Source organism: Apteryx rowi, unplaced genomic scaffold (genome assembly GCF_003343035.1).
Source record: "Apteryx rowi isolate R43461 unplaced genomic scaffold, aptRow1 scaffold_74, whole genome shotgun sequence".
In the NCBI taxonomy this organism is placed as follows: Eukaryota; Metazoa; Chordata; class Aves; order Apterygiformes; family Apterygidae; genus Apteryx; species Apteryx rowi.
Genome location: NW_020451027.1, coordinates 215,244 through 287,332, shown reverse-complemented (window position 1 = coordinate 287,332; position 72,089 = coordinate 215,244).

Here is a 72,089-nt window from a genome sequence, read left to right as displayed (position 1 = left end):
TTTTTTTGTATTCTCTTTGAATATATAATATGCAAAAGCACATGATACAAGCATCCTTTTAATTTAGACTTTTAGTGCATGCTTTGCTGTTTCRGGTAAGCAGTTTGTTCATTTTCAAAGTCAGGAGAAGACAATGTGTTATCTGGAATATGACCCTGAATGCAAAAATTGTAAAGTTGACTGTGTTTAATCTTAATATATTTCATTATTTTATATTAACAGATTGGATTTTAGAATATCACATCCATATAATACCTGGGTAACCCCACTGGGCTTTGCCCAAATGCATCACCATTGAGTGGAAGGTGTGCTAATGTTGTCCTGGATCAGCAGGGAGTTGTATTTGTCCATTCATTGTCCTTAGACTGTTTTCTTGAGTCAGTTCAGTATATTTTACTGGTATGAGAAATGAGAATGTTTTTTTCTAAATGTTGCTGCCTATCCCACTAAGTATAAATATGGGTTTTTTTAATGACCCTTTTTCTTTAAACTACTTTAGCGTATGAGAAGATTTGTTAAATCTCTGCCTTGACACAAACCAGTTATTTTAAACTGAGCTGAGTGTACATACCTCTTCTTCAAGTCAAGATTGGGTAGTGAGTCACTCCTCAGCACCCTCAGTGTTTGTGCCTTGGATTCTTTGAGTATTTAGTGTTCAAGACTCTCCTAGAAAACCTGTGTTTCAGTGCTGAGTGTCTTCAAAAGCAAACTTGGAAAATAGTCTCTCTACTATGGTGGCTAGTGACTGAAAAAATCCAGTCCAAAGAATGATGAATCTGCAATTTAACAAAAAATACACACTATGCATTCCACTTTCTTCTGCTAGAGAAGTGTATGCCAGGTGAGGTTCACCTCAAGTTATGTACTTGTTGCATGAGTCTACTTCTCTTTCATTTCTTTGTGAAGGTAAGTTGAGGTGTCTTTCAAAGAAAGTTACATCCATGCAATACAACTCTGAAGGCAGAATTTGTGCCATCCTATTTTAAATTAGGCTTCAGTTTAAAATGAAAGTGTCTTGCTTGATCTCAAGTGCAGAATGGTTAGGTGAGCAAGATACCTTTCAGCCTGCATGAAGAGGTGAGGGATGCAGAGCAGATGTTCTTCGTGTAAAGGCATAACAGCGCTGTCTCCCTATGAAAGCCTATTTTCAGCAGTAGCTTTAAAATTTTAGCAGTGGGTACTGACTGCATCTCTTGCATTTTTAAAAAAACTGCCAGCAAACAACATGACAAAGAAATGGCAGTTGCTGAAGGCGCTCTGCTGCTTCAGCAGTTCAGGCTCCTGGGGCCTGATTTGCTAGGACAGTTTTCTGAGGAACACCCCAGGACATTGTTTCCGTAGCAGCTTCTCTTCTTATTAATTTAGTGCTTTAGAAAGTGAGAAAATGGCAGGGTTTCCCCTCCCTCCCCCTGAGCAGACCTCACGAGCAAGTTTCCCTTGCTCAGTGATGCCTTTGGTGCAGCACCCTTACTTGCGCTTCTCTTGCAGTGACTCTCACCTTCCTGCAGGCTGCTGGTAGGGCTTTTTCATAGCAGGCAGTGATGACTGTCAGAACACAAATATGACACTGGAACTGCACAAACGAAGAAAGAACTTCTCCTGTCAATCTTTGTAGATATTTCAGTTCTCCCATCGCTTAAGACTGGAGAGCAAAAGACAGGAAGACACATTATGTGGTAAAGGCCAGGCCCATGGAGAAAGGCGACAGATTACACGGCCCATTCTTGCATTGCTAATTTCAGTTTTGTCCAAATGTAATTCACTGTATTTCTTGGTGAAGCTGGCCCTTCTGTGCATACTCAAAAAAGGGCCTGTCCCAAGGAGTCAGAGTATACCAACTGTAAAACACAAGAGTTTTGTCCCTCTAGCACCCCTTGGGACTTCCATTGCCAGATTTTTTAAATCCTGTGTCTTCCCTCTTGCTAGTTAGAGGTGGAGTAAAAATGAAGAGAGAAAGATTCTTCTGGGAATATAGTTTGTCTACATTTTTGTCTTTCCATATTTCCATTACTTGTGACTGGAATATTCTGGGCTCTAAAGAATGTAGGAAATGGTTCAACTTGAGATATATTTGGGATGTAAAGCAGAACAGGTACTCAAAGGCAGATGCTTTGTATTTTATTGCTTCAGACCAGGGTTGTACAAAAAGACATGGTGACTAGTCTAGTTCATGGAAGAGAAATCCATTGAGGGACACAAAGACGTTATCCCAGTTCAGGAACTTTGAGACACCTATTGGTAAAGGATAAGAGAATTTGACATACTGGCCTTTTTCGTATAGCCTTTCCTTACAATCCACTTTTGGCCACTGTCAGAGAAAGGATACAGGCTAAAGGGAGATTTTTTCTGACCCAGCACAGCTGGTCTTAATGTTCTTATTTCATTTCATCCCATATGTTGTCAGTAAGACTGTGGACCTTTTCAGAATTTTTCTCTGAAGAGCTCCTCACAGGAAGATTTTCTTGTTTAAGAACTATTATGATATACAGATACAGTCTTTTAGTCATTTTCAGGTCCTCAAGAATGTTAGTAAGTTATTAAGAATTTTAATCATAGTAGCATATTGATGATTTGTTTTAACTCCTGGATAATTTAAATGTATCTTAATAAGGGATTCTCTGTGGTTAATTACATAGAAGAGGAATCAGATCATGCTGTTTATAGGAGCTCATATGCTAGATAATTCCCTAGTCTATTGCTACAGCTGAGATTTAGGATTAATCCTGTGTCTAAATCAGTTACATAATAAAAATTTGAGGGAGAAGGGTGTGGTGCATGACGGATGAAAGGCTATTCTATGATGGATGAGCAGAGCCTGAGCTACGTCCCTCTTAGCACACTATTTTTTGCCAACATCGTACTGTATCATTTGTCATACCTACAGATTTCTGTTCACATAATAATAACACCACTAAGAAAGCACCAAAACAGTCATACAAATTTAGAGTTCGATATGAACTGGTATCATAAATTTTTAGTACCCCCTTGAAAGCCAGATGTTCCTACTGAAAATTGACACAGTATCATGGTTAACCTGACTGAATTTGATCAGAACTCTTCCTTTCAAACGTAATCTGTCTTTGGGAGAAAATCATATAAAGAATTGGCATCATGCAGCTATTTTAAATGCTCAGTATTTTTATTAATGGTTTTGAAGGCRTAGAGAATTGCTTACTCAGTTTCCAGACAGCACCAAGCTGGCAGGCGATCCAAGCACTTTGTAGGACAGMATTATAACTCAACACATTCTTAACAAATTGAAGAAACAGTCTGATATAAAAAGCTATGGTTGAATAAAGACAATTCAAAGTACTGCTTGTAGGGGAGAAAATTCAAGTATACAAGTTAGAGAATGACCTGTTAGATAGCAGCATTGCTATCATCAATCTGGAAGTTTACAAATTCGTTTGTGAATCACAAACTGAACATGACTGAGTCATGTTCTGCCATTGTGGAAACAGGCGGGCCTCATCCTGCGATGGGAAAGCAGGAGAGTATCCAGAAGTATGGAGTAGTCYTTCTGCTCCACTCAACATTAATAAAACCTCAGCTGGAGTCCTTCTGCCACTTTTGGAGACCATACTTCAAGAAAGATAGGAATAAACTGGGGAGAATCAGGTGCAGCACAGGATGAAGGACACAAAGTCTGGAAAATGTAATCTATGATAAAAAGAAATTGAAGGTTATTGTAGGTGTTAAGAATAGAGAAAAGACTGGAGGCATGGTAGTTCTTCAAATGCTTAAAAAAACTATGAAAAGAAAGATAAGAAACTTTTTTTCTCCAAGGACAGTTGAGCTTCTGTTGCAGATAGTGACATTTATATAAAGTATTATGAAAAATTCCCCAAAACTAAGGACAGTGGAAGATACTGTCTAATATAAGTTGCATTGAGTTCAGTGAAATCTCCATCACTGAGGACTTTTATGAACACGATATACAATCATCTGTCAGAAACGAGTTAGATATTTGTAAACCTTTGTTGTGATAGGATCCGAGTAGAGGACTTCTTGAAGTCTCTTCCAGCTATGCTTTCTATTATTTTCTGCAAGTGTTAGTCATATAATAACAAAATGTCTAGAGCTAAGAATTTTTCATTTTCTGAAAATGTATGGATTTCTTTTTTATAGACTTTTTTGGCAAAGATGAAAACCATGGCTCCACTATAATATTTGACATACAGTTTGCAAAAGCATGTGCAACTTGCTGAAATACAATTCAGTTTAGTCTCTTAAACAATGAATATGCTTTGAGGAATTTACCCTTAGTGCTTTATATTAAAAGCCATACAAAAAATGAATATGTTTAATTAGTATTGATAGAACCTTTCCCCAAAGGGAAGGGATACTCTTCGGTACTTGTATACAGTGCTATGAGTGTTACCTTGGGTTGGGTTGAGCAGGTTGGAACGTTTCATAATACAGAGTGGAAGAACTGCCTTGGCATTGTTGACTGGTTTAAATAGTCTTGGAAATGCCAGCTTTGATGTTTCGAAAAAAATACTTCCTCAAATTGACAAATTCTTGAATGTCTCAGCAGCATGATTTTCATCTTCCCATATAAGGGAAGGGGAAAAAAATCATTGCTCAGGGGCTGAAATTCAGTGCAAGTGTAGACCCAGACAATACTGCAAAATATGCTTTATCAGAACTAGAGAAAACGTTAAAATGTCTATTAATGGTATTAACATTCTTGTCATGAAATGAGTGTGTGGCAGGTCACTTTGTCTGACATTCTTGCAAATGATATGCACTGGGCATAAATACAAGATGTTACGGTCATGCTTTTCCATTGCAAACCATTTAAAAGTTTGATGAAAAGAGAAGAAAAGCCAAGTAGAAAATATTACCAAATATTCTATCCATCCCCTCCAGCTGTTTACTAGGGTCCAAAGGAAGCTATCCAGTTGGAAAATATACCCTCCAAATTACTGAATGTGAGATTTTCTGTTCAATCATTGTTTTAATGTGCATCACAAAGACCATGAAAAACATGTTCTCTCTTTTTGATGTCCCTCTGTCATTTTTGTGGCTTTGGGTTGGCATAAAGATTGGAATATATTTTCAGACCAGCCCTGCATGTGTGTGCATATGCATATACAGAGGGATGAGAGCCTGTTGGGCACAGTGCTTAGTACAGCGCATTTACCTGAATCTTCAATAGTTACAGCATTTTGTTCATTGAACTGTTTCCAGTGTTGGCAGCAGTTATTCTGGGGGAAAAAAATCTAAGCATCAACAAAATGTGTTTCTGGTTAGATAATAAAACATTGGTGGAGTTGATCGGTTGGCAGTCTTCCAAATCAGCATCTGACATGCACCTGCTTCATTTATTTGTTTTATGCAGCTTCTCATTTAACATACTGTAATATTCAGGGAAAGCAATCAGGTTCTACTAATCAAATTGCTAACACTTTCTTCATTTAGTTCAAGAAATTCCAGACACTAATGCCAGTCTGCAGTTACAATACAGGGACTGTCTCTGGAGTATTGGAATATAATTAGAAATATGCCAGATTTTTCAGTAGAAATTCTCTATAACAGAAGCCTGTAGGCACTTATGCTTTTGGTGGCTAAAATTGCTCCATGGGGATGAATATTAAAACACAGCAGGGCTTAGATATTGAAAGATGAACAGGCCCACTATAACTACAATTTGATTTTTCTTGTTATTCATGTGGATTTTAAAAAATATTAAAAATACTAAAAAACCTATCACACACACAGCTAACTCAGGCCTAAAAAAGAGAATATGCTATTTAGACCAGCTTAGAAGACAGTTAAAGATTTCTTCTGAAATCTGGTATCACATGATCATCTTCTACCTAGAGATAACCTTGCATGTAGTTTGGATTCCAGAAGTCCTGCTATTTAGACCCAGTATTGCATGTGTTGTTACTTGGAATGATTTGAATCAAAAGACTTTTATTAAAATAATAAAAAAAAACCACGATCTAAGAAATAGTAAAGGTTTGATTGACTGTACTCAGTGGAACAATGTAAGATATTTTATTTTATTTAAAAAAGCAATTTTAAGCAACAGAACTTCATAGGATGGCCAGTGAATCCAAGCAGCATTTACTTCTACTTATCTGGCTCTTTCAGATTTCTCAGAAGAATAATGGCAGTGGAAATCATGGTTGAATTTTAGTTTACTTATTAATGGGTTGTTTCTGGTAATAAATTTTATGTAGGTAGGCAAGTATGTATATATGTATGTAAATATATAAGTACCTATATGTCTATCGTATTTCTAACTTATTACAATCTGGGTTTATTGTTGAAGATACCCTTTGCTTAAATTTGTGATTTTTACAAACTTGATTTAATTCTCTCTGATAGTGGCTGAAAAAGTATTCTGCTCTGCTTCAAATTCCAATTGATTTTCTTGTTCTAATTAATCTCTGTTTGCTGCTTCAACGCCATAATTTTTAATTGTTTAATTGTTTATAAAGCTGTGACATTTTTGACTTAGCATTCAGCTCTTTCCCAAATTCTGTCGTTGAGTTTGGGGCTCAGGGTGGGAATTAGGAAGGGCCTTTTAGGAAGTGCTGACTGCCCCCAACTGGTACAGAAATCTTGTCAACAAGATTTAAAGTTGCTGTCATGTTTACACAGCGACACTGAGCAGGTTGAGAGAGGACTGTGTTTTTACTGAAGTTAAGTACCAACAGTTACTGGACCAGAGCAGCGTGTATTGCTTATGATTAATGTCTGACATTGCATCTTTTGGAGATATTTAAGCCACTTTTCATGTCAGATGCAGTACACTACAATGTGTTTCTCATCAGTTTGTTCTAAGATCACTGCACTGAAATTTGTCTTTCAGACAAAACTATTTAAAGTCATTTAAGTACTTAGTTCTGAGCCCCCAGAAGGATTTTCAAATACATCTGGGCAGCCTGGAGTTATTTATGTTTGGGTGCTAAAAAAATGCTACTAAGCTAAACAAATTTTTAAGCTACTAAATCCACTAATACACTGAACAGGTTGCCCAGAGAGGTTTTGGAGTCTCCATCCCTGGAGATATTCAAAAGCCATCTGGACACAGTCCTGGGCAGCCTGCTGCAGGTGACCCTGCTTGAGCAGGGGGCTGGACCAGATGGTCTCCAGGGGTGTCTCCCAGCCCCAACCACTCTGTAATGTCCGAGCAGACCAATTAGCTAGGCATCAGCCTGGCAACCTTTCCTTTCTCAAGGCCTCAGATAATATCAAGAGGAGGAAAGAAGCACAGGTAAGCCATGCAGGATGCCATTTTCCAACTCTTGTAAACTGCTTAGATTATATAAACAGGCAATTTGTTTTACAGCAAGTATCTATACCTTATAAGAAAATGCAATTACCAGTATCTAATGAAAGGAGTAGTTGCTCGCTCCTTCTGGTAAAATCATCTTTTTAGGGCTGCCTGAAGACTTTAAAAGCTTAAGATTCTGGCATGTAGAAGTACAGGCCCAGAGTTTAAACTGTGTATCTAAAGTTGAACTTGAACTACATGAAATGACTTATTTACCACTACTAATTTAATTGCTTTAGTGCCTATAAGTATGTAGCAGCTGTTGCTTGAAGTACTCACCAAAAGACTTCCTTTGATGCTATTTAAATCCTCCTCCTACAGCTAAGCTAGTAATAACAATAGGAAATTAGGACCACAACCCTTCATTATATACCAGTGAGAAGCAGATAAATCTTGCATCCCATTTTAGGGATTTCCTATAGAAATAAACTACACTGGACCTCTGTGAGATGATCACAGTTCTTTCGCCACGTTTATCAAATATCTAAATGTAAGTCAGAATTTGGGTAAGAATCCAACCTAAATATATTCTGGAGCATTCACAGCCGTATCTGTCAAGATTGTGTCGTATCCCTCATCTTGAAAGTAGTGATAGAAGCAGTTATTGTTTTTGTTTTCCTTAGATTCTTCAAGAAAATAAGTGGGGGCCATCAGAAAGCAAGCAGAGGCTTGATGGTCACCATCAGTCTGTTCCTTTTGTACTGAAAATTTGAGTTGTTGTTGTAGCCAACGTTTTATCTTTTTAGCTCCTTGATTATATCCCCTTTTCTTGGGAATATAATGAGGTCAGGTATCTCTGGGGGAGTTTGCTAAGCTGTGTATGCATTGCATGGAGTATTTCAAAATCTATCCCTTTCAAACAGCGAAGAAAGTCAAGTCTTTGATCAGAGGAGGAGAAACTGTCCAGTGTGGTAGTTACCATCACTCACAATATAGTAATGCCTGTAGGTACTGTACTTTCTTGGTAAAAAATGAGAATATAAAGGAAATATTTTTCATGCAATATATTTTATCACTTTCTTATTTCATGGTTTATTTGTATTTCCTTCAGTCATCGAGAAAAATGTCTAGAAATTTGTGCATCAGTCCAACGTAGGTTCTGTGTAATAGAGCTGCATATGCTGAATTAGACAGTGCTGGTACTGCAACAGCTTTTCATTGCTGTTTCCTGCTTATAAGAAGTTGTTTACTATGTGCATACTTATATAATGCTAATTGTGTTTGATGATTGCTGTCACATTCAGTAAAGCAGGTTTAGGTGTACTGTACTACAATAGCAAGAATTCACATTCATTTTGCTATGCTTTGACTTTGTCAGAAGGGTATACAATATCTTATTCCTGTTGCACCCTTATATTTCAAAATATGAGTGGATGTTGTAGGCTGTGCTGCAAGCCACGGCCCCTCACAGGTCTGTATGTGCCGGGCTGCACGCTTTAAACACTGTATTTTGTTTCCCCGTGTTTTCAGCAGGCCCTGAGATGACTCTAAATCAAAATGCCTATATCTAAGTCCCTCTGATGTTTTGACAGTTTGAAATCCAGGCCCAAATTTTGGAGTTTGTGATTGAAACTGAGATTTTTGATCCCACCCTCCCTGAGCCTTAAGAGATACCAAATTTGAACTTGCCGCTCTGCCAGGACTATCCTGTTACTTTCCTGTTGGTTTTCTCCTCTGGTAAATATAGAACAAAATTAGTAGTAACCCAAAAAATGCTCTCTGTATTCTCTCTATTGTTCTCATTTTAATGAAGCGTCCTGGTGTGCACAGTGTTCTGCTGCATTTTTGAACAGCTTCAATAAATATTCCCATTTTAGTCATCTAGTATGTGTGAAATTTACTTCTAAACTTTACTAGGTGTCATAGTCACTTACCAGGTTAACCATCTGCAGTGATATCACTGCCAACAAATAATACTTTAAGGCTATCTCTGGAGCTGATGACCTTGCAGTCAAGGCATACTCAGGAGATGCATTCTGGCAGGGGGAGAATTTGTCTCCTTTACTGTTTCTGTGATTTTACTGCTGCTTTTCCTACTTTGCATTAATATTGATTTATATTTCCCTCACCTGTATGTGATATGATGTTGATGCTGAAAGACTAAACTTGGCTTTTACTCTAGATTGTAAAGGATTCTCTCTTAAATGATTAGAAAAATATAAATTATTCTTAATATTTATTTTCTTAACAAAGTAATTATAAACCATCCTTCTTTCACCTATCAATGAAGAAGATACACATTAGTTACAAAAGTATTAACAGTGCTTTGTTTACAGGGCTTTTTTCCTGCAATATAATTTGTGTGCATGATCGGCTGAGGGAGATGTAATCTGAAGGTATGTTGTTTGCGTACTAATGTTGTGCAAAACATTAAAAATTAAATTAATAATCTGCTCCAGCATTATTGCCCATAATTTTATGGCACAGACGAAAAAAAATGTTAGCATGCAAAATAGTTAGAAGGGCTAGAGGATGCACAAGCAGGTAAAATGTGAAAACTAATGAAACAGTTGTGAACCAGCTTTGTGTCTTGGGATACAGACATCAGGGAGCAGTGTTAAGCACTTCATCATTCTTGCCCTCTAGTGTCTGATGCTTCTGATTTCTTCTTTATTGATTTCAACTAAAGAAAAYATAGAAGAGTATAGAGGTGACCCATTTTGTTGACAGATACACGTGTTAGTCTTGTATACCCAGCAAATAGTTTGGACATCAGGAATAAATGGCTCATAGGCAAGAGATAAACACAATTTCCTGTGATTTCTAAACCTTTTTTAGTGAATCAGCAGGCAGAAGTTAAAGACACAGACTGCTTTCAGAGTTTCCATTGTTTCTGATTAAACAGGCTGAACTTTTAACAGGATATCAGCAATTATAAAAAAATTACCAAAATGACTGTGTTCTTGCTGCTTCAGGGACATGTGTCTATACTGTTAACAAAGCCCAGTGACAAACTAAGCACCCTTCTTCACTGTTGTGTGATTTTATAAGCCCGATTAGTTCACGACAGGTTTGATGTAACCATTGTACTGAACAATGTGTAATTACTTTATAACAATGAAAAATGAATGTAAAATTTTACTATTTAGATATACTGGTAGATTACAGCACCTACTTTCCATTGGGTTGGATGATTCCAGGGTTACAGTAAATTTCAGCCATGAGCACTAGTAAAGGACTTTTTGTTACATTCAAACAGAATCAGTAGCACATCTTTCCAAACTGCAGTTATAAAATGTCAGTGACTGTTATTGTGAGTCTATATGTAATATTTTCCATCAAGGAAATAATTCGTACATTCATTTCACACAGTGAAAAAGAAGACAAAAATAGTGAAGTAAAAATATAACATCTGAAATGGTGAAGAACTGTTGTACCGTGGTGGTAGCATCATTCGGTTCAATTCATAAAACAATCATGCCCTACTTTCATACAGCTTCCATTGTTTGCTTAGAAAAATGCTCTTTTCAGGTTAAGTTACAGCTTGAGAGATGCATGAAATCCCTYTTCCTTTATGCTCAGCTAGTCAATTCTCAAGCTACTTACCATGAAGCTGTGAATTATGAAACAAAAGGGAATTCCCGGCTTCAAGGAAAAAATCATGCTTTTTTCTTAGGAGAGAGTGTGTAAGAGGTATTGAGGGTATTTTCAGTGTGATGTACTTCCAGGGCATGAAAACATCTTATTTTGTTTTATTCCATATGAGGACTGATGCTGATATATTTGAACTTGTTGTCTTTTGTGACTGAAAGATCCTGATGGTTTATGGCTGGGATTTAGATTTATGCAACAGGGTTGAGGTTATAAAGTCTCTGAGATGGGAGATAGGCCAGTCGTCACCTGGTGGGCGGTAGGTAGTGCGACGTCCGAACCCTTTCTGCACGTCACTCCACACCTGACCAGTTCTAGTTCTGATCGTTAAAGACTTGTGAGAGCTGTGRAAAGTAAAGGTATTCTGATTTTGAACAGCTGTAAACGCACAACAAATTTCCTAAAGATGAGCTGGATTTCCRTATACCTGCTCGCTTTTCAAGGCATGCTTGTTTCTTACGCTTTCAGGTGGACAATCTGCCTGTTTGTGTGCATCCACCACAATTTATTTTGCTTCAGGCTTAAGGCTTGACTTTTGCCTGTAATCCAAGTGGAAGATATTTGCTGTTCCTGCCAGGAAAGGCTATTCCCTTTGGAAAGCAAACAATCTTTTGGCAAATCCAGCAGCTGTGCACCTGCCAAGTAGCTGGGATGGGATGCCGGTTGCTCAAGGGAAATTTCTGGTACCTTTTATTTGGAGAATTGAAAACAGAACTCTAAATGCAAGATAAAGGTAAGATCGAAACCTTTAGAGCTTCACCAGCATCTCTTCAGCTAAGGGCCTGACAAGGAACCAGCTACAAATCTTAGTCTTCAAATCTCCACAAACTTTTTTTTTTTTTAAACTCCTTAAGCAGTGGGTTTTCTATTGAACGGCGTTCTTTCACTGTTTTCATTAAAACACATTGCCCTCTGATTTGCCTGTGTCAAAGTAAACCATATCTGGGAAATTGATTCATGATCTATAAGACTGTGTTTTTCAGTCTCTACAAATTTCCCTTGCCCAATTCTATTAAGATTGAAAAGAAAATTATTATATGCAAAGCTATAAAACTAGAATTACAATTATCTATCTGTCTGTCTAATTAAGAGAAAAAAGTCCATTAGAAAATATTTTAATTCTCTCTGTGAATACAAACACAGTGTTAGCCTGGATGCTCTAAGTCAAAGTTATATTCAAAAAAAAAGTAAAATTAATAAGAAAATTTGCATTCAAATGCAAAGTTCACCAAATAAGCTTAATGGGGACCCTCTGTCCATGTGATTCTTTGACTGAGATATTTGGTCCCTTTTTTTTGTGAAGTAAGCAAGTCTTTTTCAAAATAGGGATTTGTGGATTTCTTTTTAATAAAGACAAAGCATTGTCCAGTTCTCAAACTGGAGAAAAACAAGGAAAGCTCAGTTTTGTTACATATAAATAAATCCTGTAACAATCTTTGTTTCCCGTGGATAAGTTATCAGTACATTCTGGGAGAAGACTGGAAGCCCATATTAAAATAGTGAATGAAGACATAGGTTAAAATTAGGTTTATTTCTATAAGTCCTTAAATGATCTCTCAATAAGCCAAGCACCTTCTGCTACTGTTTAGCCACAATATGTGGGTGCAGGATARTGACAGAATATTTCTAAATAAGATGATAGTCTTCAGTTAACTTTTGTGAACCAGTGAATGAGTGAACCATAGTGGCCCCTAGCCATGGACACTTGCTTATTAAAACCACAGGAAAAACTACATGAATCTAAAGCAAAAATCTTTTGGACCTGAAAAACTGTTTCTTTAAGGTTTCTAAGCAAGAGTAAAAGGTTATTTATACCTGTCCATCTCACATATGGTTAGCAAAAAATATTTCTTGTCCTTAGTTTCTTAATTTCTAATGGCAAATTCTCATTGATAAACATAAYTGTGGTGTAGCTCAGAAGGTGCGAACCCCAGGAAAAGAGTTTGAGGCAATACTAACGTCATTTGTGCAAATTGTGGACTGTGGACAATATAAAAGCCCTGATGATTAAGAACTGGAACAGGTTTCAGTACCTGTACATCACACTCCTACCATCAAACCAAAATGTTAATTTTTTTCCATGTGTGATTGTTTCTCTTGAACCAGATCTGATACCTTTCATTATGTTTTTCAGTTGCTGGTAGGTTTCTGTCTGTAAAAAGGAACCCTGAGCACATTAATGTAGWCACCTATACTCAGTCTCGTCTTGAGATTGTGTACAGCAATGTTGGCTTAAATGATTAACAATTAGAGCAGCTTTAAAAGCATTTAATTTAGTTTGAATAATAATTATTTGTATTATTGTAGCTCAGTTAGATCTGAGAGCATTAACATGAGTATGTGAACCATTTTGGCTCATTAATATGTGATAGAACATTCCTGGTAAGTAGTCATGCTGCAACGAGAGCAACATTAAGTAGTGACTGGCAGTTAAAATGCCCATGTTAGAATGCTCTTAGGGACTAGGTCTTTCTTATGAACCATTAGCTCCCCAGAAAAGGGATTTAAACTAAGAGGAGCAAAAGTGAAATTGTGTGTTTAATTGGGCTTTAGAATAATATGTCTTCACCTTAGAAACCTTGAGGTGTATGAAAAACTCTAAATGTCTTCAGTGAAGCTGAGATTTTGCTTTTGATTATTAATAGCTTATGTCTCCTTTGCCTGACTTATTTTTCTTTTTTTTGGTTTTTTTGTCTTTTTTTTTTTTCCTATGCAGTAAGTGGCTCTGGGCACTGTTTTTGTATTTTCTTTCTCTTTTCTCACAAGTGCCTTTTAGCCCTAATCTTTTTACTCATATGTGGCATAGCTACTCTTTTATTTCTCTAGCCTTCCATTRTAAGCGTAGAAGGTCATTCATAAGGTATGATACGTAGCTCAATTATGAGAGAATAAAAATTGTAGGAATGAAATGTATGAAAGAACATATCCCCTCATACTTCATGTAGTATTCATCAGTTTCTTGCAAAGAGTGAACTCTACTAGGTTTTGAAGAGTTAGGACAGAAATTTCTCCAAAACTTTTGTCTCTCCTGTTGGCTGCAGATCATCTGCTATGCCCAAAATTAGGTTTGTAACCTTAAATATTTTACAACTTCAATAACATGAACAAACAGTAGAAAACTTCTTTTTTTATGCATATTTTTCTGTAACTTCCTTTCTTATTAAAGCTATATTTCACATGTAAGAACCAAATCACCCGGACAAAATCATACTTCAGCTCAAAACTTTCCATAAGAAATAGTTGCTTGGTTCCTGTCTTGAATGGACATAGTGTGTTCTATCTCACTAAGAATTTTGGAGGCACAAATTATTTGGCCATATTTTCTAAGATGACTACTTCAAAGATGGTTTTGTGTGTACCCTTTGAGACACCAAAGCATCTGTTGTTTTTTTGGGGGGGGTTTTTTGAATTAAGTCTTTGAAGAAGTTTCAAGTACCTTTCAGAGAACTAGATGTAAAACACAGGGCTGACACTAAGTGAAATGTTAAAAAAGTCTTGTCATTTATTGGATAATGCTAGTATTTTTACCCTAGAAAGGTCTGTAGCAATGGAACTCCAAAAAATTCTTCAAATTCAGCTTCTGTATGGACAATAGTAGAGGCTTAAAACTGTTAGTGAGTTCTGTGGACTTTTCTGTCCCAGACTGTTTGACTATGTCTGCACTAGCAAGGAATGCAGCCTGGTTGGAGCAGGTCTGTGAAACTCCTCTGCTGGTTTATAGAGCTGATCCAGTCATGCAGAGGACCTGACATCCACACAGGGTGCATGCACTCTGGAGAGTTTTACTTTGGACTTGCTTAGTCTGTTCCCATGGGCTGAATGCCCACTAGCAGTTGGAGCACTTTTTCCACTTCAGTTTCATCTGAAAGGAGTCTAGTTCATGGGTCGAGTCCTCTTCACAGCGCAAGACAAAGCATAACAAGTAGCAAGACAATTCAGAGATGCACTTCAAAAATATGCTCCTGATTCCAACAAAATTTCTGATGTAGATGCACCCTTAAAATCTAGTAGCTGAAGAAAAGGAGTCAGGATCTTTGGATCTCACTGATGAACATTCAGAAACACTTAGAATCCTGTGATCTTCAAAGATATAGTTGGGAAACTATAGAGAGGGGGACAGTAGAGCCACTTTATCTTAGTCTTTAAAGAGAAAAATATTAAAAATTTTCACATCCTCCTTGTAAAGGGAAACGAAACGCAGCCTCAGAGACTGTTTTGGACATGGACACTGGCATATTTCTGCTGAGTAAATTAAACTCGATTGTAATTGCTTGTGGCAGCCTTACTAACAGGACTTGACCACTTACTTTTCTAAGTAGTGGTCAAGAAAAATGTCCATAACAGAAAACTTGGCTAGAGAGGATGTCACAATACGGTGGATAGAAGGTCCTGCACTGTGCAGGTGTGGAGTACAGTTCTCCTGTGTTGCTGCGGACTTACTCTTCTGTCTGCATAGTGGAGAAAATTAGGTTGAGAGTATCAGCATGAACATAATGCCATGGCTCCATCCCTAGCCCAGTCTAGTTCTGGAGCTAAATTTGGTTGTAGAGTGCATTGCATCCAATGATAAACTGACAGAAATTGCAAAAGTGAATACTATGAAACTGTAGGAGTACCTAAGTCACAGTACTTTCAGGAACTCACCATGGGCCAATCCAATTACATGCCATAATTTCAGCAACTCTGCAAATAAGCTAAAATTCAAGACCTTAGAGAATAAAGTTGATTACTTTCTCGTGATCATTCACATGAAAGTGTTAGTTTCCAAATATCTCTGATCAAACTGTTTCTCATTATTGGTGCGTGCAAAGCACACCGTGCCACTTACCCAGCAGGGTCATAGTCATAATATCCTTGCCATGACTGGTGAAATCTCTACCCAGCAAATACAGTATTCCAATTCTTTTCATGCCTTTTTTGCTGTGTTTTCTTCAGTGATTATTTCTGGAATGAATGTGATTGCCACTCTCTGAGTGCTGTCAGAATTCTGCTGGAAAATATACATGTGTTCCCTCAATAAGCAATACTTAGTAATGCATCTCTGTGTTCAGACAACTCTTTTATGCATTTTACATACATTTGCAGTTTTATCTTTGAAGTCTGAGGAATGTTGTTCATTGAATTTTGGTTGCCACTGTAGATCAAAGTAATTTCTATATGAACAAGCTTTTAATTTGACAGTGACTGAATGACTGACAGCGAACAAAAGAATGTCTGAAAATGTTTTTGCAAAAGAGTTGTAAAAGTGAATAATTGAGAAGCTATCAAATTATCACACAGAAAAGTATTAAAGGGATTTTTCCCCTCTTTTTCTTTCCATGCAATACTCTGTACCCATCTATTAGATTTTAGCATATGCTTGGCTGTTATGGCTTGAAAGCATGAATAAGAATTTCAGAAGTGAGTGCTCACCATTGCTGTAATTGTTCCCCTTGCAGACACTTTAAGAATTCCTATGCAGTGTGAACAAATTTATAGCAGTATATAGAACATTTGGAAAACCCACCCTTTTATTTATTTAAGATGTTGTTAATAAATTATGGAAGTTATTGTTTTGGGCTAAGGATATTGGATATAAGGCATACAGGAAATAAGAAGCTTCTGCCTTCTTGCCCATATGGATCAAGTAGAACTCCAGCAGCTGTGCTTGCAAAAAGGGTGAACCTGAGTACCTTGTGGATACTCAAGCTGAGYTCTACATACCTGCTTGGGAACAGAGATTAGCAGCCTGCTCTTACAGGGTTTAAGCTGCATAACTCTAAATAGAGCAGTGGTATAGAGATACTGCAGGCTTGGGGAAGTATGGACAGCACTGTCTTTCAGACAGAGTGCTTCCCCATGGCGTACCAGGATAAACCTGTTGTTCATGCCTAAATGCCACAAGGAAGATTTCTGTGATCATAGGAAGATTCTTCAGATACTCGTGAAGTATATTTCCATGTACTGCGTTCCTGGTTCTCAGAAATGAAGATACTATGAGCAGTCACTTGTGCTTCACCCTATTCTGATGCAGGATCAGCTACAGCTGATCTTGGGAGAATTGATCAGGACACTGATCTAGGGAGAGCTTGCTGGGGATGTGATAATCAGTGGCAGCCCTGGTTGTAGTGACCAGGAAACAGCGGAGCTCTACATCCCAAGGAGAGAGTTAGGCAGCTATCAGAGGACTGAGCTTGGACTGCAGGTGAGCAGACTGCAGCTTCATTAGGGAAGTGATAAATGGGATCCCATGAGAGGCARCTCTGACAGGTTAAGGAGCTCAGGAAAACTGGCAGGGCTTTAGGGACAATGGCCTCCAAGAGCAAGAATGGGTCATCTCAATACTCAGGAAAAGAAAGCAACCTGTAAGGAGACCGGCTGGGCTGAATGGGGGGGGGACTCCTGGCTGGGCTCCAGTGCAAAAAGGCAGTACACAGGAAACGGAAGAAGGTTGTTGCAAGGTTCAGGACTGCCATTCCAGTTAATCCTTAACTTTTGGGATGAATTCTACTAATTTATGTTTCTGCATTATTCTGCTTTTAGACATCGCTTGGCTTATGCCTCAGTTTGCAAAGATAATTTTGAATTCTCATACTTGCAGCCCTTCCCAACCTCATGGTATCCTTAACTTTGGCAAGTACACACTTAGTTCAGTCATTAATATCATTATTGAAAATGCTGGACAGATCTAGAACCAGGAAAGTTTGTAAGCCTTGCTTGCCTTAGGTAACAAACTATTGAAAACTAGTTTGGGGTATGGTTATTGAGCCAGTTTTTGCACCTGATATTTTACTGTTTCACCTGGACAGTGTGCTTGTGAAGTGCTTATGATAATGTCAAGTGAGACAGTGTCAAAGTTTTCCTAAAATGAGAATGTAAGATCTTTTTTTCTCTCTCTTAAGCCTAGAAGATCCACTAGCCTGTTGCAGAGGGATATCAAATTGGTTTGACTTTTTTGGTCTTGACAAATCTATACTGCCTATAATTTTTGTCTATTATCTTCTAGATGGTTACAAGTAGCTTGGTAAGTTATTGCAGAAATTTTGGGGGCACTGAAATTAACTGATTGTCCCATTTCTCCTTTACTTTCTCTCTGTCCTTTTTTCCAAGACAGGCACAATGTTCACCTATTACCCATCTTCTGGCAACACTGCAAGTCCTCAGAGATAATTATAAAGAACTTGAAAATTGCTTTGGCCAATTCTTTAAGTATCCTAGAATAAAACTGAGCATATCCCAATAATTTGGGAACAACTCATTTATCAAAATAGTACCTCACCTATTCTTTTTTTCCCATTCTAGGCAGAATTCTTACTCCATTGCGACTGGAATTTATAGAGAGATGTACCTGTTTGCAGCTGGCAGCCTCAAAAGAAACACTAAACACTTTAGCTTTCCCAGCATTACCTGACAGATTTCCTTCTCTCTGAAAAGCAGAGCACTCTTACCACTACTAATATAATGACTTCTTGTCACACTTTTTAGTTGCATCTCATTTTGTGCCTTAACCTTTTGATTTTCTCCCGSCATGCTCATATTATTCTTTTATATTCCTCCTTAGTTATCAGACTTTTTCAATTTCTGCATGCTTTCTCCCTGTATCTAGATTCTGGATTTCTGTTCAAGTATGTAAGGTGTATACATATTCATATACGAAGTGATGCCTCCTGTCTTTTTATCTCTGCCTGTCCTTTCTGAAAGAACTATATACCCTTTATATAAACATCTCAAATATGTGAACTATCTTTATATTGTCTCTTATCCCCTTTAAATTATAACCTAGATCATCTCCAACCCTCTTGTTTATTCTGCATATTTCTTGGCATAGTAAATAGATACCTGAGATATTCAGCAAACAAACTGCCCCTCCCTTTTTTTGTCTTGTCCCTGCTTTACCTTCATTTTAAATACATTTTAAGATGCTATTCAGATTATTATTTATGCCAAGCCGTCAGCTTTTGTCTCCCACCCTCCTTGATCCTAATTTAAAGCTCTTGCTCATGAAGTTAGCAAATGAGCTAACTTGGGAGCCAGCATCCTTCCCAAGATGTAACAGCAACCTGGGAGAGAATTTTCTTCTTTAAATCATGATAGAATTTGCAAGGCAGAAGCCCTTGGGTCTTGCACCCTTTGAACCATGTGTCCTTCTTTTCCATGGTGGGATACAGCCCTGGTTGTGGCCTGAACCAGAATCATCAACCTCATCACAACTGCTGAGGACAGACTGCTGCTCTGCTTTGGAAAAGGTTACGTATTTTTAGTTGTTATCAAGATTCATTCATTTTTACAAGTCAATAGAAATAGAGCATATCATGTAACAGGTCTTCATGTGACACTATAAGAAGTAAACAGTCTTCCAATAAACTGTAGTAATTTGGAGTTTAGAGTTTTTTCTGGATGCTCTAGGAACTAAAAGTTGGATTTTACTATTGGGCTTTCACCTCTTTTTTTTTCTATTTTTATTTATTTTAATATGCTGATTTGATTTCCTCAAAGCTACATATAGTAAGACTAATTCTAGAAGTAGTTTGTGGGTAGATAACTAGTATATTTAGAACGGCTTTATTTTCTTCTCACAATAATTACTAAATTAAATTCATCTTTGCATCCAGCAGCAGTACTTGTAAAAGTTTGATTCATCAGACTTTGGAAGCTTTTTTTGAAACAGCTTTCCACCCTGTTTACTTTTAAGGATACACATCATTCTTCAAATTTCATCTCAGCTAACTTTTTACTCAAGTACTTAATATTCAAAAAAGCCACAGCTATTCATGTTGTGAGAGTCTGAGGCACTCCTTAGTACGTTTAGTTTTACAGGTAAGTTTGTATGATTGTTTAAATGACCCATAAAAAGGAAGCCAAAGAAACATAAACACATTTTCATTCAAGAAGTCAGGAGAGAATGAGACTAAGAGGTCAGCATTTCATTTTATTTTGCTGCAGGACATTATTTAAAGTAGGCAAATGTATACAGTACTTCTAGCTTCTTTATTGATTATTGTTTTTATTTAGTATTTAAACAGCATGCTTGCCATTCGTAAGGTTTATCTGGCCATTAATGTGTACCTCTTGACATCTGCAGAACACTTTAATGGAAAGCATCATTGACACAACTGTTTCCTCAAGGTGTAAAATCTAGAGAAGGGGGAAAATGATTAGTCACAGTGACAGAGTGAGCACTTGGGAATTACTTTTCTGTACATATCATTAAAAAATCAATAAGATGAATATATAGAGGCCAGTACTATTTACTGTAGAAGAACAAGGGAAAATAGAACAGCCATAGCTTGCATTGCTTATGTTTTTCTCTGTGATCTGGTCCTCTTGTGTGATGAAACGTTGAAAGGTCACCTTTATTGTTTGGTGTTTGTTCTCTTCGTAGTCCTAGCATACCCCCACACCTGGTGCAGAATAACAGTCAGAAAGCTTAGCTTTAAAACCACAAATTTACCTTCATAAATTGTATTCAGAAAATGAATTTTTTTTTTGTCTGCACTCACTTTATCAGCCTTTTACATCTCCAAATGAAACTGCATTTCTTGTCCTTTACTTTGGGTGACTCTAAGAATATAATTTTCGTGATCAGGGTTGTTGTCTGGCTTAGCATATAAACAAATCAGAACAATATATATTTCCAAATCTTTTAACTGTACAGCCTGGGCTGCATGTGGATTCAGTAGTTCCTCTCTAAAGAAGACACTACCAGAGAATGTAATACATCCATGGCTAGTGTTACACTTAGTAAACAGGTATATTACAAAGGTGGGGAGATTAAATGTGCCTACTTATGTCCAGGTATTTTTTATGTTTTGGCAAGTGCTTCCAATGTACCCAGCTGGCCTTATGCATGCAGGGATAGCAGAGGCCTGCATCTGTGATGCAGACAGATCATCTTTGCCCGTGCAAATATGCGTGCCCATTAGCATGGGATTTGATCTTATGTATTGTTTCAGCAGGCTTTGATGGAAGATGGAAAGATGATCCCCTTTAATGCTACTAATAGTGACTAGACCTGTAAACCAATTGTCGTAAAGTTTTAGGCTAATCTGCAGTTAATAATAACTGTAGCTATTGCTTTTTGGGGGGATACTTGTTGACTTAACATTAGAACACGAGCATTGATTTTGGTACTCTCATAAGTAGTAAAACAGCCAGTRTCTTGATGTGAGAAAATGGCAAATATAAATAATAAGAACAGAATATGGTAAAGATAATCCAATAATCCACAAAAAATGTTTTTAAATCGAGCTTTAAAGGTGAAGATTGTTTATTGACCAGTAATAATCAAATGTTTTCATAATATATCTCTTGTAAAACCTTTCTTGAACTCAGAACTTTGCGACAAAATCTTTYGTCTGCAGAAGATCGAGCTGGATCTGCCATGGTGCAGGGTGCTGAGATCTGTTGATATTCTCACTATATACACTATGACTTCAAAGCCATGTCTGTAACAGTGCTACAGGCCCAAGTCAATTAGCAAATCTTATTTGTTTATATGATTTAGCATATATACAAATTGCYTACACTGTAAATCCCATTTTCTTCTCTCTGCAGGACATTAATGTAAAGTTTGGGGGTTTTTTTCCTCCTGCAGTATTTTTGCTACAGCAATACAGGAAGAAAGTTCTGCCCAGGCTCTTCTCCATCCCAGGTGAGGTGATGAGCTGCAAATGGGTTCAAAAGGCATCATTTTTTATGGAGTGTTCTTCTGCACTGCTGTGAATAATGATATATACTGACAACTCGGGTTTGCTGGGCCAGCTTTAGAGAGCGGGAGGGAGCGAGGTGAATAGTGTGTCCTGGCGCGTGCTCTGCCTTGCGCTAGCCTTTGGCCACCCACTTTGAGCTCAGCGAGATTGTAACGACCTAGCTTTCATGTTCTTGCTCCTTTCCACTGTGTTTTGGCTGCAAACACTATTATAAAGGTTACCGCCCTGTCTAAATTTGAGAGTTTGAGGTATACTGTGATTTAGTTTTCTGTAAGAGCTCTTTTTTTTTTCCTCTTTCCTTGATCTATATGTTTTTTCCTCCTCTTTTCCCTTATACTGCTTTCATGTTTCTTGGAGAATCTGTAATGGGAATTAGATTTTGTGTTGATGAGGCCTCTAGTTTCCAGAATAGAGTCTACAGCTTTGCTTTATTATGTTTATGGCATATTTCCTATACAGTGACTAGGAAGAGTTACAGTTCCTCATCCACATCAAGTAACGATGCATCAGCTGAGCCAGAGTAGCTGCCTGCGTGTGTGAGCGTTAAGAACTGAAGTATGAAGTAAAAAGAAGGCAGGCTGGGACCAGGAAAAAGCTTACAGTCAATTACTGATGCTCAGCTCACCGTTAACTTCTTAAGCTGCCGCAACTTTACTGTGTGTCTGAACTTTCCTTTGCCTTGGGGGGATTCACAGCAGGGGTTCACGCTGCCATGGTAGGTGCAAGTGTTGGCTGTGGTGGTAGGTGCTAATATTGGGAATAGCAGCTCCTCGCTCTGTGGTTGATCATGCAGCACTTCTGAAGTGTCTTCCAAACCACTGTCTGGGGTGGGACACTCTCCTGCCCGACAGAAACATTGCACACAAGAGCATGCTTTCTTTTCCAGTCCTCCCACAGGTTCAGTGGCCTGACTCTGGGCAGCAAGAAGGTGTCTACAATAAGATTACAGTTGCAGCATTGATTCCTCTCCTGAAATAGGTGCCTTTCAGAAATGGAGCAGAGCACTTTTTTTTTTTTTTTTTTAATGCTAAAATTCTATTGTGGATCTGTGTCAACATAGAACAGCAGTGTTGTACAGATAAAGGAAATATTTACAATGCAAATGAAACATATACAGACAAATACCTCCATGATCTTTAAGATATCAAATTCCGTTCGTGCAGCCATCGTTGGTTAATAGGAGCTAATAGGGAATGCCTCACTTTTTATGACTAATTTACAAACTTATAGACCCAGCAGACCTCCTTAGCCTTGAAATCACAGAAAATGTCTTATAAAAGTGATGCAGGTTCAGACCAAATTCTGAATCCATTGTAAATGAAATGTATAACTTTCAAAGTCTAGATTTCTTTTTGGTCTCTAATGAGAACTCCTCTCTTTAAAAATTAACACCTTTTTATTACATCTAATTTACTTATAAATCTTATTGCCACTCATTATCAACTTTCATGGACATCTCAATCAACCTTATGATTAGATCTATTTTATTCAGGCTATACTTTTCCCACTGATTTTAATTTTACCTTAATGACTTTCTTTTTTTCTTTGGAAATTCGTTCAACTTTTGATACTTTCTCATTGTTTCACCTGTCATTATTTTAATACTTTTAAAATTTAATATTTTTGTAGCTTTCATGTGGGTCTTTTTATTACATCTATTCTGTGTTTGTTGAAAGCAAAATCTCCTAAACTGTACAAACAGTTTAGCATCCAAGAATGTTTTCTTGTAAAATATTTTTATTACATTCCACAAAGGTTTAAATATAAATAACTAGAGCTGCATTTTACACCTCACTATCATCCTTCTGCCAAGCAAAGGGGGCCTTAACAGTGACAGGGTAATCAATGGAGGTCAACCCTATTATGTGACTGGGTATTAAACCTGATAATCCTGACCAGGTGAAATGACCAGAGGCAAGCAGTAAAGTCCATCTATTCCCTAGCATTCTGGTGTGTCAGAAAATTGTTAGAAATATGTGCTGGGAAGATTTCCTATAGAGTTGGAAAATGAAGTCATTATTTTACCTGATTATCTACTGCTTGAAGGAATGATGTTACTCTCTGACACATCGTGTGCACTAAGAACTAATAATAAAGTGTATTYAAAAAAAAGAGAGAGAGAGATCTTTTAGTAAATGTTCAGTTATCTTGCAAATAGAATTCATTCTTATTCTGCCCAGGTCCCCATGCCTCTACATGGCATGCCATGGCTCAGTCCCTCCTAGCACAAGGTGTTTCTCACTGGCAGGCAAATAAATGGGTAGAGGCTTCCCTTTCTTCCTGTTTATGTATTGCACTCTATTTTGTCACGTTCTTAAAAGTGCAAATTTCAGCCTAGTTAAAGTGAGTCAAGCGCTCTTTCCTTTCATAGACTGTGCAGATTCTTTCTCTTTGCTGCAGTGGTATCAAACAAAAAGTACTGCCATATCTCTCCGTGCATTTCTTCTTAATGAATGGCAGTTCAGTGGGGAGCAGCGTTTGCCCCACTGAGCGTAGCTGCAGGAATATGAAGCGCTATCGCTCTTGGCAAGACAAAATCTCTGTAGGGCAAACATTTTGCGTGTTTTCACAGATGTGTGCTTTAAGAAAGGAACCTCAGCTGGTCCATGGAGTGCTACAACCAAAGTAAAGCTATATGGAGACTGTGTTTGTGAACAGGTTAAAGAAACAATAGCAAAATGTGTTGCTCTTCTTAATTCATTTTATTAAATGCATACTTAATGACATTTTTATCTTAATTTGCCATAGGTCAATTTAGTCTCAGGGACGCTTTAAGTATTTTTAACGATAGGTAGGCATATGTACATCTGTTCAAGCGCTCTCCAGAACACCCTAACTTTGAAATGTAGCCAGCTTTTTTTATCCAGCAGTGGCTTGTTTTAGCATGTGCATCTTCCAAACTCCTGTCAGTCATAACAAATGGTACAGTTACTTATTCGTTTAATTTTGTTGCTGTTTTTGTCTGTACTGTAGAGAACCAGCTGTAGGCAACTGTTTTAAGAGAAAATGCTGTATTAAGTCGTCATTCATTCACACTGCTCCCATGGCATGATAGTGTTCCTTTATGCATGGTTGTTGTTATTGTGCCGACTTGGATGGGATAATAATCTGATAATAATCATAATACAAGTTTTCTGTAAAAAACCTGCAAACCTTGAAGTCCCCATTGTCTGTTATCTGAAGAAATAGTTTTAATATTTGTTTCTCTCTCAGCTCGCATGAGCAATATCACATTACTTGAAGTTGTCTCCTATGATGATTCCCACAAGTGAGGACACACTGCAGCTTCAAAATGTTTTTTGTCCCTTTTGCTACAGGTAGATTTTGCTGCAGGAGCTTGTCAAGCATGTGAAAGCATGGAAAGTGTTGCTTGGTCTGGTCCCCAAAATGTGCTCTCTGGCTCCTGCCTTACTGCTCCTGACCTTCTTTTCAGAGGGAGGCAGAGTCCTGGGCCTATGGATTCCCCCTGTTTGAACAAAAGTGAGATAACTAGATGTCTTTGCTACCTATGTGATGTGAAAGGATATGCTTCTATTACCATTTTCACTCAGAAATGAAGTAAAATTCAAATGCTTTGAATTTAACAAACATCCCTGCTTAAAATACTTATCATTCCCTGACCTGTGGGTCATTGCTGTCTAGACTGCTTCAGGCACCAGGCTCTCTGAAGACGTCCCTAGATGATGCTGCCATTTAAACTGTAGACCTTTTTGAGAGTTGTCTCTTTCTCTTTTTCTTTTTTATTAAAGAAATTTTGTTATTCTGTGGGAGGAATTGGAATTGTTAGTTTAATCCTCCCTGCTTTTAGATAAATCGTCTCTAGTTGATCATTCCATTTTTCTTTGGACGATTCTTTCACTCAGACGAGGCTTTACAAAATTTCCTCCTAGCCTTCTTGAGCACTACTTTTCACTAGTGTTTACATGAGTAATAATAGCAAAAATTTCCCTTTCTGTAATCAGTTCACTGATTACACCCATGATAGCACCCTGTAGTGAAACACACTTGAATACCAACGATTTCTAACTGAGCACTCTGGTTAGTCAACAAAACAATATAAACTGTTTAGGCCACTGTATCAGGATACATKGATGGTTTGGATACAATGGCACCAGTTTGCCTTTAAACACTACACAAGCTCAGTTATACCAAACTGAAGCATTTTAGAAATGATGTGTTATTGTCTAACAGAACATACGCTACAAGATTTGCAAATCATATTCCACTAGGACCACATATTAAACAATAGTTAAATTGGTATTTGAAAACATAGAGAATTTTTAAGCAAAATGAGTGTTGTAATTTAAGCATCTTATCCTGAGGCAATTATATGATGCTTAATTTGATAAGGATATACAGTATGTATAGTATGACTAGCAGTTATGTAAAAGATCAGCTGAAATTAAAACTTAGTTATATTCATAACAAAGCCATGACGTTGAAATTAAATAAGTAAGTTCGCTATCATGTTCTAATCATGTAACTGGCATTTATTCAGAAATGTAATTCTCTGAGATGGCTTGATTGTATTCATTATTGCCAGTTAGAGACTTCCTAATGTTTTTATCAGCCAGATTCAGAATGCTAAATCGGAATACAGGTGTTAGCATTTACTCCTAAATCGGCTTGCAGTTTAATTTTTTCATATTTCAAACATTTCTGAATTTATATCCTCTCTTGAACCTTGTTTTCAAAACCCGTTGCCCCCTGAAGTTAACTCTGTGTCAGCAAAGCTAGATACTTAGCTATTCATACAATTCAAGTAAACTAATCTGAAGCTGCCTTATTTAACGTACTGTCATTCTCAGGTCATTTCAGGTTGGGTTTGACTATGAATTGCTTTACTGCCATGCATATTTACCCCGAGACAGCACCTATCTCTCACTTCAGGAACTGGCTAATGACTACTCAAGCCCTTAAAAAACCTCATTGGCAGAATTATAAATTAAATGCTCATAGGTAGCTGAAAATCAGCAGCATATGCCTCCCCATGGCCATGCAAAGGACAATGAAAATTAAGACTTCACTGTGGACTAAGAAAAACTGACTGAAAAGTTTGCTCTTAGTTCTTCCAGTCAGAGCATCTCTGTACTGCTAGCTAAATATCCATTTACCCTTTGAACTCTGAAGTAAATAATCATTCGCCCTCTGAGGCATCCCTGACAAACACCAACTGCTTTATAACACTGCAGAATGACATTTATCAAGCAGTTGTAGATTATTAGCTGTGCCTCTCCTTGTTGGAAAGGGAAAGGCAACTGTGGATTTTCTATCTAGTGGTGGTAAGGTTTTGAAACATTGTGCAGGTTTGGGGACGAAAGGAAGAATGTTTAAAAACAAAACAAAACAAAAAAAAAMCAAAACCTGTGTGACTGATTTTAGATAAAGCACAAGTAGTCTCAGTGAACCAGAAGTGTATTAGTCTTATCAGCACTGGCAGAAAGTGGAATCCTTTATTCATTGACGGTATGTTCCCAGTGGTGAGATCAGTAGAGGAGGTTGAAAGGTAAGATAACCCAGATGTTCAAACACCTGAAAGGATCTCAGCACAGTCCACGCTGGGGATACTGCTATTATTACTAGGAAATCTGTGGGAGGTGACTTCTGTTGTTCCGGGTTTGCCTTGTTTCGATTTATATTAGGAGACACTGAGATCCCTTCCTATGAGGCTGCCTGGGAAAACTGCAGTTTAGAAGTCCGGAGAAAGTTCAGAAGAAGGTCTGGAAGGAGAAGCATGCCAGTGCTGCTCTCAGTTCTGCAAGGGAGAAAGCCACACATCTCCTGTTTGGTGCAACTAGCGGTGAGGAGCAGCTGTGAAAGCAGCGACATCTGGGATTAATGTACTAGGGGAAGAGGGAATAAATCCAAGTCAAAGCTATCTCTTCCCTAGAATTGTTAACTTCAGGTAACAKGCATGTGTTACATTGTCTCATAAACTGTTAGAGACAAAGGCTATCTACTCTTCCAGGATTTGTGCAATGCTTGTTACAGGTCTGAATTCTGGATTGGTTAGTCCTTGGAGAAGACCATAACAAATTGTATCATCAGAGAATAGATATGGAAGTGCATGCCACTATTGTTTATTTTCAGGAGTGAGGCACCAAAATTACTATATCTTAGAACAAAAATAAATGTTCTTGTGTGAATATGAGATACTAATATTGCTAAATAATAGCAGAAAGTCAGAATACCTATACGGTTCCAATAAGGTTCAGCACCTGAGCAGAAGTTGACCTAGGCATTATTAATTTCATTCCTYTGCTGAGGTTTTTCTTTCCTGCTTATAAAAGAAAAATCTAGGAGTAAAATTCCCACAATGCCAACTTCACTTAGAGTGTTCTGGTGCATTTATTGCTCCCCAGCTGAACTGGAGTAGACTCAAGAAGGAAAGAGTTGGTTAATTTGTTTGTGTTCGGTTTAAAGATGGTGCTTTTGCTGCATCTTGCTGCATCTGTGCACAAGTCTCCCTTTGGCAAATATCAGTCTTTCTGTTACTAAATTGAACTGTACTCAGTATGTCAGTACCAAATGGTATTGCAATCCATTGAAGTTCAGTGGAAACATAAAGTAGAGTTTGCAAATCATGTCATTTAAGAAAGCTTTCCATAAGTGTACTARGGGTGGGGTGACGGTTCTGCATGTTACTAAGATGTCAGAACTGGAGCCATCATCATCGTGTTCAGTATCTCAAGCTGTTGATATCTGTATTGGCATTTGGTAGTCACACAGTCATACTTGTTTTAAGGAAAGTGGCCAGGTGAAAGTATTGCTTTGCCATATTGAAGCATTCCCACAATGTTTTCTTTGAAGAGTCCTAGGTGCACTGTGCATGGAGATTTAAAATTCTTTTTTGTGCTGGTGACATGTGCCTTTCACTATTTTTATAATAATCCTCCTGAACGTGGTGTTCTAAAATTTGAATGTTTAAAAAATATCTCCATGCTCATGTGCCCAAGAATAATAATCAGATTTAAAAACTGAGTTCCTTGAATATTCTCTGCATTGAACATGTTCTGGCACTGAGCAGGACTTGCCTTGCCATTAGAGCTCTTTCTTGTTGAAAACTGCCGGGGGTCTGAGCTGCTGTCCTGCGAACGCAGGGGTTTATTTTCCTCAGCATCGCATGGCGGTGATGCCAATCTCCAGGTACCAGAGAAGAAGTTGTATGAGACAGTTGCTGAGGAGGGAAAGACATGATGTCTGCCTCTGAGAAGGAGGCCTGGGGAGAGACCGGGACTGCGCTTGCTAAGAGGGATGGTGGCAAATACTGAGGTGTGCAAAGAGGGCAGGGCTGGGGACTGAGAGCTGCGGGAAGGCAGAAAATGAGGGCTGTGAGGCAGCAGCTGCGGGGAGCCCGAGCCGGGATGGTACAGCTGGCAGGTTTGCCCTGCTCTTGTTACTGCAACCTTACTCATAAMGTGTCCAGGCAAGGAGGCTGATCGAGGTTTCATTGCCAGTCTTAATGTGCCTGATTTCTGAGGGTTTAACACTTTAACAATCATCTCTTAATTACAAGCCAATGTAATGTGAGCCAAAGCTGTATATACATTTCCAGAAGTAATATTGCACAGTAAGCAAGTGAACGGATATACACTAATGTTTTCTTGAAAGATAATTTATGTATCTAATGATTCCCTTATGAGTTCCTATCTGCAGATTAAACACAAGGGTTTAAGTATTAATTAATTTTAAGTATTTGACTTCATCTGTTTAATTAGAGGGTAACCTGGTACCTGTCTCCTCATCAAGCCAAAGCTTGCATATTATTTTTGATTAAAATCTGCCATTTAGAAATCATTGCTGTGCATAGACATCCTGTGTCAGCAGTGCTGGTGATTTGAGACTTGGTACATCCTGAGCGGATATGTCTCAGTACGTGCCACCTCGTTTTGTTTTCCTGCTAGGAGTATTGCCACTCAAAATCAATGTTTCTGAGAACATCACAGTTTTGACTGCTGCCTTCTGATTAGTGGAGCTACAGTACTTGTATAAGGTCCTTTCTCAGAATTGCTCGCTTAAGTATTGCGATAAAGTCACTGGGTGAAATTACGGCCATATTAAGGTTGATAAGACTTTTAGCTTTTAATTCAGCAGGATCTGGGTTTCCCTCAGTAGGGAAATTGCAGGGGCTGGGACCTTGGAGCTTGTTCCCACCGAGGACAGAAATGAGCAGATGACTTTTGCCCGCTTGGGAGGATGTGGAGATAGGACAAACACGCAGAGGGTATGCCCTGTTGCCGGGCACCACGTGCCAAGAACCTGCCTGCCTTCGCTTTTTGAAGCAGTTTTTGAACCTGTGGCTTTATTATCTTAGGAAATAACTGGAATATTGGGAATTTTGGGCTGGGTTCTTGTGAGACAGGCTTGTCTTTGCCACAGTACCCATACAGGACTYGGTTTCTGGTGCTGTTTGTGCTTCRGGTTTGTATTTGTCAAATGGATGCACCAATGGTCATCTGTCAGAAGTATTGCAAGCCTTAAGCAGTTTCAGATAATTGGGAAAAATGCAGTTTGTAGGAGAAACCATGAGATAACACACGGATGATATTCTCTCAGGCGCCTGTCTAGTAAAGAGCTTAACTGTGGATTTAAATGCAACTAACTTGCATCCGTTTGTGAACTTGAATCATGGATATTTAGTATATACAAAAAGAAAGTTATGGCAATTCTAAAGTGCTTTGCTACTTTTTTTTTTTTTGAATGTTTGCTTCTAGAGATAAAGGTAAAATTATTTTAGATTAAATACCTGAGTAAACAAATTAAGTAACATGGTACAGAAGGGTACCCAACAGGTACCATTTTCATTCTGCCATGTTTTGTCCTAGATAATAAAATAATTTAAAGGGAAATAGAACATACCAGATGAAAAATTCTTTGTATCCTTCTATCCAGAAAAAATGGAATCATTTCACAAAACATGGAGAGGCAGTTCCCAAAGTGTGCAGGTTTGGAGCAACGAGCAAGTTATGCGGACCAGTATCTGTAGAGTGAAACCAGTACCCCTTCCAGGGGAATCTGCTTCAGACTCCATCTAGTGTGGTCCTGTGGACTGAATGCTGATGAGCTGTCGGAGTGAATCAAATGTTCCCTGGACACCTCTTCTGCTCTAGTTTCAAGTGAAGGGAACCTATTTTCTTTCTGTTTCCTTTAAGACCACTCCATGATGCAAAAGCAAGTGCAATATGTGAGGATAACTGAGAGATCTTTTTCAAAAGTGCACTCTTGGACTGAACTAAAATACTGTCTTGTCTGTATTTAAGTAGAGCCCATCTGTGTAAGGATTCTGCACCTGATTTTTGTTGCTGATAGTCTCAGTCTCAATAGCTCTTTTCCTGTGCTCTTCAAGGGAGAGGAAAATGTGAAACTATTAAAGATTTAAAAAGCAGCTGATATTTTTCTCTTCAGAAAGAATGTTGCTGTTTTCTGTACATTAAATGTTTCCCTTGCTTAACATTTTTTCTTTTTTTTAATCTTCAAATAAAGTTTTAATGGAAGCATTTTGAGAGATACAATATTTTGGCTGATTCCTCCCAATTTTTGTGTGGGAGAGATGGTAGTATAGACATACAACTAGTCACTGAACTGCAACTGCTGATGTCATTCCACAAGCACAAGTTTTTTAATTTTATCTTTCAATTCTCTTCTTTCAAATTCTCATGGTTACAGATTTTCAAGACTTTGAACAGTGATTCACATGTGATTGCTGGAATWTGGTTTACAATAATCAAAGACTGAAAGATCTACTATGGTTTCCTGTGAAACCCTGGTACTTACTGAAAAGTCTGACTTTAGTATCAATAAATGCATGGGGGGGGGGGTTGTAGTTTGCATTTTGTATTATTAGGGAACATTCTGCTCCTAATTTAARAAGAAATGGAAAATATATATATATGCCCTCCTTGTAAAACATAGTAGAATGTAAGTGAGCGTTCAGTTAAAAAGAGTACAAATATCCAAAATAAGCATAAGAATTAACCTTTTTATTCTTGGAAATACTGCTCATATGCTCACTGGGGKCTTATTCATTAAAATAGTAATAGCTATCATTTACTCTCTTTCCACAGTGAGAACAAAGTGACCGTGCAAAAAGGAACTGCCGGAGTGATAATCCAGCTGTTTCTTGCTGCTTTTACCTTGAACATTGCAAAATTCATAGCTACATTAAACAGCAGGAAAATATTTAGAAAGAGAGGCTTGTATTTTGGGGACAGAGTGGAAACATGGGTAAGATCATAAATAGGTAACTTTGTAAGCGCAAGGAAAATGCCGTTGAGCTCTGCCAGCACCAGGGGTGGGAAGGGGCTGGCAGCCCTCGGGGAGGGGGATCGTCCCGCAGCCCCGGAGCCGGCCGAGCGGAGCCGTRAGCTGGCAGGCTGGCTGCTCGAGGCAGCCAGGAGCTGCCAGCGTTGGGGCCCTGGGGACACCAGCGGGGTGAGTGAAACCCAGAGAAAGCAGTAGACACTGGGAAGTTTTCCTAAAACAGTTTTACCTATATTAGTAATGAGACTTTTTTATATTAATTACCTCATTTGGAGTAGCAGACTGTTAAAAAGATAACTGGTGTAACACTAAGTTCTTGGCTCTGTACATATGCTGTGTTTTCTTTTGAATATAACAAGATTTGTGCAATACTAAGCAGCACTAAGTGTAACATTAGATTAGGTGGGGCAAAAGGAGATGGAAACTAGATTTATCAAACATGGGTGAATCGCTAACCAGCTATGAGAGTTAAAACCAAGACTGCAGTGGTTAGGAATTAAAAGATGCAGAATTAAAAACAAGAATGAAAGGGGCTGAACAGTTAAGATAGAAGACTGATAATAAGAAGTGCATTGGATTAAAAGGGTGTATTTTACATGGAAGGTGCTAAGAAGCATCCTATTGGAAGATTTACATTCATGATGCATTAACAGTTTTAATACATATATTGCATGGAAGATCATTATAGTTCAGGATGTATTAAGGTTGGTAGTTGTAAGACTGAAGTATCTATTCGTGACTAAGATATACRCTCTTTTGTATGAGGTAAGTAATGAATCAAAGCTAAGATGTAAGGGCATTTTTGGTGATGTATGTAGGCCAGGTCAATACTATATCTTTCCCATTCAGAATTAACCTTGCCGCGTGGCAGTTAAGCTACCTTTAACTTCTCTGTGAGTACCATTTCTTTGCCTGAAATGGGATTCCTTTAATATATAGGTTTATTGATACTGTTCTGCTTCAGCAAATATTCACATATACAGAATCTGAAATAATTTGTTGCAGGTGCTGGGGCCTGGGAAACCCGGGAAGGGTAGCGGATGCCTGGGGATGAGCATGAGCTTTTGGCATTGCTCCGGTTTGTTTTGGTGGCACAAGAGAGAAGGACAAGGAAGAGAGGGCTGGGAGACTATCTCGAAAAAAAGGGAAAAGTCACCTGGCTGTTTCAGAGACGCTTTCCTAGGGGAAGGGTGTGTGCATGCAAGGCGGTGGCTTTGCATTTGCCGGGGGGCTGCCTGACGTGCCCCCCGTTCCCGCTTCCCAGATGAGGCTCCCTGTGTTACTAGCGCTGCCCTTCCTGGGCAAGCAGAGCCACCGGGGGCAGTAAATTAATCCAGCCGCAGATTAGCCCGGTTAGAAGTGAAAAAGAGTCGCTGTTCTGCCAGATTGGTTCCCTGCTCCCCTTCCCCACACAGGCTCGTGAGTACCTGCGCTGGCCCGAGCTCAGAGCGGTGCGGGAACGAGCCGGGGCTGTTCAAACAACCRAAGTGGAAATACCTGTCATAAGCGCATATTGAAAATCTACCCTAATTTGTATTTGGTTTTAAACTGGGGNGAACTACATAAAATGACACTCGGGGGGGGTTTCCGCCAAACAGTTTAGGAGATTCTTTCATTTAAATTTGATATAGAAGTCTGAGAAACTTTTGTCTGCTCAGGAGATTGAAGTTGTTCCTAGGACAGCGGAGAGGTTAGGAACGGATGTGGGACCTGAGGAGTAAGACTGTAAAAGGCAATAAGCTGAACTTCTTGGACATAAAATGTATGATCTGCTGCAACATGCCCAAGGTGGCAGGTTGTAGCTAAGAAATAGTCTTTAGGGATGTGGGTAAAGGTACAGAGGTGAGAAAAATGAAGCAGACCCTAAGCTGATGGAAAACAGCACAGTTCAATCTAGCCTTTTTTCCATTGACAAGAAATGTAATTTATCAATATAAAAATATATATAGGAAAGGACCCTCTGCAGAATCTGTATTTCTGAAAATTAGTTTAATTTTTCTTTTAGAAAAATTGGTGTTAGTGTTGTTCGAGTCCATCCCCCATGGATGTCTGTGGGAGCACCTCTTGTTCTCGAGTTAACACTGTTCTTGAGTTAACATTTTCATTTACAAGCAGGAAAAGGGGCTGAGCTACCTGCAGAGTGAACCAAGGTTTCTGGGCTTTTTCAAAGCCAACTTTGTGGTTAATCGCTATATACTGTGTGCTACTGGAGTATGTAAAAAGTTGATCTTTTTAAATTTAAGCTGTTATTTTCCTAACTATCTGACAACCCACATAAATTCACAACTGCTTTTATGGTGCTTTTCCATTATTTTTTGTTGCTTGCTAATTACTTTTCTTGCCCAATTTCATTTGCAGTTTGAATAAATAAACTGTTTGGTTCTGCCTTCAGGTTATTGTAGGAATAGTCAATATGCAGCTATAATAAAATCATAAATTTCTTTGAACAGGCAATTTCGAACATATCCTTCCACAGGGTTTTTAAAGTTCTATTATTGTAGGAGAAACTTGCTTAGGAGCTGGAAAGTTTCAATGCTAATTTCTGAAGTTTGGAAGAAATTAAAATAAAATGATGCATAGCTCTATATACTGTATAGGTAGTTTAAATATTTGTGGGCAAGTTAGGTGAAAATGACTCTTTAGCACACTGGAGTGCAGAATACTGAACAATTTTATTGCCTTTTTATCTAAATTCAGGGAAGTTTTAGGCCTCAGTCAATACACTGAGAGGGATCATTAGGAACAAAACTACAGAGCTGACTACAGAAGAGGCCAGATTGCACCATTTTTACATTGGGTAGAAATTTATAACCTGAACACTAGCTTTATTTTCCATGATGATACTTTTGGAATAAAGTGCTACTCTGGCTGATCATATAAAATGGCTTTATTTCTTTTTCCCCTGCACCCCTTCAAGCCACATAAGATTATCTTTATTATTTGGATGGAATTTGTCTCCAAGCCTGCTTAAAAATCTGTAAAATAAATAAATAAAAAGGTGAACCATTAACTTCTGTTAAAGTATGTCAAAAATTGCATATTAACATTAAGGATAGGAGGATTCATTAGAAGTAGGAATCATCTTCGTGCTTTTGTCAGTGGGGCAGCAAAGAGAGCAATAAGGTGGCACTCCACCTTCACTTTCTTAGTTATTCTGTTAACGTGTAAAATAACTGTTTCCTACACAGGTTCAGTTACATTGTTCTCCTGGGATCCTTTTTTCATTTGTAATTAGATATTTATTATCATTGTTATACTTTCTAGTGACTATTCACCTGGGTGTTTGGGACTTGGTGGGCTTTGCTACTGCAGACTGGCGAACTTGTGACTAGCCTTAGAGCCTCTATATCCCTTTCTCAAGTACTTCTTTCCCTCTCCGTTTCCCTCAAGGCTTTGTAATTAGATCATAGAAAAGAAAATGAGAGTTTCAAGTAGCTTTGCAAGTATAAACTCAAAAATAATAAGGCATTAATTTCATTTTGTCTAATATTTGTATCAAGACAAACACATTTGCATTTGTAACAAAAAGCAGTGGGCATGGATTAGCCATGATTTGGTATATCAAAGCACCAAGAGGGATCATTACCACCACTATAAATGCTAAAAATTACTTAGGTATAACTAAATAGTCACAGAGATAATTGCTTTTTAGCTGCCACGCAGCTATTTAATATTCTTTAGAGGTCAGTTTCCTAAGCCATATGTATTACTACAATACGCAAAGGCGGTTTGTAGGAGCTGTGAATAACAGCAATGTATGAAAGACCTTATAATATATAATTGTTAATAGGCCACTAGTGGCTACTACCTCCAGAATAAAAATTAGGATGTCTCATGAAGAGTAATACACAGCTGGTTGATGTTCTGCTGATGTAACATGACCTTGATCTCTGCAATAGAAAAAGAGATCATGGTGAGAAAGAAATTATTTCAGCTTGGTTAGCCTATATTAGTGGCAAAGGATGAGGTAATTTGTCAGGCCACAGCAAAGTTCACTGACTAAAATTTCCTTTCTTCCTCCTCTTTCCTCAAAAGAATAGAGGGCTAGTAGGATCTTTAGCTGTTGCATCTAGAGGAGATTTATAATTGTTGCTCTGTGCTGCTTGCCTAATGTCTAAGCTTTGGGAATATTCCAGTTATGTACTTTTATACCTGCCGTAAGTACAATATTTGGCAAACGCTGAATTAATGGATGTTTAACCAGTTTGGGAGGGGGTTTTAAGGTCAGGGTCACTTCTAAACTTTGCATTCTGCCACAAAATTCCTTTTTGTCCCTTTGTTTCAAGGCAAATGCTTAAACTGGTGTTTCTGCTACTTCAGTAGAAGGCGTGTCAAATAACCAGCCTCCTACAACACGATGGGCGAAAACTCTTGAAAGTTGAAAGCTTGAACTTGTGAACCCAACGAATGGTGCAGCAGTCTGCAATACTGTATGAGTCCTCAACCTCTGAATGCTGATGTTTTCCGTGCTGCTGCCACTTGAGTGCTGAGAGGAAGTAAAATGTATATCAGTATTTTAAACCTCTCTAGAGGTTAAAGGAGAAGTAGGAAGATGAATAGCCTACAGCACGCTTGTAAATTTTATATGTAAATTACTCTTCTGATGCTGTTACATGCCACATCTGGAGCCTGCGAATCCTTATGGCTGTCCCTATGATCACAAAGGATAGTATTTCTCCCAATTAATGTGTGTCAATGTATATCACAGCTAGTTTTCCATGAAGAGATTATCTAGGCATTGGAGGACGCAGCTGGATTACTGTCCTCGTTTGCTCTGTTACAACGTGTAATCGATTTTGACCACAAAATTTGCAGTGCACTGCTTAAGCCTTGTCACAGGGAGGTTACTCAAAATGCCCAGATGGTGCTTTCCTTCCTTTCCTCCCAGCTGGCCTTTATAAAATCAAGGACCAAACTTTCCTATAAAAAAAGGACCAAAGACAAACCAAGGGAAGGGATGAAGTAATGGTCGCATTTGGTCTCCATACTAAGGTACATTATGCAACTGCCCCTCCAATACATTAGTAAGTATCCAAAGTGCACATGAAGGATGCAAAAAGCAAAGAGTGCCGAAGGGCCAGATTGCTGGACAAAAATGACTCCTAGCATGGGGGGGTTATGCGAGTAACTGAGGGCTCTAACAAGCAACCTCTAGGAGACCTGCTTGGAGCAGGTAAACAAGTCACAGCCCCCACCTGTCCATCCTTGCCCTGTTGCACCCCCCATCGCAAATGTGTCAGAAATAAACACATGCTTCTGTCTGAGCTGCTGCAGTTCAGTCCTAAGGATCACTGTAAAGCAGTTTTCAGTGGTCTTTTGAGCTAATAAGCTAAGGTCTAAAGGTCAATGGCTGAAACGTGGGGATAAATTTGCTTAGAGTGGTGGGGCCTTCAGCAGAGGTAAGTCACACAGTCGAGAGCACTAACAGCGTAAACTGCTGCTGCTGAGTGCTTACGAAGAATCATACCAATATGCAGATATGTAGATAATGGGTCTTCTGGTTGCTGACAGGCAGTCAACCAGTAAAGAAATTAGGATAATGGGCAGATGATGTCACATCAGCTTGATGTTATAGAAAATAGGCTTTATTGTACTAATATGTATTGTATGTGTGGTGGGGAGGAGAGGGGGAGTTAAATGAAATTACATGTTGGCTGATGGAGGTCTGTGCTAAAATAAAGTGTAGTGTTCCTGCATGACATTTGACAGAGTACTGCAAAGCATTCGAGAAAGACATGTATTATAGAAAAATCAATGCAGTCTCTACTAAGTGGATTTAAACTAATATATTATGGATTATTATGTTATTAAGGATTAAAACTATCTGTATTAAATGGATTAAAACTAGTGATAACCTCCAGAAATGATTCTAAAAGCTGATTGCCACAGTATAGATGTTTCCAGCCTGATGGGACAGGTCAATATCGCAGGTTAATATTGCAGTATCTCCTTCAGTGATCTGAAAAAAAATACAAAATCATGATCTATAAAATTTACATATAAGAGTCAGAATTCATAGCTACCATTCTCACCTTCTTCTCTGCCACAAATGTGGAAGTATCATATCTGCACTAGGCCAACCCAGTCTCCTGATTTTCTTGCTTAATTCTCACTGTTCTCTTTCTATATCCACATCTTTTCTTTCCCCTCTATTTACTGTTTCACAATGCAAACATACCTTAGTTGCTCCTACACATATATAAGATACACACAGAAATATACACAAGTATGTATTTCTGAAAGAATTCTGCAGGGAAACAATGGATTTAAAAGAAAAAATAACTACAGTAATAATAACACATAAGTGCTTCTCATCCATAAATCTCAAAGCACTCCGCAAGAGAAGGTCGTTATTATATAGAACCTTCAGATCAATAAAAAGCATGAAAAGGCAGAGAAGTGAAACTGCCTGTCCATGATCACTCAGCAAGATGGTGCAATAGCTGGAAATACAACCCAAATGTCATGAGGCAGTGATTAGGGGAGTGCATTGATTCGGAATAAACCTGTGCTGTTGCTGAAAGGAGGAGGGTGAGGGCCTGCTGCCTTTCCTGTGCCTGAGCGTGTGTTCATGCTGCTTATTTGGGAGATGCTTTTGTTTTTGTGTGAATTGATTACCCACCAGACTGGGTCATCAGGCTGGTTTGCCGTGCCATGCCACGCCATGCCATGTCATACCTTCATACTGCCACAGTAGAGAAGGCAGAAAGGAAGCCAAGATTGTCCATTTCTGGCAGTAGCACAGACATGTACAAGATTAAAGTGCCCATCTAACTATGGCCTGCGCCACAATCCCGGCTTCTGTCCATTGAATGACGCAGTCTTCCTAACAGTCTGCACCTAATTAGAGAGAATGTTATTCAGAGAATAAAAAGAAATGCCTTTTTTGCAGCTTTTTAGAAATTACTGCTAAGACTTCTTCATTTAAACTTATTTGCTAACCAAGTATGATATTATGAAACCATCAGGAGTAATCTTGCCTAGAATAACTATCAAAACTTGGTTAATGATTCACACAAATCATGGAGAAGTGGAGGGGGTTAAAATAATATAATGAACTCAAAACCCAATCATTTCTACCAAAGTCTGGAATAAGAAAACCAAACAAACTCAAAGCTATAATAAAACTATTTGAAAGAGTTTCAAGCATCAAAACTCCATAAATTAGTGAAACAAGAAGTTAGTCTGACAAATAAAAGTGCCTCAGCCAACTGTTACTGCAATTAGAAGAATTTTGGAAATAAAGGATGATCTTAGAGACTTTGTTAATTTTAAAATACTTTCTTTTATGAAGATGGTAGGAGAGAGTGCAGGGCTGATAGCAATGAAGGAGAATACATGGTGGTTGAATTATCCCTTACAGAAAACTTTTGAGAACTTTAACTGGCCTTCAGTAGTTGCTAATGTAACCAAATTAGAAAATATTGGGTAATAAAATGTAAAGTAATTAACAAAGACTTAATTGCAAGTTATTGAAAATTTGGGAGCATTAGTATCATTGTGATTGGCGTGGAAGAGTGAAGACTGGAGCAGGGCTCCAGAAGGTGCTGCAGGCAGCAGGGCAGAACGGTGTTTCCGGGCAGAGCGGGTGCCAACATCCGAAGGGCAGGTGAACGCTTCCACTCCATGGCCTTCATTTCAAGCCCGTCATTTTGCCAAACTTGAGCCATGTGATGGAGATTTTCCAAGGTCACCTTCTACTGGTCACTGACATTTTGCAGGGGAAGGATGTTTCATCCAAGCAGGTTCAGGCATGCTCATGAGGATAGGGCAAATGCTTTGTTTACGCATTTCAAGAAATGGCAGCCATTGCCTGGAGAGTTTTGCCATCTTCGTTCTTCAGAGAACAGCCCTGAACTGTTTTTTAGTGAGGTGCCTTTGCTAATCTTGCTATTGTGGATATGCACTTTGGCTGTTTTTGTAGAGATCTGGCTAGGTTTTAAAGCTTCTTCTGTGTTCTCAGTTTTTCAGCAGACATTTGTAAAACGCCATTAATTAGGCAAGCCAAGCAATTTCTTTTTCTGGCATTTTCCAGCTTTTCAATATTTGGCTTTGCAAGCAATGGGTTGTTGGGTTTCTTTTACATTATCGTTTGAATGTGCAGCATGCAAAAAAGATATATTAAGGCATAAGAATGCTAATCTGTATTTTGGTGATTACAGAATCACAGAATCGCTGAGGTTGGAAGGGACCTCTGGAGATCATCTAGTCCAACCCCCCTGCTCAAGCAGAGTCACCTAGAGCACATTGCACAGGATTGCATCCAGGCGGGTTTTGAATATCTCCAGAGAAGGAGACTCCACAACCTCTCTGGGCAACCTSTTCCAGTGCTCTGTCACCCTCACAGTGAAAAAGTTTTTCCTCATGTTCAGATGGAACTGTGTGTGTTTCAGTTTGTACCCGTTGCCTCGCGTCCTGTCGCTCGGCACCACTGAATTAGACCATTAGTTTCTTATTTATTGCATGTACCTTTGTAGGAAAGAAAAAATAAAGACAAATCTCATCTCTTTAGTAACTTCTTTCATATGCAGTTAGTCTGATTGCCAGGAGGCAGCGTGAGTAACTTACCAAGAGTCCCAAAGGCTGTGATTTAGCTGTATGCTCAGATTTTTAAATGCACGTAGAAAGGCACATGCCTATTATAATTGTTTTTTTTCTTAGCCTGAGTGTTTAAAATGATGATGTAACTATTTCCCATGTGGCATAGTCAATACCACACTTAGTAGTTAGGTTGCTCATACACACACTTGCACGTGCACATGCAAACATCCATGACAAAGTTTCAAGAATTTTTGCCCAGGATCATCTCAAAACCTATAGCAAGTGCTCCCTGTCTTGTTTGAGTGAGATCAGGGTCTAAAGCAATAAAGTCCCCTCACCCTCCAAGTAGATTCTTTATTTTAAACAGAATAGCTGTAGGAGCAAAGCTAGGTACATGGTTGGTGTTTGCATGGTCAGGACTTTAGATATCTGCAATTAGGCATCAGTTATCTAGAATACTCAGCCTTTAGTTTCTATTTTCTTTAACTTTCATTGAAACAAGAACTTTTAGAAGTAGAAACAAAAATATTAATGTCGATTCCAGAACTCTTAGATATATGTGTAACTCCAGCTATGATAATAGAAGACAGACAAAGCCAGACATTATCATTCTATAAAAAGCTTATCAGTAGCTTGATGGGTTTTTTACCCTGATGATTGCATGCTATAAATTGATGTAATCTGACCCTCTTGGGCTTGTATTTTACATATGCCATCATGAACAAAGCTTGATGAACAGTGTCTAAATAAAAATAAAAAGTGAAGCCATGAGTACTTCTTTGACTTTGCAATCTAATAATATTTATAGGTCTACTAGCAGCATCTTATGCAGATGTCTGAAATTCTCGTGAAATGTAACTCTGACACTCTGAGACACAGCAAAGCAATAGAAGACTTTAACGTTTCCTATTTGAAATGCTAGTTCTTGAGCGAGCAGGTGGCTCTCTAGCTGTGATGAATACAGGGACTGCTGAACTGAGGAAAGAACACGAGCTCACAGGACGAAAGTTGGTCGCTCTGGGAATCAGTGTGGTGCACCTGAAAAACAGACCGAAGCCTTTGTTGGTTGGACTCAGAATCCTTTGCTTTTAGGTCATGACAGTAAAATTTTCAAACACAAGACTAGATCCACAGAAGTTAACTTTTATTAGGTTCCATGGTGGTCTTCATGGTCTGAATGTACTGTAAGTAAGTATATATAAACCCCTGCTTATGCTAAGCAACTTACTACAGCTCATTTGATCATGTGTAAATCTGTATAAAGACAGAAAGTGGAGCATCTCTCCCAYTCCTCCTCAAAAGGGAAACTTATCTAGGGAAGATCTGGACGTGGGATCTCGCTTCTGATTTGAGTTTCAAATCTTGCACGTAGAACTCAGTCATAACTTTGTGACACTTGGTAAGTTGCTAATGCTGCTTTTGGCACAGCCATACTGAGCTGGACTGGAATTACTAAGAGTTATGATGGAATAATATTATTCTACTGGATATTGAGGCTCATCAGTTATGTTTTAATAAGATCCTCAGGATTTGGTCCATTCTTTATTAATGTAGTAAAGCCAGTTAAAATATTTCTCTGCATTTCACAATGTTATATGAAGTGCTGCACTCCATTATGTATTAGAGATATTATTTTCCAGGAAAAATTACTCATTATCAGATGTGAAATATTTAGCATTTCAAATGCAATAATGCTTATTAAATGTATACTAAGAAGTATAACCAAACACTGTAACCAGTCTAGGCCATTAGAATACAATTATATAATAATGAAATCAGGCAGTAATTTATATTTCACAATTTACTGCAGTTTCTTTACTGAAATTAGCAGTTATAAATATAAAAGGACTTCATCATGTAAATAGATTTATGCTTCTGCTTCAGTATGTGCAGAACCAAAGAACAGTAGATTTTGGTTAAAAATATGAGAAAAATTGTCATTAATTCTAGGAAAAGTACTCAGTTCAGTGACTTCATACCTTTTCACTCAAATGTTTTCCCATAAGGATCTCTCTTGTTATATACATCCATCCCAGAGAAACATTGAATGTCTGTTTTAACATATTAAAACATTTTTAAAAGCCCCAATAAAGGTCATGAGAATAATATCCCATATTTAAAAGGAATTCTAATTGCATTGCATGTCAAGATACTTAGTTCCTAGGCTTTATTAATATCATTACGAGGTTTATAATGGCCTCTCTAAACAACTKGTTCCCATTCTTATCTTTGCCTGTATAACCAATCCCATTATATTGATTATGACTGAAAATCAAAGGTTGGAACTGAGCGGTTGTTTTATGAATAGTCCCAGATTTAGCTTCTCTAAACATGAAAGTTTCCCTCATGTCACGCTTTCCTTTAGTGATTAATACATGAGTTGATTCACCTTCCCACAGGAACATTTTCATTCCTGATAGACTTTGACATTTAAAGTGTAAGTCTTCTAGCAACAACATAGGACAAAAACTTCTAGGAGACAGATTTTAAAAAAATATATTAAAAGAAGATGTCACTGAAAGTGTAAAATTGCTCCTGCCTGTGAACTGTGACTAACCCCAGTGGAGGCAGCTTTTCCAGTAGTTGGACTTGGAAATTATTTTGTAATTTAACACTCTCAGGTGTCACTGTTAGATAAAGAATCCTATTCAGCATGCTACAGCATGTCCCTTGCCAGTGTGAAAACCGGAGCCTGATGCAATTCTGATAGGTTAAAGTTCCAAAGCAGAAGTCTGATTCTAATTTTTTTCCCCTTTGGCTAAAAGGTATAATAATAATTTAAGTTTTTACAACGTCTACTACCTTGGAGGCATATACATTAAAAAATACTGAAGTCAAGTATAAACTAGTTTACAGGTAAAAGTTTAAACCCTCTTGGTTCTGATGGAACTTAGTCTCTCCAAAGCAATGTAAGTGGCAATATAAAAAAGTAGGCTGTGTTTTAGAGATTTCTGAAATCACACATTCTCTTTACTGTCTACTTCTGAAATGAAGAAAAAAAGTCTGAGTATATCTGTTTACTTCCTAGAGAAGCCCATCCTATGCTGTGAGACTGACGGAAGGTCATGGGAGATGTTGGTGGGTTTAAGCTCCCTTTGCAGTAACCAGGCAGGGCTTGGTGCATGTCCCAGGTGGGTCTAGAGCAGTTTAATGTGATTAAGCATCAGTACCTTCATATCTTACCGTTTTGCTGAGGTAAATCCAGCAAGACTTGTTCACTCTCCCTGTTAAGTGGCGGGAGGGAAAGGTAGAAGAAACAAATGAAAAGATCCCGGTGTATCGAAGAGAGCTCAGCAATTTCCAGCAATTTCCACAGTCACAACTTTCTGCCCAAACGTTGGCGTTTAACCCAGCGAAGGCTCCCGGCTGCCCCTGGTGCCTGGACAGGAGTGGCATGCGCGAAGCTCAGCATCGCTGCGTGCTCCACTCGGGGCCGTAGGCACCGGGGCCGCTGCCGCCTCCGCCTGGGCATGGGCCAGGAAAACAGTTTCATGTTTTATTGAAAGTGGCTACATCCACCATAAAAGTGAGAGATTGCAAAATTTGGAATAAAGTTAAGTCTTCCATAAAACAAGAGGGCTATAATAGCTTACTGTGGCTCCGTGKTTTTTTTTCCCCCTTCTGATTCCCTTTCCCTTGCTCTTTTATGTCTTTTATAGTAGCTATGTTTTCCTCAGGGCTGTTTCTTTCTGTAATTTTCAGTCTTCTTTAATTGCTTCCTGTTTTTCCCTCTAAAACACTCTCTCAATCTTCAACACATTTTCCCTTTCCCTAATTCAGCTCTTTCTTATCAATCCATCTATATAGCTTTTTGTAAGGGTGCCCTTCATCTTGGTATTGAGTGCCATTCTTCAGAACTAAACATAAAATCCCCTTCTGACTAGAAAAGTTTTTAGATGTTTACTAAGCCTGTTATTATTGTTATTATTTAAGCAAACATATAAAAGGAGGGTACTGCTGTTGATCACAAGGGTTATTTCAGGAAATCTACATTAGTCTTGATTTTTGAATTAACTTYCTGACCCTACAGTTAGCCTTTTGGTATTTATCATGTAGACAAACTGTTCTGTCTTTCTATAGGATTCTGTGCAAATATAAGTCATCTTCTATTTCTTCTACATCAGCGACTTCTCAATATGGCACATCAAGAGATGACGCTGTCCTCTAATTCCATTTTCAGTATGTATTTGTTCATATACTTTTTCACTCTCCTCTTCTGCCTGTTTTTATTCCTCTGTCTTTCTCCTTGTTTGTCCCTGATCATATCCTCTTTACATTTTGTGGCTATGGAGCTTGGAACTTAACTCTTCATTGTGCTGATATATCACTGGGTGATAAAATAAAAATGAAAGGTAATTTTAGATTTATACCATCACAACTGAGAGTGAGCTTGGTCCTCTGAGTCTTTGTAGAGGGAAAATTGCTGGGAAACTCTAGTAAATTAGTCTTCTGTAATTCTTTATGTTGATCATCATTGCTAACTAAATGGTAGGGGAAAGTACTCCTGAAATGTAAAAAAAAGATTGTTCATATACAAAGTTCTCATTCATCTAGGCTATGAAAAAGCAAAAGAAATACCTCCAAAAAGAGGGTAAGTGAAAGATAAGTTAGAAGGATAGCTTAGTGGTGGAAACGGGATGTGTTCAGTTCTTGGCCATCCAGGAGCACCAGTCATATTTCTCTCCTGGTGAATCAGATTTCTTTTTGTGCTGTGGAAGAGGTGAAATTTTTTAAACGACATGAAAGAAGATAAAGTAGGTAAAGACTCCTCCTTTGTAAAGCTGTAAACTCTTAAGTATGAGAGAATTTTGAAGATATGTGTTGGCAAAGTGGAAAATCGCGGATTGCATTTTTGAATCACTGCATCGAGAGTTGCTCTAGAAACAACTCAATAGGCTGCAAGGAAATGAGCTTTGAGAGGCACTGTAATAAGGGCCAGAAGCATTTATTTCACATGCTGGAAAAAAAAAGATTGAGGAGGAGGTAAACTGAGTTATCTAGTCCGATAAGCAAGCAAGAAGATGATCTTTAGAGAAGCATCTAGAGTAGATTTTAAAGGACGAGGTTGCAGGTGTCAGGATCAGAGACTAGGAGATAACAGTGGTTGCAGTTGGAGAGGAGAAGGGGTGGATATGTCTGTTAATAGTCTGGGCAGGGTGGAAAGGTTAATTCCAGAGGGTTTTGCAGGAAGAAGCCTCATGACTTTTATTCAGCCTATGCAGATGAGTCAAAAGCAACAGAAGGTTAAAGTTGAAGTTAAAATTAGAAGTTAAAGCTGCAGAAAAAGCTAGTGGGGGTGTTGATTATAATAATTAATGGGGGGAGCTAAAAGGACATAGATTTGTATTTGACAGAAAAAAAAACAGTGAACATAAGGCAAGAGTATTCTAAATGCCAGGCAACAGCTATATTTATGTATATAACAGTAATTGAACCATACTCTGATGACAGAGTAGCATTCAAATAAAATTAGCCAGCAGTTGTAGCGATAGACTGGTATAGACTAGAATTTGCAATATTGATATGTTCCTTGGCATAATATTTATTCAGAAAACATAGAGGTAATCTAGATGTATAGATATGAATATTTCATTTCATTTTATACTAAATTTTAAGTAAAAATATATATTTATGCTTCTAAAATCTCCTTCTGCTGTAGGCAAATTTAATTTCTTTCTTCTCTCCTTCATCTGTAACATATGTAAGTAATATTAAGGGTGTCTGTGAATGATAAAATTTTCAATATGGAAAGCTAATGGCTCCGGGTGTGTAAGCTCAGAAATCAGCATATTGATTTTCCTCATTTTATCTTTTTTTTTCTTTGCTGCTTGTCAGCTGTTCTCTAGATTGATTTTGTTGTGACCAGATAAAAGTTCTAACCTAATATTAAACTGTTTGCTCTAGGGCTAATTACTACAAAACAAAGTCATAGTCCAAGCTTCTAACAGTGCAAACCTCTCCCTTTCCTTATGTCTTCACTGGCCTACAGTCACTCACTGGGCTCTTAATCAATCCACCAAAGTCCGACACTAGAAGTATGAAATCATAAAATTTTATGAAATACATTTAAAACCAGCATAAACATAACTGAACGTGTCACATGCATTATTTTTAGCATAAAAAAACAAAGAAATTATTCTACTGAAAAATAAATATTTTGGTGTGATATTATACAAGGGATTGCGTTCCTTGGGTGAATCAACTGCTATGTAATTAAGGCCTAGAGCATAATGTCTAACATAATGCAATTCATCACCAAACACAGCAAGATTTGTGATCAAAATAACAAAATATCATTGAAGTAAAAGGATGTAAAGATGCAACAAAAGCCAAAAGGCTACAGTATCCCTGCTCTCCCTCGAGGGATGGTGTTTTTACATCTCAGTTCCAGGGAGCTGGTTTGTATTTCATTGCCTGCTTCCACTCTGAAGACCATTCACATGAGTGAAGGTATTTGTCCTTTGCATTGGTGTCACTCCTATCCAGGAGGGCACATAAAATTTGCAAATCTTTCAGCCCTGTTAACACAAAAGGGGACTTGTCAGCTATCTAAAACTGCACATATTGCTTACATGCATTGCTGGATTGAAGCATGAATGAGAGAAAAATCAAACTCTGATAATTCCTTCTTTGAGAGTCTACCACTTGAATGCAGAAAAGGAATGATGATGTGCCCATGGTCAATGAAATTTGCTATTGCTTTTGAACTAAAAATCCACAAAGCTTCCACTTTTATTATAAAAAAAGCCCCCAGTGTCTGGGCTAAACAGTCTCTTAACAGGGAAAAGACTAGTATTGTTGGAAATCTATTTTTTCACTGGTGTTTTATGTTCCTTTCACTCTTCTCTCTCTTTCCATCCCTTTTTTGGGCCCAAGTGTTTTGTTTCCTGACATAGCTCAGCTTTACCACTGTCCGTGAGTGTCATGATACTCCAAAATGTAACTGACGCTGTTTTGTACCTAACATCTATAGCCTAAGATACTTTTGATGATTCACGTTCTTCAGCAATTTTGCTTCCATTTCCTGTCCCTGATATGATGTAAGGGAGACAATCCTTAAAGAAAGAAGTCAGAGATGAGAAAATAGAAAGAAAGTGAAAATTAGCTGAGAGTAGGAACAGGAGTTTTACACATTCATGCAGTTGTAAAAGAGAAAAAGTAGTTTCACAGATTGCCAAGTAGAAAGCATGACACAGAAGGAATTTTCCATGAGAACTGCATAGCACAATATATAAAATTTTTACCCACAGAGGCTCATTTCTTAATTTAGAGCCAAAACTTACATTCATTTCATGAGTAGAGAAAGAGAACAGAGGCAAAATTACTCTCAGCACCCAGACATGATTCTGTCCCAGCATTTATTCATGGGGCTCAAGGAGGCAATATCTGTTTTTTCAATTAGCCGTTGCTTAAACTTGTGGTCTGCCAACAAAGCTCCATAGAGAGACTCCTTGACTGCCTTCAGTCTTCTGAATCATGTAGTCTACTACATGCAGAGCAGAGGTGCATATCGCCTCTTTTCAAAGACCTGGCACCGTGTCCTCTGGTGCCTTCTGTAAGTCTCCTCTGCCAGCAGAGTGGATCTTATCACTGGCACAGCCAAATTCCTTCAGTCCAAAGGTTTTCATTTGTTTTATGAATTGGTGTATCCTGCTCAGGTTGTATTATGGTCTTCTGACAAAATATACGTTAGAAGGGTTCTGTGATCTCTCACATCTCCATTTCCAAACTATTTGGACTTGTCAGTAGTCCATGTAAATAAGTAGAAATCCAACAGACCATATCATCTCCAGTGGTGTTGGGGCTATTTGAGTGAGTTTTGTTGCTGCTGAGCAGGAAAGAGACAAAGTCTATGACTACCTTCTGAAGAGATTTTTCTCTGAGGTGGTGAGCAGTTATGGACAAGCATTTAGAAAGCTTATGCTGATATTTACTGTTTGATTTGGAAGTTCTGCTTCTTTCTTCTGCTGTAGGCACCTATGTTTTTCAGAATTGCAGAAAGCTGGGCTGGCTGGGCTCTGCCTGGAAGCTGTGCTCCAAAATGTCACATGGCCAGGAGTCACACCGTCCCTTAACTTTCCACCTTACTCTCTACACCTTTGCAAACCAGGGCTATGCCATTATCACTGTCTTCTGACTTCTCAAGTCTGCCCTGCCCCTGCATGTGCAAACTGCACCTATCTGCAGAACAGAGAAAGCCTGCACACCTTTCAAGCCCTGCACTCTCCTGACTCAGTCTCTTATCCACGCAGTCTCCATATCAGCAGCATGAAGGCTCAGATCCAAGACATTCCAGTAGTAGGGAACATAGTACTTAAAACTTGCAAAACTGCAGCTTCTTGCTTGCTCTTTGATCTTGTGTTGGATATTGGAGACTGACATGGTCTGTGCTCCATAATGTATGAAAGACCAGAGACCATTGGATTCTGCTATCACTTTGTTCTACGTCTTTTGGATGTATGAGGGTGCTCACATGCTCAGCACCTGAAACCAGCTATGTGATAAATATTTTACCATAGATTGTGGAGAATGGTTCATTAGTTTTAAAAGATAATATWTATTTAAGATCACACCTGATATTGGTTACTTTGGAAAAGTATATTTGCCCTATAAATAACTAATTGAGGTTAGTGAACCATATCCTACAGTCCTCTGCATTAAAGATAAGTAAAAAAAAAGTCAGAAAATGAAAATCATTCCCCACTCCTCAGCATTATTTGATGAAAATGTACTATCTAAATATAGTGTATCCAGTCAGTTCTGTTGGCCCAACCTAGCAGAATTACCTATAACTTTATCAGTTGATTTCAGGCACGCTAGTGTAATCCCAAAAGGTAGTATTAACCAAGAAATCAAGGACACCACTGATCTCAGGGAACATACTAATTTATTCACGTTCCAAAGGCTACATCTAATACTGCCTAAAACCTTTTACAATTATTTTAATTAAAATTACTTTCTTTCTTGGTAGTAACCTTTACTTTCTGGTGAATCTCATTCTGTGTACATAAAAGGACACAGTACATAGGAGTGCATAGTAGTGATTGAAATCGGATGCATTTATTCAGAATATCCATACACTCGTGCACACTCAGATACAGAATATCTGTGCTTGCTAGCAAAAATATAATGAAATCTAAATGTTTCTAAAGCAGAAATAAAATTAATATGATAAAATGCAATGTGATTGTAATTTGATGATACATTACTCTAATATCACTGTAAGATATAAGAATTAAAACTATCAAATACTCTCTAGAGTATCTAAAAAACAGAAAGTTGAGTTTATGGTCTTATGTATTTTAATTTTCTAACCTGTCAGGATAGCATGATGGCCTTTTGAAGATGTAGTTCTTGAATAAGAGTCAATATAAACAAAACTGTGTGGGATTATATATCTTTAGTTAAATGGATGTGATATGATACAGATCATTAACTCTAAACACCTCACCCATTCATCTTTACCACATACATATTGAGGTTGCTGGATGAGAAATGATATTGATGGTACAGACTACTTTTAACAATGATAGAAAATAAAATAAAATAAAATAAAATAAAATAAAATAAAAGTTCCTGCGAATTCTATGTGAATTATTTTTTAGTTTAAATAATAATTGCTACCTATGCCCCTTCCCACAAATGGTTAATATACATCATGCTGAAATACGAAATAGGGTACATTTACTTTGAAATGCTGGAAAAACTTAAGAGTCTTTTTTCCTGATATGTTATTCATTATATTGTTCTTTTTATCTTCCCACAAAGAGGACTCGTGTAATACAAGGAAGCAGTTTTCTGGCATATTACTAACTTCACCTAATCATGGTAAGTTACAGTATGTCTTTGCTACTAACTTGCAATTCATATTAATATAAATCTCATAACCTTCAAAGGCAAGGAAAGCTCATATTTATAGGCTTCCAAAGCCATATTTCTATTCCACAGATAAAAATTTATTTGGTAACAGAAAACATCCCAGCACTTTAAAATATAGATTTGCAGCTATGGTGTACTGTTAAAATTTAGTACAGCTTTTAGGTGTAAGTACTTCACAGTGGTATTTTATAATAGAAAGCATAATCTACACTTACAGATTACCCTGTGGACTTTACGTTCACTGCACCAATTTATTCAGACTTCTTGTCTGAACCATAAAAGCATTTGTTCCTCTCAAACTAAGGTTAAATAAATGCAGCATTAAATAAACGAAAGAGAAAGTCTGCTATTAAGTGCAATGAAATAATGCAAAATATTAGACTAAATGAAAACAAGAAGGAAAGAAGCCTTAAGATGTGTTCTTTTTAATAATAATAATAAWAATCCACTGTAAGATGCAATCATAAAAAGGGATCATGATCAAAATATGATTCATAGAGAAAAGATAATGGCCACTATGTCAGGAGTTTATTGGAAAACTAACTATTGGATTTGAAATCAGTGTTATCATCATATCTTTTGATTGAGGTTACATTCTAAGGATCATATTTGGCAATGGAACTGACAGTTTCTCAGCAGTACTGCAGAGAATAATGATTGATCCAAAATGTATACAATTACTGGCTTTCCAACTGTTCACAACAAAATATTGGCCATAAGTGCGTGGATATTTTCTTTGGAACCCTTTGAATACTAACAGCTATTGTCTACAGGTATTTTTGGGGTACTTCATAGTGCAGACGCCAGTAACTCCATTTCAAACGTCATGTTGATGATATTTGTTAACGTAGTATTTAAGTAATATATTTACCTCTTAATGATAGTTGAGTGTTAAGATTTTAAAATAAATTAATGCTTTTATTATACTTCTGTTATATTTATGTTTTATAAACTTACATTTTTTGCAAGACAAGGATTGAAAATCTAGCTCCTATAGAATGTTATTCTATAAAATCCCTGTTATAGAATTTAGGTAGCTAGAAAAAGCTGTCTCCATTTGCCCCACTCCAGTCGCACCTGCCAATTCTTGACCTGTCAGTATAAGATTTATCCATTCGGCCTTTGTCCCTCTCTTCTTCCCTTGGTGTGACAGCAGCATTTTGTTTGTCTGGTGAGAAGCGTTTCAGCCCCTTCTTTTGCTCTTGGTTTTGCTGAAGACTCACAGGAACTTATTTTCCCATATGTATTCCCTATACACTTCGTTGCAGATCACATTGAGCTTCCTGAATATCAGGAGAAAGGTGGGTTAATAGACCCAATGGACTTGGCCCAGTTCCTACCTGTAAATGTTCTGTCAATAGTGCATATGGAGGTGAGAACAAGGTCAGGAGTAAGAAGTGGAAGATGGGTGTGAGGAGAAGGATAGGGCAGCAGGAAGATTTATTTTTAATTCAGGTAACTTCAGTGATCCAGGTATAGCATTGTTTCACAAACAGCCAAATCAAATCATCTGAAGGGACAGGGAATACTGGCATAATGGTGGGAGCAAATATTCAGGGCAGGGGAAATAAGGGTCTTTTTAAGCCACCCTTGCTACCAAACCCAATGCATCTTGAAACTTTAGTCCATATTGCCATCTGGGGCCAGGATTAATGAAGTTTGAAGATACATATAAAGATGGCTTAATGCACAGCACCAAGTAAATGTAGAATGTCATTTATTTTTGAATGATGGATAACTGTGTAAACTCTGTTTGTTTGTCTTTGAGCTGCACTCTGCAGGATTTAACTGCAGTTCATTGTTTACATTATTCTCCATAAAGCATGCAGTAAAAGGAAAAGCAATACATATGTCTTAAACCTTAATGGAAATGTTAAAAGACACCCAAAACAGCATAAGGAGATTTTGCACTTTTTGTCAGGTGCTTGGATCCCTCTCTCGTCCATCATGTCTTGCCCACATTAAACAATATTAAGGCTCATCAGAGTAGGCTTTGCCGATATTACAGTGGTTATGTCAGCAATTAGTAAAACCACATGGCACTTAGCACGTAATGTGAAGCCCATTTTATCAGAGTCATTCCATTGACTTCAGTGGGGTTGGGATCAGGCCTTTATCATCCATGACTCCCCACATTTCAGCATTTCTTAATTAAATGGAAGAGAAGGGGCCCAAGTGCCAACGCCATGAAATATTTACTTTCTAGCAAAGATATGTAAAAAGAACCTCTGGTCAATTCTTCCTTACATCTGAGGCTCCCAATAGTGGTATTTGTACCACAATTTGAGGTGCTACTGTTTTCACAGAGGGAATTACTACCACCCAGTGACCCCGTGAGGCTTTAAGGTGGCCCAGGTGTGTGACGCACAGGAGAACTGCTCCCAAAGGAGCCACTGGCTCCATTTTCACCCTGTGTGGAAAACTGACAGGTCAACAGCAACAAGAAAAAAAGAAGAGCTTAAAAACCTTAATTCCCTCGATTTTGCCTGTAGGCTACAACAGCTTGGGCAATGAGTGCTGCCTTCTTCTGTACCTGCATTTAGCACGGAGTTGTGTCTGGTGGGACTGCAGCAAGCTGCATTTAGAAATCTCTGAATTACCTTGTTGTAGCTTCTAAAAACTGCTGTTCCCCCATGTGCAATGAATGTTTTGTTGAATCATACTGTGCTCCATATGCTCTGTGACACAAGAAAGCAAGTCAATGCAACATCAAAAAATATTCAGATTTCTAACTCATACCATAGGATGGTGGACAAATGACTGTTGATAGGCAACTGCCCTGTCATTTCAGGATTTCAGTTTGCAATTCAGCCCAAGTTTCTATCTGACCTTGGTCAAAGCTGATGCCTCATTTTTTTGTCTTCAAAGAATAGAAAATCCCAGAGGTAATCTGCAGAAAAGTCTATTAATGAGTATGAGACATTCTTATTATGCAAATAAAAGCCATAGAAGTGACTAGATAGATGATATTCCTCCAATAAATATTAATGGTAATGGTTTCTCTTATTTCTTATTATGGTTGATCCATAATCAGACTCCAAAGTGTAGAGAAAGCAGCTGCCTGACTGCTCACAAATTTTTTGTTCTTGTTGCCTATTATAGTTTCAAAGGCTCCACAGAAGGTTTGAGATAAGGTTTATGTGTAAGTGGTTCTATAGGATAGTAATGCTTATCAAATTATCTTGCATTTACAGATTAATCCTGATAATGCAACTGTGAGCCTATGGCTTGAAATTTATAAGTGGTACAGGGGACCTAGCCACCTGAAGTTAGGTGATTTAAACCGTAATTGGGCTCCTTATTGAAAATGGTTGGATTTTCAGTATGTTTAGCACCTACAGCTCCTACTAAATTAAATTTCATTAGCTTATCAAAAGCCACAGTGGGAACATCAGTACCAGTAATAGAACTAAGGGATCCCTGCCAGCCAGTCTTGTGTTCAGACCACTGATCTCTATTATAGTGAAGCCTGTTATAAGGAGGAAAAGTTCAGCAGATGCAATAAAGATCTTAAGCATAAATAATGGACAGAAAATGAAATTCTGGTTTGACTGAAGTCAATGGCCGTATTGATACGAAATTCAGCTGGGACTTAATTTGACCCCTTGGGCCCGCTTCCCATTTACAGTGAGCATTCACATCTCTTTGGTAGTGAACAGCGGTCACAAAGTATAAAATACTCTACTCTTTAATTTGCTGGAATGGTGTGAGGTAACCTTAGAAGATTGTGAGGTCCTTGTAAGGAAGATTGAATAGAATAAAGCAACAGTATTATTGTTCCCTATGGAAAGTTCCTGATTAAAGTAATTATACGCCTACTACAGGAAAACATTCCTGCACCAGAAAAAAAGATGCAACAGCAGCAAAATGAGAGCAAGAGTGAGGGATACTGAGAAATAATGTACAGTAGTAACTGGAAAATAAATTTGCAATATCGCAGTGGAGAATGGCAATCAAAGACAGTTTAAAAAATCAACTTGAAGTATTTTTATTTTCTCAGGAAACAGAAAGTGAGAAATTAAATTAGGATGATCTGAACACATTTTGTAAAGGGCAATGGTAATAGAATGTAATATTGATGATTCATGAATATTACTCTTATTTATAATATTCAAGGTGATGAGAAATTGTCTAAAGTATACACACACTATTGGAATATCATTAATATTAGAGGTAGAATATTCTAAGATTAAATTTATAGAATGTTCATACATTGTGCTTTTCTTTTAATATTGCCAATCATAGATCTTTTGAACAAATGTGATTAGTTAGACTACATGTTACATATTTAAATCACCACAACTCCTCTATTTCACAGTAACTGAGAGCTCTGGGCAATAATAAAATGTGAGTAATGACCCTTTTCGTTTCAACACTGTAAGCAAGAGCTAGAAACGCTCACTGTTTATGAGAAAATTGTGATTGGTGGAATGAACAAGTGGTAATTGCTCTGCATTAAGTAAACAAAGGAAACTATCATATATTAATGCACTCAGTTTTATTACAGCTCAGTCAGATATTCTAATCAACTGTGACAGGAACTGAATGAATTGGCTGCACCCAAAGGTGCTGTTTATTAATTTATCTTAACAAATAATGATGGTGTGTCAAAGTAAATTATGTTGCTTCATATGTTGCATGTCTTTGTATTGAAACACCAGCAGTGAAAGAGATTTGTTCACTTGCCCTTTTCAAAATCAGAAGTGTTAAGCTATCCATGTGTTGTTGGGTTTTATGTTTCACTCCTCTTTCCCTAGAATTCAGATTAATCATAGGGTAACTAAGTATGCAGACAAAAATACACACCCACACATGTGCACGTGTTTTCCCAGTCACCCTCCCACACTCACGTTTCCATATCCCTTTGCTTCTGCACTGGGGTATCAAATTCTGTGGAGATTATTTATTTTCTATTTTACATAGCGTTAGTGTTTAGAATCAACAGCAGAGGTCCTCCACTTTCAAGTGGAGATTACATATATGTGGTTTTGTCTAGATTAGCTTTAAAAATATATACATTTTTTTATACATATATACATATGTTTATATGTATGTATATGTGTGTGTGTGTATGCATGCACACATATATTCATAAACTGAACAACAGTTCTTGAAGCTAAGGGATGGCTATCTATAAGGGTAGACAGAAAGGACTGATCTCTTCTCATTGATGGGGACTGAAACGTGAGGCCTTAAGTGATTTGCCCTGGGCTTGAAAGGAATTTAGTGGCACAGGCAGGAGTGTAACCTAGATCTCTTCACTCAGTGCCTTGAACATTTCAGCCATTCTTCCCCTCCAGTAATATTTCTCAGATTGGTTCCTACAGCCTCATGTACTAGTGGTACCTTACTTGTATAAAATGTCCTTTTGAAATTAAATAGCCAAATTCAAAGTTGATGGGTGGAAAAACAATTCCATTGTGTTTGACTTTATTGATCTTCTTATAATAGAACTGATACCAGTTCTCTGATTAAAAGTTATCAGATTGGATGACCGCTTCCTTGCCTACTTTTTATAATTTGTTAGCGTAAACTTTGAATTACTTCATTTGCATTAAATGGGAATGAAATTTCATCCTGAATAGACAAGATCTTTCTGACAGATGAAATGAGAGGAAAAAAATATTTGTGTGTGTGTATGTAATGTGACATGTTTTTGCCTTCAATTTTCCAAACAAAATCCAATTTACTGGCCAAAGAAAAAATTGGTTTGTAATATTGTCCTTACAGCAAATCAGAAAAATTGTTTTATTAACTGGTTTGCAATTCATAGAGAGTGTTATAGGACATTTCTGCAATGCATACAAATAAAAGGTAGTTGGGAACGGACTCCTTTGAATATCCACTTTTTTCAGTGTACAAATGTATTAATATTATTATATGTTAAGTGTTCACTGTAACAGCAGTTATGGATTTAAAAATAAGCAGACTACTCAACAAATATTTACAAACCAAATGCGCAGTCTGCAAATTTGGAAAAGAAAATGCCAAGGGATTGTATCAGTGAGTCCAGCTCTCCTGCTGTCTAGCAGCTAGCAATATGATCTGCAGAATTTTTGCACTGCCATCAAAATTGTGTTGCGGATCCTGAATTCCCCCTCCCTAGCAGTCAGAGAGACTGCTTTTCTCCAAATAAATCTGCAGATCTTATCTGGAGTCAAGAGCTATTTCTCATCCTTTGCCACATGTCAGGGTCACTGCCATCATGGCCTGGACCTCACCTTTTTCCTAAAATGAGCTTCTGCTTTCTGCTCTATTCACAGTAGAAAGCAGGGGGGGTATCTATCTCTGGGCAGGTGATCCCAGTCAGACAGCTATAATACATTTCTTTTTGGATGAGGGTAACTTCAAGTGGAAATAAATAATATGACTTGAAAGTAAACATGTTTTCCACTCAAAATATACAAAATAAAGCAACCATTGCCAAGATATATGAGTATCATTATGCTGCTATACTGCATGATTAAGGAAAACTAATCCAGTGAATTACAAGGCAAAATATGCTCCCAGGACACTTGGCTACTTTTGAAAATTCCATGCTTAATATACAAACTGCTACATGTATATTTGTCAAAAACATGATCCCTCATACCAAAATACTAAAACTAGCATTAAACAACTCAGTTTAGAGTTACTTTGTATTTTATGTGTCATTTAAATATTCCGTTATTAGAATTTCTCTTGTGTTGTCTGTAAAAGGGAACATGACTGCTTCAAAATAAAACAGAATGTATTTAGTTACTGTAGCCTTTTTTCTGGAAAAAAAATATTTTTTTTAACTCACAATTGTATGGGGAAAACTCTTGGTGCAGAAGAGTTTCATGTGGCTAATCCACTGCTGAGTGATTCTCATAATGAGCTTCAAGAACTTCGTCAGAGAGATGTCATTTATGAAATATATCTAAGAAATATTAAGAGAGTCTAATCAGAACATGTTGGTAAAAACTTCCTTGTCTTTTCTGTGGAAGCTCTACAACCAGCAGAAAGAAATGTGGCTATATTTTTTTCTTTCAACCAATATGTGTATAACTTACAGTGCTTGGAAAATTACCCTGCTTAGAATTACACTTCTCAGACGAAAGAGTTTCAACTTTCACTGAATTGTAAAGTGTGTAGAAAATCATGATGATGGCATTTTGACTGCAGAGGGAGGAAAGCAGTGGAGAACAATAATACAGTTGTTTGAACCACCTTAATAGGTTTGGATTATTTCTTCTCCCTGTTTAATATTTTAATATTAATATATTATTTAGTCTTTCAGTCAGTGGACATAATAACAGAATTTCCCTAAAGAATCAATAGGAACTCCATATGTAAGGACAAAAAATTTCAGTGAAGTTATTTTTGTTTCAGATTTCTAACTGAAATGTAGCTGCAAGATTGGGCTGTAACAGCAGGAGACTGGAACCGCTAGGAAAATCAGAGGTCTGATGAAGAATGACATAAATGTGCCTGTTTACTGTGCTTTGACGTCCACCTCTGTATTGACCCAGTTTAAAGGMTAGCTGCTCCAAATAGCATGGTATGTCTAAAGTCACCCAGTTTGCAAGCTCCCATTCTTTTCTTTACAGTTTAGGATTAGGTATGTGAAAACAATCTGTCTGAGGTGAGCTGATCTGGTGTGATGAGAGAGAACATTCTTTAATTACAGTTTATTTAATCGCATTTATGCTTTTAGATGTGGAAATTATTGATGCTTAAGATGAAGTCTGAGAACTAATAGGACCTGAAGTATTTTGCTGCATCTGTTATTTCTGACAATTCATCACTTCTTCAACTGTGACGAGGCAAGTTTACTGCCATAAATCCTCATCTTTCTAACTAGATCATAAATCTTTCAGGAGTTATAAACTTGTGTTACACATCTTGGTCACCATGAAATATATTTTATTTCTGTGGATCTATTTATATTCAATAAAAATTCAATGTATATTATACGATTTTACCAAAATTAAGTGGAACCTCTTGCATCTTGCACATAGGAACCTCTATTTGTCCTGCAAATAGAGGACAGTTTTCTGGGGGGCGGGGTGGGGGGGGGAGTTGCCCAAGAAGACTTGGCAAAGAATTTTCRGACTTTCTCAAAGTCTACAAGAATATTTAGTGTGTTATGCTTTTGYAGGAAATCTAAGCTCATGAAAACAAAAGCTACAGCATGAGGTTTTGGCTTAGAAGTTACAATGACACTCAATTTCTCAGTCCTTTGGTGTTGTGGCCACCTTACCACTACTAACTTGTTTCTCAAAAAATGTTTTGTAAATATGTTTATAATGTATTTGAACCAAGTCTATTCACTATCCAGCTCTAGTGTTTGAATGTTGCTGATTAAAATCTCTGACAGGTCAACTGAAAAAAGCTCATCGGTAGTATGTGCTCAAATTCATATACTCTAGGTGACGCATAGGAGATTAGGCTAGATGATGACTCTTTCCACTTAAAATTCCTATGTGGAAGGATCTCATCCAATGAACTGTTAAGAGTACTAGAAGGAACATATGGATGGCTTACTTATCTTTAATTCTTTCAGGCCTCCTAGGCCATCTGTGCTATACAAATAATGTTACATACTGTCCCCTAAGAGCATGATTACGAAAGACAATGGGCCAAGGTTTCACTGCCGTTCTGCTCCACCTGCTCCTCTTCAGACACAGAGCACACRCGTGGTCACGTGCATGTAAGCCTGCAGTGCAACCCAAGAGTACATGTGCAGAGGTGCCCAAGCGAGCTTCAGTCCTGGTAGCTTAGATGCTGCATGGTCACGAGGCCTGCAGTCACTGAGTCCCTAACGGTCACTTGAATTGATATTAGTAACTGTAGTTAAATGTTGTTAGTTATCAAAAATAGCTTGTTTAACGCTGTTTAGGGCATGAGTAGCAGCTGAAATGGTGGCTTTGGAGTCTGGTGCACAGGAACACCTGGGGTAGTATACTCCACCGAAGAGGGGGTCCAGCCACTGTGCAGGGGTGCCATGCAGCAAGCTCAACCCTTTACCCTGTAGGTGTTGCCAGTTCAGATGTGATACAAAAAAAATCAGACCTTGCCAGGATAGAACCAAAATCAAAAAGCACCATCTGATTGCTTCAAAATAATCCTGTATTTTGAGGAGCTGAATGCTTATTAATTGAAGGAATTAGAAAGGGAAAAGAGGGCAACAACACAGCCTGTGATTTTCTGTTTTTTGGACTCTTTTCCCTTGGAGGGAAAGCTTTAATGCTTATGAATAAGATCAAAGATCAAAACCTCTTTACCAGTTCCTGGGATGAACTCAGCATAGGCTCTCATAACTTGTCTTCTGTGTATGCTTGAACTGATTTTGTAAATACTGCTCAGGGGATCAAAGGACATAGTCCTGTTTTATCCTTGGCTTTCTACTAACTGTACAGAAAGAATACTATTCACTGCCAGTGCAATAGTTAGCATCTGAGTCCTGTGAATACAACTGAATATAAGAAAAAGAATGGGGATAACAAAATCATTTTATATATCATAGATCTGTCATATAGATCATATCAGGTTGATGGGCCACATCTTTTTTTCTTTTCCAGAGAGGTTAAGCGTCCCAGGAAAGAGGAGGCTTGTTTCAAGATGYTTGGCTGCGTGTCCCCTGCTGACTGCCATTTAAAGTCTCTGTGGGTGCTGTCTTTGGCACCTGCTTTGTAAGTCACCAGCTCATGCTATAGACCACTGTGATATCCTGTGATACTTTGAACATGCGGCTGTTATTAATGTGGGGTATTTTTAAACCAAATGCCWTACTAAATTAAGGTTTAGGATTGAAAGAAAAAAAAACACAACAAAGCTCTTTCACTCTGAAATATTTGGTGGCATACCACATCTGCTTTACCCTGATAAATCTTTATTGCATGTTATTTTCCTGCTATTTCTACAAGTTTACTAACTTTCTAAATCTTAGATATTTTACCACAGAATCATCAGCATCTGAATGTGAATAGAAAATAGCTTCAGTTTAGAATCTAAGTTGTCTGATATTTAAATGTAATCAAGGCCTCAAGTGATTTGCCAAATTAGCACCATTAGCTTCCATTATTTATATTAAAATATATCAGTACTTTTTGTACTGCTTTAATCTTCAGATCTTTTGTCTTCAGATCCTATGCTAGGGCAAAGTCATTTTTTCAGAATTTTTACAAAGACCTTGTTTAGGGCCCTCAAGTACTGCAGGAAAAATTAGGGTAAAYAGAAAATAGGTGAACAAAACTACCTACATGTTCTTGCACGTATTACATTTACTGGCATATTTTGAGCCACCTGCACTGTTTTTCTTTTTTGCATGCTCACACAAATGTGTATACGCACACAYACAAACACACAAAAGTCTGTAGCTTTTACAGAAGTAACACTGTCTGTACAGCAGGTATTTAGAACTGTACCAACAATGAGTCGCCAAACTGGGAATTAGGCAAAAGAGAAAGAACGGTTCAAGAACAACGAGGCAAATTGTTCAGTATCAGCATCTGATGTGATGGGTGTTATGTTTAACTGTCATGAGGTAGCACAACTGTATTATGACTAGAAGACCACTCTTGTATTCAATTTTAATTGAGCTTTCAATATGTGAATTCTATGGACATGTGTCTGAGTCTAATAACTATCAAATACATGTTCAGATTGAATGACCAAGTAAATTATTTCCTCAGAAGTACTTAGGATTGTGTTGGAGCATACAAATAGCAAAGGACACTTACTCATGAATATGCCACTTGTTTCCAAATTAATTTCTCTCAACCTTAGCAGCATGCTTTTTGTGAAATAATTATTCCTGTATTTGAGGCATTCTTGTAGTACCACAGCAAATGAAAGTTACAGCACTCTGTGTATTTGCTGAATAAATGAGCTTACAATTACAATGTCATCTGAGTCAGTGTTGTATTCTCAAACATTGCGAATATTGCTTAATTAGGTAGTGAACAATGGAACCTTCCTGTAATACGTAAGAGTACATAAGAGTTTTCTCCCAGACAGTATTCACCAGTACTAGCTAGGTCATTCTGGTATGTGTTTGTGTGTGTGTGTGTGTGTGTGTGTATTGCATTTACATATTGCTGGACAACCACTGCCATAACACTTAAGGTTTTTTTGGAACACTTTGCAAGAGCAACTAACATATTTATCTTTTTTCACAAGTATTGAACAATCTTGGTACCCATTACATGGAACTTAGAAATACACTACTGTTTAAATGGTTTACTTTGTTATCACTCACCTTTTAATGAGCTACAAGCTAACACACTTAGTGGGATAAAAAACACAAGTTTTCCGTATTAATACATCTTCCTTTGTCAGTTACATGAAAGCAAACTATGCTATGTTCAGAAACACTGTTTCTTGCACTGGGTAATTTAACAAATTTTGTCTCTTTGGAAAGGCATATTTTGATGATAATATGTTTTCTTAAATGCCCTTAATCTGCATGTTATCAGAACACTTGGCTTTTGCCCGTTCTTTCCACTCTATTAATCTTCTAGCCCTTTATCTCAGCCCTTGCACTGAATAATGCCATAAACTACAAAACCAAAGGATGACACCAAAGAGAAACAAAGAACTATTACTGAAGAAGATAAATGTAGTGCCACTTCTGCTAATCCTAATTTACTTAGAATTTGTGAGTATTCTTCTGTCACATCATCCATCACAGACAGGCATTAGAGTGGGAGAGAAGTAAGCAATTAAAAACATGTTCTTCATTTCAGGTATTTTGTGATTTCTTATTCAGTTAGGCTCCATTGACTGTTTTGCTCTTCTTGCCAACTATGAAATCATTTGTCACTTTCTAAAGTTAAGATTAGTTTCCCTGAAAGGACCAGCATTGATAGCCACCGAGGATGGAGTAAAAGTGTATTTTGTTTATAGGACAGGTGCTGCATTAACAACGACAGTTGAAGCTTCCCCAGGCTGCCCCCTCATAATGCTTCCACCTTGGCCTATGGTGTAAACTTTTAGTGATGAAATCTGATATTTGTCATTTAGGTCAGCGGCCTTGCATCTAGCGCAGCCCGCCTGCAGAATTCCCTGCCCGAGGGAGCCACCACCTCAAATACTGTGGCAGGATTTCTAAGAGGATTGAAGTATTTTATATACACTAAGGACAGTCAGAGCTATGCAAGCTAAGAAAATAAGTGCATTCAAATTTCATACTCCAAGGAATACACTGATTGCCTCAGGGATCAGGAATAGTTTAACTCCATATATTCACCTTTTGTGCTGCTTCCTACAAATAGAACAGCTGTAACGGGGCAGAGATTCCTCTGAAGCATCAGTTACTGTCCACCTTTTCTGGCAGGATACCATATTAAATAGACCATGTATCAGATCTTACAGAAGAGAGAAAATTTTTTGTACTGTTTGAAAAGTGACAGTTTGGGGTGGGAAAGAAATATTTTCTGCACTGGAACAGCTTAAGGTAGAAGACGGTTTGCTTTAGATTCCCGTTTGTCTTTGGCTTATATCACATCACAATCCTAAATACTGCGATCCCAATCTCCTCATTAATACTTTTTGCGTATGAATATGCATATAAATAAACCTGTCAGCATCAACCAAATACTCCCTGGGCCAGATCCTTGCTAATGCAAGCTGGCCTAACACCAGTGAAATCAAGGCGCTAAACCAATTTACACCAGCTTAAGGCCTTGCCCATAATTTTTGAATTCCTTTGTATCTTAACTCATGTGATAGAAAAACTCTACAGATACTTTTGAGCAGGCTAATGATTCATTTGTGAACCAAAGCTAAAGCTGCCTATGCATTTTGCTATTACTGCAACAGTCCTCATTCACACAAAAAAAAAGGGGGGGGGGGAAGCCTGTTCACCTTGCTGAAGTAAAGCTGTTTCAATCTTAATGGCATATAAAAGTACTTTAAAATATGCAATTTGTAAGTAATGTCTTTAGCACGTGTTTTGAGCTGAGAACAGGGTTAACTCGAGGGGTACCCAAGTTCTGAGGGTTTTTTTTTAACCGTAAATAAAAACAAAGTGGTAAGATGATAGCAAGCAATGTTTTGTTTTGTTTTGTTTAATGTAGGATTTTGTGCTTTGAAATGTGGAGAGGCATTACTGCCATCATCCCGCTGCAGTTTTTACCACAGGTGTAGCCCTGCTTGGTGAAACGAGCTGCAGCTGTGGCGAGTTTGTTTTCTGCGGGCACAGCCRGGCTGAAGGTGAGCTATCTGCAGGTTGCTCCTGGGTTGCTGCCTGGGTTTCTGGGATCAGCCTCAGCCTGGTGGTTGTTGCTGAGCCGCCTGTTGCTGCTGCCTCATCTCAGGTACGGCGGGGTCCCTGCTTGCTCCTCCCTGTCCCCATTTGCCTCAGCTCCAAGGCCTGAGAGTAAAAATTGTAAAATGAGCAAATTGCCGCCTGGCTTGGTAACTCGTGGCTCTGAAAGCTGCAGAGTTGTGATGTTGCTTTCTGCCTCGTTGGCTTGGTCAAAGGTGGCCTAAGGCCTTGTGAAACCATGAGGGAAAGTGCCCCGCTGCGCCCGGCTGGGGGAGGGCGCAGCGCTGCGGTGCGGGCACTGGTCTTGCTCCGCTCTGCTCYGCGTGGTTTGCTGGCTGGTCTGTTTTAGCTCATGTCCTGAGGCCCCAAATCAGCCAGCCCAATTTTCTGAAGCGCTTCGTGGCTCCTTCCCAGTCTGCCTCTTTTGCAGCACAGCTGTGTCAAACAGCGACTGTCCACAGCCACTTCCTTACTCCGATTTATGGCTTCTTCGGTTGTTTCCTCCTGAACTGGTGCAAGTGCATATATATTCATTTTCTGCCTCTTTCTGTAAAAGCTTGTCTAGAACTGAGTTGAGGATAGGGAATAACTCTGGATTAAGAACACCAACTGGCATGCAGTTGCTCCGTGGGTTTCCCAGCGCTTTGGCTGGATGGGGCTGTTGGGGGGGCCAGGGAGCGAGGGGGGTGCAAAGCATGTCCCGTCTCCGGCAGCCGTTCCCCTCGCAGGGGAGCTCTTGGCGGCGGCTGCTTCCTCGTCCYGCGCGGCCGCCCGAGGCGCGGAGAGGCAAGGGAGCGGGGCAGGGCTGGCGGCCCTGCAGAGCCACTCCGGCCGGCCTGCCGGCGCCGGTAGCCAAGGAAAAACACGGGTTTGCATGTGACTCGGTAGCTTTTGGGGTAGTTCTGGTAATGTTTGAGTGGCTTGTGGGCTGCTGGGTGGCACCACCTAAGGAGAGCCTGGGAGAAGGAGCCGTGTTTCCGCATTTGGGGCAGAGAGAAGAGAAATGTGAGCAGGATATGTTAATTATCTGAGCGGCTTAGCGAGGCTTTTAAGCAATGTTGTGGACCTAAAATGGTATAAAACTGGACTTTTGAGGATAAAAAGCTTAAATTCCTGGATGAAGCTAGCACTTCATACAATTGTATGGTGGAAACCTCAATGGTTTTTCATGTTCTTAGAGTCTATAAGAGAGTAACACTTATTTAGGTGGTATATTCTGGATGAGAGGTGAATCTTTTAAACATACTAAATGAAATATTAGGTGAGTTTGTGGGCCTCAAATGCTGTTAAATCAAGGATAACCTGACTAAGTCAGTGATGCTGTACTAGTACAAAAATAGCCTGAGATTTTAATCGGGGAGCTATCAAATAATGGTGTCTTATATATTTGTGTGTATTTTATATAGGGGTGTGTGTGTRTACATATATAAAATATTAAAAAGCACGTGTGTGCATATATATATAWAAATATATATATACAGCTGTGTGAGAAGCCTTCTCTGAGCTTCAGTGGTCCAAAGAAAGTATCAAGATGCATCCTAGGCTTTATTAAATTGACCACAGGGTTGAAGGATCTATCATTAAAGAATGTACAGAGACAGCAAATTAGTCACTAAGTATTAACATTTTAATAAAAAAATTAAATCCTACAGATCTTGTATCACAGTCTCATAACTTTTATATGAAGCTAAGCAAATATATTAGCTTTATGCTTTACTATGACTGAACTCTTCAATTAAATGGTAAAATTATGAGCCAAATTACCTATATCATGTAATGGTTTCAAAGAGAAAATCATGTCATCTTGTATTAGCTTTGATACGTCTTGTCTTAGGTTTTAGACTTTGTTTAGTTCATGCTAAAAGTTAATTTTGAAAAATATTTAAAAATCCAGGCTAAATGTTTATTTGTAGCATCTTTTTCTTCCTTCCTTTTGTTTTTTGAAAGTGCACTTTCCATCTTATGTATTATAAACAGTTTCTTTGCTGTTCAGGACCTGTATATTTAATATGGTAACAAAGTATAATATTTCTGAGTATGTCCCAGGAATATAAATATTAAAGCCATGAAGTGTTATTGCTGATTGCCTAATCCAGACATGCTGAACTCAATGGAAGGGACTCTTCCCCCTATTTCATTGGCTTTGGTTTAGGCTTTTTGTATCACTTGTGATGTTCACCACAAGTTAGCGGGTTATGCCTTGAGAAAGAAAAACAAAACGATGACAAAAGAAACAAATTTGTGGTTCTAAATGCATTTATTCTCGATACATGTGCTCTAACCATGGTCTTGCAGTCGCTAGTGAGAAATCTTGCTGATAAATAGTGAGGAAAAAGTTTGCTATACGATGATGGTTATAGTCAAGATGGACCTAAAGAAATTTAGCATGGTAGGAAGAGAAGAAATTGGGCACTAATCTTCAGTTCAAAGGAAATTTGAAAGACAGTGAACCAGTGCAGCCTGTGGAGAATATTTCTCTAGGTTGAAGAGGAGTAGAGTCTTAAGGGGAAAAAAAAGTGATTATGGACAGAGATTTCCTGCTCTCAGAAACAAAGTGGTTTCTAACTGCAGTGCAGAAACTTGCAGTGCCCTTAAGCAGGGAAGCTGCAGGTCCTTGCAAGAAGATCTGCTACAAGTTCAGGCAGAAGCCTCAAAAATTGAGGCAATTGGAAGCTGAATGGACAACAGCTGTGGATGATTCACAACAGCAGGTGATATTTAGTGCCCAGCAAGTAGCCAGAGCAATGTGTGGGCAGAAGAGGGAGAAGAAAGGGGCTGAAGCAGGAGGCCTGTTATTGTGGTCCTGCTGGCTGCCAGCAGCAGGGCTGCAATGGAGGTGGGAGCACTGTAACTACGTACTCAGTGCAAATGCTGCAGCAGGTTACATCAAGGAGAGTGTCCTGATAATGGAAATAAATTGTGTGCTGTGTGTTTGCAGAGGAAAACACAGTGATGGAAGGGCAGAGAATAAGATGTTAACAGCATTGGACTTCGAGCTGTGAGTTGGATATTGAGCTGAAGTGAAAAAGGCAGAAGCGAAATTATCTGACTTAAGAAGGGAGACTTGTAATGATGAAAGGATAAAACAAGCAGACTGCCTATAGCATATGGTAGCATAAAGGAAATGCAGCTTTCCCAGCCATCACCCTGTTGCTAACCAACTGAATACCTAAAGAGTAATGCATCTTCAGTAAAATATAGCTCTTAATCTTTGCTTGGGGAGGTACTGCTGGTATGAAAGCACTATCCAAAAGATAAATAAGATTGAACTCTGTCAAGTATTAATATTCATAATGCTGTCACAGTGGCAAGGGTAGCTTGTCACCAGGTCTATTGGAGTACAGAACGGCAACAAGCTGAATGCCTGCTCCCAGTGCTTTTTCTCAGGGCTCCTGGTGTCTCATGTGAGCCACCCGGTAGGTCTGGGATGTTATCTGCCACAATTACATTTGTTTCTCAGATTATTCAGGTGTGACTGGGGGAAACAAAGGTGAGTTTGCTGCTACAGCTTCTTTCAGAGTGGTGTTGCAGCATGTACTGGCTGGGTTGCCTCAAATTTGCTATTAAAATTGGCATTATCTTACTCTTCATACTGCACAGCTTCTGTACAGAGAATCAAATCACCTGTGAGGCTGCCAGTTTAATAGTGTAATTGAGTAGTCTAAGCAGCATCTTAGCAGCTGCTCCAAGAGGCTTTAACCTCCCTGTATACACATTTCCTAGGATTTTGTTTTACAAAGAGGGGGATTATTGTCATATTCATTGTAATCACTCTGCTAAGTACTGCAGGCCTGACTGAGTGCCTTGTACCTTCTGTGGTCCTTCACAGCTGTCTAAAAAGACTATGAGATGCTATGACACCAGAATTCCTGCAATCTTATTACAGTTGCAGAGAGATAGATAAATGATTGTATGTTGTATGCGGCAGTGGAGAACGAGGCCCTGTGCTGAATGAGCAGCAAGTAAGTAGAAGTGTTAAGTCATCACAGAGGTATAAGTGAGTACATGGTAGAAAAAGGCAATGGGGGAAGTGGTGGAGACCTGAGATTGTAAATTTGATTTAACTTCTATTCAAATCTATCTTCATGTCTCCTGTGGTGCTTGAACTTGCTGGGAGTTGTATCAATCCTCTATATGCTAATCTCAAGACAGTTCTTACTCTGGGCAGTGATCTGTGGTGCTTTTTTCCAGACAGTGGAAAAAGTGGTAATAGTATTTTTATTTTTTTTCTCTYGTGCCAGGAATGGGGCAGGTGTTGGACTAGCTGTGGGTAGTAATGCTTTTTGGTAAAAATAAAGGAGATGCTAAGACACATTTTAGTTGCAAGCTCCAGTCTCAGGTGTGAAAACAGGTGAGCTGGCATCAGTGAAGGAGAAGAGCGGGGGGGGGGGCTGTCTTTGAACAGGTGATAGCTGCTTGTGGCAGCTGCGCCCACGTTTTGGTTGAGAACAGAAACACAGGGTATGAGCCAGTTGTATCCATAGCGCTGCCAAGGCAAAACCTGACCATCATGTTGCCTCTGCCCTGGTGCTCTGCAGGCAGCAGAGCAGCTGCAGAGAGCGTGGACACCTCAAGGTTTAGGCTGCGATATTGGCATGCGCTGACAAGATAACCGTTGTCTATCCGATGAAGACAAATCTTCCTCTGGCCATGTATACCTCGTTCAACCTAAATGCTCATTGTATTTGTATTTCTACCCAAGCTGCAAATGTCTAGATATCCTTACAAGAGTCAGGGGGGAAGGATCCTGAGTCACCTTTAGGAGCAGCTTGCACGTCACTGGCCATGACTCCAGTAGCACAAAATGTCTCTGTCATAAAATGCCAGACTTCCAAAGTCTGACAAATAGTCTTAAATTATATTAACAATTTTGTTAAATGGAAGGTGGAGAATGCTTCAAAGATTTACTAGGAGATTTACTAAGTTTCCATATGAAGAAATCACTCTATTATTTGGAAGTGCCACATTTCCAAAGTTATGCTGTTGTCAAGGCAAAAGCTTCCATATTGCTTTTCTAACCAAGCCTGACTGATTAAAAGTGTTGGAAGGAATATGTTTTCCTTCCAGAATCTTAATTAGGTTGACTTTAACTCATGACAGGAGATTCTGCCAGCTGTCAGCTACTGCTTGGATCTCTTACTAATTAAAACTCTGAGGAAGCCTATTAAAGGTGTTCAAAAAGCCAAATCTCYCTTTAAAACATCTCTGGCACTGCAACAAAGTGTATGACAGTGATATTGCAGCTTAGATYACTTGTCTTTTGCCTTTCTCCTTGGCCATATGCCAGTTATGTTACCCAAATCTATAGGCTCTTCATTCAAAGCCCTTTCCTGTCATCTTCTTGTGAATGGACAAACAGGAATCCTAGGTAAAATTTTGCTGGTATTCAATTTCAATACACATCTGACATTCAAACTTCCTGAAGCAATGAATATAGCTGATACTGGAATATTTCTGTTGAGGTTTAGTTTCTGAGATAACACCATCCTGTAGTTTGTAAATACTTTGAGTATTGAAATGAATGACAATGTAACTCATGATTAACAGCAGTATTGTGTCACTTTTCATGCTGTTAATTAGATGCTGTGCCTGGGCTATATCTGTACTTAAACCTGACTGTGGAAAAAAATTTAAAAAAAACCCTTCAATTTGCATACCTAGTCAATTTTCTGGTTCAAGAAAAATCATAAGCACAGTACAGATATACTGCCAAAAAGTCTTTTTTGGCAGTATCTTTCTCCATTGGGGACCTGCAAAATAACTCTTGCTTTTGTAGTCTGTCTGCAAAGGCAAAAATCTGCTACTATAGCTATATTGCATCTTCTCGAGTGTAGAAAGATGGAAACAATCTAAAAATTTTGCAGAAAGAAGAATTACTGTAACAGTGAGAGCTTTCAGATGGAAGGGACACTGAATGGATGGGAAACAATGTTTAGTTTTCCAGAAGGTCATTGATTTTTTGGAACTTTACTCAAATTGTTGTAACTCAGTTCAGAGACAGGTTTTGTAGCAGGTGACTGGCTCCTTAGTAAGGAAGTCAGGGGTTATGAGAAACGCTTTTGTAAAAGATAAGCAAGCCTGTGGGTGAAGCCATTCTCAACAGATGTCTGCTAAGAAAATTAACTACCCATAGTAAGTCCTCCCTGTGTGTTCTGGAAGGTCACATGTGGCAAGATTTCTGATTTGTGGAAGAAGCAGCTTAGACCTGCTGCCAAGATTTAAGGTAGCCTGCGGTTACTCAGAAATGAGGTGTGGGATTTTTCCAGAAGCAGAGTCAAAGGAGCCCGTCCTACTTGGTGTGCTCCACCACAGCTGCCGTGACACCAGGTGCTGCTGCTGCTCCTCTTGTCCTGTTATCTGCCCAAGGCTTCTCTTCAAGGCTTAAAGCTCTCTGTTCCTTTTAGGCATTTAGTCTGACTCCCGTGCTATCATTTTATGTTCAGGCGCTGGTGCCTCCTGGTGCTCCATTTCTCCAGCCATCTAAGCAGAGCCTGTCCAGCTTGATGGATGTATGGTGACTGGTCCCTTGCAAGGAGACCCTATTCAGTTTCAGTGAACTACCTACTAGTCTGATGACTGTTTTCCTGTTAAATCATGGTTCAGAAGCTGTACAGGTAGCTGTGACTCCTCCATTTTCTCCATTCTTGCTGTTGCCCTCTGGATTTTTCTAGTTTGTCTGCATCTGGCCTGAGCAGGAATACAGCTCTCTGGTTGAAGCCATACCTGTGCTGAATGGAGCAAAAGAATTACTGCTTTCTTCTTGCAGGCTATCTGTAAGAATCTCTACCCATATCTGCCTTGAAACATTTTGCAAATTGTTAACTAGCATTCATGATGTGGTCCTCTATAGTCTCTGGATACTTATTTGCAGGATTGCTGTGTGTCAGTTTTTTCCAATGCTGTATTTGTTTAGTTATTCCTATTGAGTGATAAACTTGTTTGAGTTGGTGTTGCATTGATTCTAATTTTTCCCAGTTATTTCTTCAATTAAACATGATGTCATGCAGACAACATATATTCTGTATTACATAAGCCCAGTTCTTACAAGGTGCTAAAGCAATTCTTCAAGCGTTTAACAACTTAATAGATTAATTAAAGAGTAGGATTTTAATAATTGAATTTCAGACAGTGAGCTTCATCAAATACTTTGATTTGGAAAAGATAACGTGATTGTTGAAACCCCAGTGGTTAAATTGCTTGATTGTGCTTATTGGTGGAAAGAATAAAAGTTTTAGGGGAAAAAATAACCAACATAGGCTTATTTGGGCTCTCCTAAAAGGAAAAATTTCGAAGTCTTGCTTTCCTAGGCCATACTTCAGTGTTATACTATTATATTCTTCTTTGATTTAATAATAGAAACAAATTTAAGAATGAGATTATAGGAAAATTTGCCCCATACTTGCAATGTTTTGGAACACAAGCATAGTATAACCTGCTTAATGTATGTTTACACAACAAAAGGGTTTTTTAATGATTTTGAAGAATTCCCTTTTCCTCCATTAAAAAAGATCTTATATTTTGTTCTTGCCATTATAATGGTTTATCCAGTTTTTTTGGAATAAAGATGCACATTTATTTCATAGGCAGTTGGCTAGCCTAGGCACACTTGTATCTCACTCGTTTTTGTTAGGCTTCATTTGAAAAATATCTCTGTCCTAATTAAACTGCGGAGAAAGTTTTTTTTTATTGCATTTTTATTGGTAGAAGCATCCCTTGAAAGGCACTACATACTCATCCATATATTCATTGATTTTTGTCACCTGGGGATACTAGACTAATCTATTTTAACACAGTATTATAGCTCTATCAGTTTCAGTTTGGTAGAGAGTAAAAATATTTTCATGTGGGAATCTGTTGGATAACATTTCTTCTCAAAAGAAGCAAAAGATATCATAAAATTATCTGTGCACCATACAAGTTTCACAGAAGTGCTAACACTTAAAATACTTGATGGTACAGTTTGTAGCTCCAGATATGTATGTTTACTTTGCATGGTTTTGATCTAATTAAAGCAGTGTTTAGAACTTTAAAGTGACCAATGTGGTGTCATTAAATATTGCATATTGCCTTAGTACTGCCAGTAGTAAGTCTGCACTCAGATTTGGTGTGTGTTTATATAGCTGTGTATATGCAAACATGTGAAAKCTGTGTTGTTACATAAATCGGTGTGAAAACTGAAGTTGTTAACAGACTCCTTCCCACATCCAGCTACAGCTATGTGCTACTCCTCAGTCCCTTCCGGCAGCATATTTCCCAGTTTTCACATCAGCCTAGTTTTCCCAGTTTTTACATCATAATTCCCAGTTCTTCGCATCAACACTGATTTATCTCACGGAAGGGCAAGTTACAGCCAGGAGAATTTACCTTTTGACCCATGTAACACCAGGTGGTACAAAAATAGAAGTTGTAAAATTTACCAAGGTGCTCTGATAAGGTATAAACTATATTTTCTCTCTTTGAGTAATGTGAAGAAAAACAAATAGAAACAAAATAGTTCACCTATTTAAAAAAAAAAAAAAGCCTCCTGGATTTTAAGTAGTTTAATTTCTAGACTTTAATAGCTATTTTGCATAGGTCTGCTCTGAGGTGTTACCATTTTGTACCA